At 35.9% G+C, this 69829-nt stretch overlaps 8 protein-coding genes, 1 non-coding gene and 1 pseudogene across 16 annotated transcripts; 6 read left to right on the top strand and 4 right to left on the bottom strand.

The window, feature by feature from the left end:
- Positions 1-4265: 4265 nt before the first annotated feature.
- Positions 4266-10036, bottom strand: LOC104902345 (ABC transporter B family member 11). Its single transcript, XM_010690089.4, has 12 exons — positions 9570-10036; positions 9380-9434; positions 9079-9254; positions 8770-8991; positions 8437-8675; positions 7816-8341; positions 7445-7718; positions 6279-7138; positions 5923-6189; positions 5557-5820; positions 5164-5457; positions 4266-4862 (listed from the first exon to the last, which is right to left on the bottom strand). The coding sequence occupies exons 1-12, from the start codon at positions 9855-9857 to the stop codon at positions 4509-4511; spliced, it is 3819 nt and encodes a 1272-aa protein (XP_010688391.2). The 5' UTR covers positions 9858-10036; the 3' UTR covers positions 4266-4508.
- Positions 10037-21366: 11330 nt separating this feature from the next.
- LOC104902344 (cell division cycle protein 27 homolog B) lies at positions 21367-44510 on the top strand. 6 transcript variants are annotated; one of them, XR_007269314.2, is made up of 19 exons: positions 21367-21522; positions 21766-21873; positions 22819-22891; positions 23089-23234; positions 23517-23563; positions 24426-24523; positions 25535-25830; positions 27322-27487; positions 28431-28603; positions 29749-29982; positions 30130-30195; positions 32035-32154; positions 32398-32474; positions 33830-34169; positions 34258-34539; positions 36140-36948; positions 42570-43455; positions 43638-43793; positions 44059-44510. XR_007269314.2 is itself a non-coding variant. In XM_010690083.4 (16 exons), the coding sequence occupies exons 2-16, from the start codon at positions 21769-21771 to the stop codon at positions 36188-36190; spliced, it is 2301 nt and encodes a 766-aa protein (XP_010688385.2). In that variant the 5' UTR covers positions 21368-21522; positions 21766-21768; the 3' UTR covers positions 36191-37370. The 6 variants fall into 6 exon arrangements, 1 of the variants encoding a protein (XP_010688385.2); XR_007269313.2 differs by having other exon boundaries at positions 21368-21522; positions 27322-27459; positions 28376-28592; positions 29759-29982; XR_007269312.2 differs by having other exon boundaries at positions 21368-21522; positions 27322-27459; positions 28376-28603.
- On the top strand, positions 42601-44331 carry LOC125491610 (F-box/FBD/LRR-repeat protein At1g13570-like). Its single transcript, XM_048634838.1, has 2 exons — positions 42601-43455; positions 44059-44331. The coding sequence occupies exons 1-2, from the start codon at positions 42601-42603 to the stop codon at positions 44329-44331; spliced, it is 1128 nt and encodes a 375-aa protein (XP_048490795.1).
- Positions 44511-45222: 712 nt separating the features above from the next.
- On the top strand, positions 45223-46047 carry LOC125492397 (F-box/FBD/LRR-repeat protein At1g13570-like). The gene has a single exon (XM_048634839.1). It carries the CDS (start codon positions 45223-45225, stop codon positions 46045-46047), a length of 825 nt encoding a protein of 274 aa, XP_048490796.1.
- Positions 46048-46055: 8 nt separating this feature from the next.
- Positions 46056-47128, top strand: LOC125492663 (uncharacterized). The gene is made up of 2 exons (XM_048635360.2): positions 46056-46432; positions 46740-47128. The coding sequence occupies exons 1-2, from the start codon at positions 46370-46372 to the stop codon at positions 47010-47012; spliced, it is 336 nt and encodes a 111-aa protein (XP_048491317.1). The 5' UTR covers positions 46056-46369; the 3' UTR covers positions 47013-47128.
- A 3095-nt stretch (positions 47129-50223) lies between these two features.
- On the top strand, positions 50224-53156 carry LOC104902342 (F-box/FBD/LRR-repeat protein At1g13570). Of its 3 annotated transcripts, none has more exons than XM_048634946.2 (4): positions 50224-50393; positions 51248-52127; positions 52324-52482; positions 52775-53156. In XM_048634946.2, the coding sequence occupies exons 1-4, from the start codon at positions 50239-50241 to the stop codon at positions 53045-53047; spliced, it is 1467 nt and encodes a 488-aa protein (XP_048490903.1). In that variant the 5' UTR covers positions 50224-50238; the 3' UTR covers positions 53048-53156. The 3 variants fall into 3 exon arrangements, with proteins under 3 accessions (XP_048490903.1, XP_048490906.1, XP_048490905.1); XM_048634949.2 differs by having other exon boundaries at positions 50293-50424; XM_048634948.2 differs by lacking the exon at positions 50224-50393 and adding an exon at positions 50557-50737.
- Positions 53156-54965, top strand: LOC130589954 (F-box/FBD/LRR-repeat protein At1g13570-like; annotated as a pseudogene).
- Positions 54966-60521: 5556 nt separating this feature from the next.
- On the bottom strand, positions 60522-63680 carry LOC104902341 (AP-4 complex subunit sigma). The gene is made up of 4 exons (XM_010690077.4): positions 63456-63680; positions 62413-62499; positions 60925-60993; positions 60522-60840 (listed from the first exon to the last, which is right to left on the bottom strand). The coding sequence occupies exons 1-4, from the start codon at positions 63594-63596 to the stop codon at positions 60706-60708; spliced, it is 432 nt and encodes a 143-aa protein (XP_010688379.1). The 5' UTR covers positions 63597-63680; the 3' UTR covers positions 60522-60705.
- On the bottom strand, positions 61488-61626 carry LOC125493039 (small nucleolar RNA snoR135). The gene has a single exon (XR_007269420.1). It is a non-coding gene; the product is annotated as a small nucleolar RNA snoR135 (small nucleolar RNA).
- A 2223-nt stretch (positions 63681-65903) lies between the features above and the next one.
- Positions 65904-69469, bottom strand: LOC104902340 (ATP-dependent 6-phosphofructokinase 6). The gene is made up of 13 exons (XM_010690076.4): positions 69210-69469; positions 68889-68935; positions 68641-68680; positions 68363-68425; positions 68123-68260; positions 67837-67995; positions 67694-67747; positions 67529-67597; positions 67288-67417; positions 66925-67166; positions 66795-66840; positions 66534-66688; positions 65904-66427 (listed from the first exon to the last, which is right to left on the bottom strand). The coding sequence occupies exons 1-13, from the start codon at positions 69291-69293 to the stop codon at positions 66170-66172; spliced, it is 1485 nt and encodes a 494-aa protein (XP_010688378.2). The 5' UTR covers positions 69294-69469; the 3' UTR covers positions 65904-66169.
- Between the last annotated feature and the right edge of the window lie 360 nt (positions 69470-69829).

Raw genomic sequence — 69829 nt, 5'->3', positions numbered from 1 at the left:
GTAATACCAATTGTCGGATTAATTGTAGATTAAATATTTTCAAACTAACAAAAACATGAATTATAGATATTAAAATGTATAATAAGCTATTTTAAGTTTCCTTTATTTAATCTAACTTGTGGACAATAGAACAAGTATATACTTAAGCAAGCAAATTACAAAAATGTCCCTATGAGTCTAGCACTCTAGCCCATCTTCTTCCTTCCCCCATTTTTGTTCTCTGTAAATTTTTTAGTAGTGTTCACACATGAAATCAAACCTTTTAACTCTATACTACAACGCTCATGTCAGAAATCTTCTCCATTAGTCAATAAAGTTGCTACAATATCTCATAAAATCCGGGAAGAAGCCTCCAAACTTTGAATTCTCAACCTTCTTCCATTAATGTATCTTGACACCAAATTCATATTTTTCACATGATAAACTGATCAACAATAGGAGCATAGTTCCCATAAATTTCTATAAATACCGGTTGATAATTCCATTGAACCACAAGCAAAAATCAGAACTTTGTTAACCAAAAATACCACAAAATAAACCCACTGCTTTGTTTCCTCCTCTGTTTTGGGCGAGCTCCACCGCAACATCACCACCTGCTGCGTCTTCGTGTACCACGACAGTCACGCAGCAGCCAGCCTCCTAGCCACCAAACACTTCCGCCGACCACCACCGACCCACCCTCACGCACTCCCCTTCTTCTTTCGCTACACCCACTCGCAGCACCATTCTCTCTCTTCTCGACCCACCTGTGCCGACGCGCCTCCACCGGAACCAACTCCATCTTCACTCCGACGAATCCAACGAACCACCCTCAAGATCACTGCCGCATCCTCCCTCTCCGGCGACACGCAGCTGCTCCTCTTTTCCCCTGTTTTGTTTTTGCCGCAAGGTATATGGAAACATACCTTCTGTTTCCTTTTTATTCTCTTTCTTTTTTTATCTTCTGTTTTGTATAAGTTTTAGTATGTAGGCTCATTTAATAATTGAACTTGATTAGTGATTTTGGGCCTAATGTACCTAACCATATTTTACTAAAAACAATTCACGTAAGTTTATGAAATGTTGATACTAGTACCTATTGACTACCCATTAATATTATTGGAAGTATTACGTAAAATTACAACTAGTTACTAGTTTACTACAATGTTAAATGTAAAATCTAAGTAATATGACTTAGCTTAATTAATTGGCAAGTTGGGTGAAACAAGTTTAGCAAATATAATACTAGGTAGTCTTATCCTTTATTTTATTAAGTTCATATTATTAACCTTAATTTATTAATATTTAAATATGACAAATTTCATTTTATAAAAGCTAATGTAATAATAATAATTATTTAAGTAATAAGAACAGTGCTCATAAAGTTTAGTAAATAAACAAAGATACATAGTCCAACTACTAATTTGGTTAACGAGTCTACTGCTAACACCGACTATTGTTTAGATTAAGGAAAAAAGGGATATTACAAGCCTCCCCCGACTATCAAAGTTACTAAGCCGGATTTGAGGTAACGTCTACTGCTAACACCTGCATTCCTTTTCTGAATATATGTTTTATTACGATCTTTATATAATGTTTATGTTAAATATATGATTTTATGGATTGCGGGATATGAAATCTTTTTGTGAACATGATATTTCATGACGTTACGTAATTTATGATGACTTGCGAAAGATTAAAGAATATGATTTCATGATGATTGTGAAGTATAATGTATAAATAAAAAGAAATGGAACATGATAAACAAAAGTGAAAGATGGTTCTTGGCAGTACGATGTTATGTTGGTCGTGCACGTACCGTTCTATTCCATGGCGGAAACGCCACCTTCTGGTTAGGGGCAATTGTCCCTGGTGGCACCGCACTATGCATGGCTTTATGCCACCTTCTGGTTAGGGACATTGTCCCTGGTGGCTATTGCCCTATGATTATGATGATGATGATGATGGGAGACGTCCCTATATGTTATACTCGCCAAGTTACCAATAAGATAATTATGATGATGATTATGATATGAAGATAATAATGAATTTATGTTTACATAAAATGTTTATGAAATGTTTTTACTCTATTCTCTCTCCTCCCTGTTTGCAACTAAAATGAATTGAAATGAATTTACGATGTTAGAGTAGTATGTTACTGGGCTTCGGCTCATGACGTTTTGCTTTTCTGTTTTAGGTAATGACGGGGATGACGGAATGGCGTAGCAGTGAGGAATAATTACTACTTAAATTATGCAGACTCTTATTAATATGTATTCTAAGCTTAAGAACATAAATTTGTGAACCTTAACTATATTTCACCTAGTTATTTATGCATTTCTAAGTTAGTTATGAAGTTTAATATTTACAAAGTTACGTTCTTTAACGAACTTATGTTGCCTTGTATTTTCCAAAAAGGAAAGTACGGCAGTAACGCACCGACTAAATTAAGTCTTCCGCTGCTAAGTAAGAACTAATTAATGAATAAACGATGCTTAGGAGTCGGGGCGTTACACCTATACGGTCAAAATCACTTATATGCTAGGGAAGGAGGGAAACCTCAATGATTTTCATGAAGCTTGGGTGAACTTGTGGAAGATGACGATTTCACCAAAAGCACACCACTTTCTCTGGCGGATGTGTACAAGAACTCTCCATGTGTGAGCGACTCCCAAGGCTCGTCATACAGTGGAAAACGCTTCATGACCATGGTGCCCAGGTATTGATGAAACTGTTTTTCATGCTCTCTTCTCTTGTACTAGAATTCGACAGCTTTGGTTGGATTATGGATGTGGAGATATGATAGCGGTTTTGGAGAATGAGAACCCCTTAGAATCGATTGCTAGTTGGCGTGAGATGGATGAGAAGATGGTGCAAAAAGGATGTTTGTTGGCGTGAAATTTATGACAAGAGACAAATACATTCATTTTTGAGAACAAAAGCACGCCTCATATAGTGTTGGCCCAGCGTGTTCTAAGGCAGGCGGAGGAGTTTGATGCTTATACCAAGCACATGTATTTTGGTTCGCGGCGTTGTATTCCTTCGAGCTCGAACAAGTGGTGTGCGCCGAGTCAGGATGCGATGAAAATAAATTTTGATGTGTCACTCAGCGAAGAGGGTTGGGTTGGATTGGGTGTGGTAGCACGTGATAGCAACGATAAAGTCTTGTTCTCGACTATCAAAAGAGTCAAGGCTTGGTGGCAACCCGATATTGCCGAGGCCAATGCCATTCTTATGGTTGTGAGCTGTGCGAAGAAATAAGGCCTAAAGAACGTGATTATTGAGTTTGATGCGCTTGTTCTCATTTTCAAATTTTCTATGTCTGCTATCTACTTCTCGGATTTGGATGTCATTCTTGGAGATATTGTTTTTCTTTACTCTTATTTTGAGTTTATTATTTTTCTCATTTTAAAAGGGGTGGAAATTACATAGCCCACCACCTTGCAGCCTTGCAGGTAGTGCCTTTTGGTTATGAGCAATGTTGGGTTAATCATTGTCCTAATATTGTTGCTCCTTTTGTTCTCATGGACACTTTATTTATTTTATTAATGCACCACTCTTTTCACCTAAAAAAAAAGAAAGAAATTTGAAACTAGAATTGCAAAATTTCCAAAACCCTAACACATAAGAGAAGAAGAAAATTGAGTTACCTTTACTCTTTGTCGACAATCATGGAAGAGAGAGCGGAGGACTGAGGAGAGTGAGGAGGAGTGATCAAAGAGCAATAATAAAAAACAATGTGTCCGATGGACAGAATTTGCAATGCTTTATTGCATATTCAAATTGACTTTATTGCATTAAAATAGACTAGTATATTAGAAAAGTCGACTACATCAATATCAAAACCGACTCTATCATACAAAAACTAACTATATTAAAGGTGATTATATCACGCAAAAACTGATTATATTTAACGAAAACTAACTGTATCATATGATTTATGTGTACGTATGTTATTGTGAGCCCAGTTCATTTAAGTTTTTTTTTATTAGCCTAAGCATTATCAAGGTTAATTTTATAATTTCAGAATATTAATGCACACAAATAAGTATTGACTTGTAAATAACAAGTATCTCAAACACAGTGGTTGATTTATAAATAACAAGTGTCTTAAACACATTAGAAAGGTTTTTTTTACGAAATATTAAACACTTAATATTTGACCTCTACGACTTAATATTAATTATATTTTATTTCCGAAAATGTCATATGATCTACAAAGTTTGTACATCTCGGAGATAAATTCGTATGTGCTCCTTATTAAGCTTCAAAAGAAAGCATCAAGATTTTGTCACACAACTCACATTAAATGGATTGATTTACATCCTCGTACAATCTGCTTCACATGCTCATGGATCATGATACAAGTCTTACAAGTTTACAACCAAAATTAATGCTACTTAAAACAAATCAAGAAAAAATACATGTAAATATTACTTAACAAAATTCCCTGCGTTACTAGGGTCCTAAATTTAGTAAGACTGCATGGTGTCAAAATTGTGCTTACACAGGCTATATAAGTGAAGAGGTCAAGTAGATGCACTCATGTGGAGAGCAACCAAGGATGCATATACTCCATCTTTGTTACGAATTAGAGTTTCATGCTTACCTTTCTCTACAATGACCCCATTTTTCACAACTGCAATTACACCCGCATTCTTGATTGTAGATAATCGATGTGCAACCACTACTGTAGTCCGATTTACCATCACTCGATCCAGTGCATCCTGTACAACTTTTTCAGATTCAGCATCTAGTGCACTAGTAGCTTCATCTAATAGTAGGATTCTTGGATTCTTTACTATTGCACGGGCAATGGCAACCCGTTGTTTCTGCCCTCCTGATAATTGAACTCCTCGTTCACCAACAACTGTATCATAGCCCTGGAATGTTGTGCATTTGGTTAGAGATTACTTAAGATAATAGATGAACATAACCCTCCTGCTTACTCTAGTTTACCAATAAGTGTTTTTTGAGGTTGCACATAGATAAGTTTATGTTAATGCATATAGTACCTCGAATTGGCTATAGCTCTAGATTGACAGAAAAGCACAAGTCTTGTGTATTGGAAAGGATGATACGAAGAACGGATATTAATAAAGATAAAAAAAAACAACCCAAGTAACAGAACAAGAAATTAAGGAGGTTAGTTCGAATATTTTCAAAAGAATAAAGTTTATGTACCTGTTGTAAGCTAGAGATGAACTTGTGGGCATTTGCAAGCTCTGCAGCTGATATGATTTCAGCCTCAGTGGCATCGCCTCCTTTTCCATAAGCAATGTTGGCACGTATCGAGTCATTAAAAAGAACAGGTTCTTGGCTTACAAGGCCCATTTGTTGCCTCAACCACTTCAACTGGAATTTTTGTATTTCAATTCCATCAAGGGTAATACAACCAGAAGCTGGATCATAAAATCTTTGCAAGAGTGAGATGACAGTTGATTTTCCACTTCCACTTTCACCTACGAGTGCCACTGTCTGATAGGCATGTATAAAAACAGAGAACACACAATTAATATGGGATATAGTATTGCTTATAAGCAAGAAATTTACGAGCATTTTCGGTTCCAAGATTACCTTCCCAGCATGAATCGTCAAACTTAGATCTTGGAAAATCTGAATATCAGGTCTAGTGGGATATGTAAAGCTCACATGCTGAAGCTCAATTTCACCCTTTACGTCATCCAAGGTCATCCCAGATTCATCACTTGGGTCTATCTTAGACTTGCGATCGAGGATCGAAAATACTGATGCAGCAGCACTCTTGGCCTTGCTGCTATCGGGGGCAAAGGAGCTAGATTGTGATATTCCTATTGATGCCATGGTAAGTGCGAAAAAAACCTGCAATAGTGGAAGTTTAATCCAAATGGAAAAAAAGGAAGTAGAGACGGTTTATATAAGATTTTGCATGACAACATTTATCTCTTGAGTATAGATACTCACACGGAAGACCTCTGTAAAGGTAGTTTTTCCATGGCCAATGAGTTGAGCTCCTGCATAGAAACTGATGGCATAGACAAAAAAAAGCAAAGCAAAGGACACACCAAAACCTGCCCCGCTAATCAATCCTTGCTTCATACCAGCTTCCATAGGCGCTTCACATTTCTTTTCATACAACTGCATTACCTTCTCCTCAGCACAAAAAGAAGCGACTGTTCTTACACTACCAACTGCATCATTAGCAACTTGGCTTGCCTCTTCATACTTCTTCTACAAGAAACCAAAAATGAGAAATATTAGAACCATAACTCTAGATTTATAGAAGTTTAAATTATGTTACATTGAGAGGGAGAGCGAACCGTAGCATCTGCACTAAATCCCTTCATAAATTTCATTTGGATATATCCATTAAGGCCTATTAAGGGTATTAATGCCAGGACAATGAAAGCCAAAATCCAATTTGCAAGGAAAGCTATCAGCAAACCAGCAATTGCAGTTGCAATATTTTGAACAAGCAAGCCCAGAGCATCTCCAACCAAAGCACGTACAGCTGCTGCATCAGTAGACAACCTTGCACCAATTGCACCGCTTGAATTCTCAGATTCATCAAACCAACTAACCTCCATGTGAACTACTCTAGCAAAACACATCGATCTGATTCGTTGTATTAATTTACAACCGGCAACAGAAAAGAAATAGGCTCGAGCAGGGTTTGTCACTAGCGATGCCAAACCAAGGACCAAAAACATTATGGCCCAGAATCTTGAATCTTTTCTCAACAGATGACGTGGCTCGTAAAACATTTTGATCACACTAGATAAAAGTATGCTGAAAATAGGAAAAATGACACCATTGGCGCTTGCAGATACAGCTCCAAGCACAAGTGCTGGAATTTCTGGTTTATTGAGAGACACAAGACGCCAAATGGAAACTTTTGGATGTTCTTCGGAAGGTGGTGAAACAGCTCCCTCAAGCTCTGGGAGAGAACTCTCTGGAAGGTCTACTCCTACTCCAGACACCATTGAAAATGAGTGACGATTGCTGCTTAGCCTCCCAGAGGATCCACGGCTCAATGACCGTAAGGATGATACCCTCCGACTTAACTCTTTTGAGACCTCTCTAACATCTTCAGCTGGTTCAGGCTCTTTTTTTATTTCTTGTAGACGAGTTAGTTGAGAGTATGCCCCTTCAGGATCCTGGAGTAGTTCAGAGTGTGGTCCTGATTCATCGGCAAAATTGAAACCAGATTACAACATATCATGATAAGCCAAGCAAAATTATCCTACAAGAAACTATTAAAGTATCTCCCACGACTGATCTAACAATCATCACTCCCATTGATCCCACCTACTACATAATATAGGGAGGATCGGATATGCCCAGCTTTACTTGAAAAGTGGTAGCTATTCTTTTAATACTCAATATCCGTGGGACTAATCAAGGAAAGCTGGTCAATATTCTGTATGGAAGTCGGGGTGTGGGGGAGAAGACCTGTCAGAGGGAAACATTAATATTGCAAGATTACCTTTCTCAACCACCTTTCCTTGATGAATGACAGCAATCATATCAGAATTCCGAACAGTGCTCAAGCGATGGGCAACGATAATAGTAGTCCGATTAACCATTATCCTATCCAATGCTTCCTGCACAACCCTCTCAGATTCAGCATCCAGTGCACTTGTAGCTTCATCAAGAAGTAAAATTCGCGGATCTTTCAAGATGGCCCTTGCTATGGCCACTCTCTGCTTTTGTCCTCCAGATAGCTGAGTTCCATGCTCACCAACTAATGTATCTAGCCCCTGTACCGATAGAAAAATGATGCTCAAAACTTAAGCTGTTTACAAATTTCAAATTCCAATAGATTTCTCTAAAACACATGGGAGAAAAAGTACAAACCTGTGGCAGTTTATCAATAAACTTCGCGGCATTTGCAAGCTCAGCTGCAGCTCTAATATCTTCATTGGTTGCTCCATCCTTCCCATATGCAATATTATCTCTAATCGAGGAAGCAAACAAAATAGGCTCTTGACTCACCAAGCCAATTTTTTGCCGGATCCATCTTAGTTGAAATTCTTTGAGATTGATTCCATCAATTAGAATCTGCCCAGCATGTGGATCATAAAATCTCTCTATAAGACTAATCACTGTTGATTTCCCACTCCCACTTTGTCCAACCAGTGCTGCAGTTGTGCCACTTGAGATTGAAAGAGAAAATCCACTAAAAATTAGCTCATCAGGTCTAGTTGGATAACTAAAATGAACATCCCTCAACTCAATTTCTCCATGAATATCATCTAATACTTTTCCACTTGAGTCATAAGGATCAATTGCTGGTTTTCTGTTGATGGTTTCAAACATCTTGTAGGCTGCTGCTTGCCCCGCAGCGAATGCACTCAGGGAAGGGGATGCCTGCCCCAATGACCTATGTAAATTAAAGAATATATAATTACATACCCACAAAGAAATAATTGCTCCTACCTAAGATTTAATTGTAACGAGTTAAAAGAATGGACTGACATGGATCCAACCAAGACAGCCACAATGACATTAAGGACAGCACCGCCAGTGTAATTTTTTTCAAGTATCATCTTAGAGCCGAACCATATAGCTAAAGCATAGCTGCTAAAGATAACAAACATTAATGCACCCAGCCCCATCCCAGCAGCCAGTCCTTCATGAACACCAGAATTATAGGCGCTTTCAATAGCTTTTTTGTAGTTTGCAATAGCACTTTTCTCTCCAGTAAATGAAGCCACCTACAGAGAAGATCATTCAAGGTCATTATATATTGTATAGTGTATACTGCAAAGAAGATATTAACGTGTCCAATATTTTCATAGTGAAACTCACAGTTCTGATTGAACTTATAGTCTGTTGTACGACAGTTGCTGCCTTTCCATAAGCAGCTTGCCCCCTTGTTGCCATCTTTGAAACGATAATGGTCATAGCTGCACCAGAAATCGCGAGAAGGGGTATGGAGGAGAGCATGACAAGAGTAAGAAGCCACCCTTTAATAAATGCAATGATAAAGCCTCCAATAAAAGTTGATATCATTTGTAGAAATTTTCCAACCTGACAAGGAAGAGTAACATATAAACAAAATGGAGAAAAGATGATCATGATTCGAGAGTATAACAATCAAGAGTGCTAACGCATTACCTTCTCCCCCATAGCATCTTGTATGAGAACTGTATCCCCTGACATTCTCCCAATGACCTCTCCTGTGCTTGTTTCTTTGTCAAAAAAAGCAATATCTTGTCTGAGTATAGCTTTCAGGTACAACTTCCTTATTCTTGCCGCCTGTCTTTCTCCTGTAACCATCCAGCAAGCCACCTCTGCCAGTATAAAAAGATAATTTGGATCTTCAGCTAAGATTGGTTTCAAACATAAGAGCGAGACTATTTTGAGGTCATCTACTCAATTATATTAGAGCACAAGATATGAGATTTAGAGTGCTTACGAAGAAATGCAGCAATCGCCACACCAATGGCCAAGTAGACAAATTTTAGAGACACCTGCAAGAAGCCAATAGTGCAAAAGTTGAGCATCTTTGAGGACATTTCAAGTATAGCACAGAAGCAAAACGAAGAGAGTGCTAAATAAATTGAATGAGTAATCTTCAAGAATGTAGACATTAGAGCAGCATTCACCTGGGAGACGACATGAATGATGTGTTTGGTGTTCTGATTCTCGCCAAACGAATCAACCAATTCACCGAAAATGATGGCCATCAAGGGCATACATACACCATTTCCGACGGCACCAATGGAGCCAATGATCATCAATGCCTTGTCCGTAGAATCTGCAAATGAGAAGAGCTTATAGAATGGAACTCTGCCTGGAGTAACATTATTTTGTTGGTTCTCCATGTGTTGATTTTGTTCAGTAGCAAGAGAGTTGGAGGTTGTTGCCTCTTCGACCCCATTCTCCTTGCCCATAGTCTCACAAACCCACCTTTAGGGCTGGAGGATAGTACTTACTTTACAAATTAAAGTCACCTCTGCAAGACTATAAAGAAACTAGTTAAGCCTTATTGCATTTGTGTGTGTGTGTTTTGTGAGAGAGAGAGAGAGGGAGGGAGAGTGCGTGTGTACGTGTCTATGTAATTAAATGCAAATAAGCAGAAAACAATACAGCAGACTGCAGGAAAAGCACGAATTAATAGGTTGGTAGCATATCTTAGCTGAGAAGTACAGTAGAAGCTAACAAGAGGATGACAGATAATAAGCAATTGACACTAGTATTATTACAGATGATTGAAGATCAGCTGAACTAAAAGAACCTTTCTGTGTTCGTGGACAATGTGAGTGAACAACAACAAGAATTATAATTGGAGTGATATAAACAGATTCTACCATAACTAACTAAACTAACTTATACAGACATATTCAATATATTAAATGCATTTAGTCCACGCTCCACAGACATAACAGACTGCAACACCCAATTAATTTATTTCTAAGCAATTTAGAATTGGCTTTGGAAGACAAGGAAAATAATCAAGCTAATACGATGAATTTTGTGCCTAGTCGGAATCTAGCAATTTCTGTTATACAATCAATTCTGCTGTACAATAATACTATCTTTTTCTTATATACTCATACGGAGAGTTCCAAATGAGCAAAGTGTGACCTTAAATGGTACAGCCGGTTGTTTCATGGATGCTATGGTCGTAATGTTGAATCTAAGTGGATTGTATTTGACATTAATAGTCAAATATCACTAATATTATATATCAAAATTTATGTTGATAGGTTTTGTTAGCTTTATTCTTTTTGGTAAATGTCGTATGAATATATATTAATGGATTAAGTTTAGCTTAAAAAAAGAAACATTATGCACCTTTGATGAAAATAGCGTTTGGTTTCCAATAAAAAATCACAAATATTGTCTTGACTCAAAAACATAATGTATATTATGTATTTTTAAAATTATGGATCAAATATGTACTTTAGTATTATTTCCCCTATTTTCCATGTTAATTATTTTCCAAGATCAACACAAGAAAACATGATACTCAATTTTCCCACTGTTTTGTTTCCTACCCAAATGGAAAAGGACAAAATACCTACCCACTTAATAGTTAATACAATTCTCACAAAAGTCTTGAGGGACTGACTGGAAGAATTCTTCTTCAATCAAGTAAGCAATTACGAATAATAATCTAAGATTAATAATGGAGGTCACCAACACGGTTATTTTAGCTTAGGTGCTTAGAATGTTTTGCTAGAAACCAATTGTGGTCACACACTTTAGGTGATGGAGGCAGTATCAAAAAATCAAAGGGGCGGAGGAGGAAGAAAAAAACATACTCATTAGTCATTACCCTCTTGGTTGGTGAGTTATAAATTATGTGAAGTAAAAGGGTTAAAGATGTAGAAAATTTTGAAAATTCAATATTCTTTCTTATCTTCTTTTTGTTTGCTTTCTAAAGGTAGAACATAGTTTTATCAAAGCTTAGATGATGCACACACTAGTACATAAAGCATAGTGCGCATATGTACATGGATAACAAGCCAAATAAACAAATATACATCTCTAGTTGGTCATGTTCATTGGTATTGGTCTCTGTGAACATAATCTAGTCCTCCATGTTCACCATGAGTATGATTCCTTTCCTACAGACATGTGCATATAGTATATACTAATTTAGGTAGGTAGTTTTCTCGCCAATTAAATGAAAAGCAAGTAAATGCCGAAAATGTGGCTTCCTTTCACCATTGTTAGAGTTTTGACTTGTCCAAACACTAACGACTTGTTTGGTTAGTGCCTAGTGGTCATAAATAACAGTAATGGTAATGAAATTTAGTGTAAATTTGTAAAAAAAAAGTTCTCACGTCAATAGCTATGGGAATGAACCTTTATCACAAAACATGGGTTTCTTTTATAAATTTCAATTACCACCCAATACCACATTATCAAGTGCTGAAGGATAATAACAAGATTTTAGAAAGAAAATGAATATCTTATGATGGAGTAGCATTATCATAGGTAATAACATTGAATTTCTTATACCAATCTACACTATAATGCATTATCATTCCCGCCATTTATAACCTGTTACCAAACGGGCCGTAAAACTACCTCAACAGCCGAACTCACCCAAAAATCCACCATTAATGGCTATAACAGGCAACAGAATTGTACAAGACTGACAGTAAAGAGGAAAGCCAAAGCCATTTACAGACTGTATAAACTGGAAAAGATGAATAATCCATCCATGAAAATAAGATATAATTTAAAACATGATCATGACATAATCAAAAGAAAATCCACTATTTCATATCAAGAAAATCATTCCATCAAATTCCAGCAAAAACCCAACAAATTAAATATGCAGATCAAGAAAATGATCGATCATATCATAAAATATATAAAGTGACACATAAAATTATAGTATGTGTATTAGAATATAAAAAAGAAAAGAGTAAAAAACTTACCAGAATAAAAAGCTGAAAATTCTTTGTGTAGTTTTAATATCTGCAAAAATGGATGCCGCTTTATTTGATGACTTCAACAATAAATCCTAAACCACCGAATTTAGAATATGATATTTTGTATGTTTTTCAGTGATGATTCCAAAACTTAGTGCTCCAACTAATTAATCAATCACATACCATTTATTTATTTATTTTCATATGAAATGTTAGAGAGATGTTAGAGAGAGAAAGCTCTCTACCCAACCCATTAGAAAACACCAGAAATAATAAAACCATAACCGCCCTTACGGCACAAAGTGAGAGAAGCTCCTACACTCCGACCGGCGAATCCTCAGGCTCCAGCTCCGATGCCATCAATCAGCTCCGGGACCCCCCTCCTAACCCTCCTCCTCCAAACCCTCCACCTCCTTCAAAACCTATACCTTTACCTTCACCTTTAACTTTAACCTTAAACCCCACCAAATCCTTTAAAGATGCCATGGCAGACCCTCAAAAAGGGATGGAGATTTCCCTTGTAAAATCATGCATGCTTCCTCCTATCCAGCTACCTTTCTCAGTTTCGGAACCTATGCAAATGTCCAGCGAAGACGAGATCTTTGTCCCCATATCCCTTGAGGAATATGAGCAACTCAGTAAACCCTGGGAGAGTGCAGTAATATGCAAGATTATAGGAAGATCTTTTTCAAAGGAATTCCTAAAGGCAGAACTAATGAAGCTCTGGAAGTGGCAAGAAGACCCCCAGCTTATCACCATAGGCAAGGGTTTTTATAGCATAAAATGTTCTGACCAAGAAACTCGAAATAACATATTGACAGGTGGGCCCTGGTCAATCATGGGAAGCCATGTATGGGTTCAGTGCTGGGAACCAGGTTTCAAACCGTCGAAAGCGGCCATTAACGCGATACCTAGGTGGGTTATGCTACCGGAGCTTCCAATTGAATTCTTTGACCAAACCTTGTTGGAAAAGGTAGGTAACTGTCTAGGGAAAGTCCTAAAAGTGGATGCTCACTCATTGTTAGGGGAGAGAAGGAGATATGCAGCTATATGCATATTGATGGAGAAGGATAAAAAACTCCCAAAGGGAGCATGGCTTGGGCAAACGTTCCAAGAGATTGTATGGTGTGAGGGTCCATGGTTTTGTGAGGTGTGCAATAAATTTGGGCACCAAAGCAGGAGATGTGAAACGCTTAAAAGTCAATACAATATTCCTAGTACTGATCAAAAACCGAAAAGGAGCAGTAATGACATTGAATGGCAAGAAGCCAAAGGTAGAAGAAAGGGGCATGGCCAAAATTACCAAAGTGCCATTCAACGTGGAAAACTAAACACACGTTGGACTCCAAAAAAAGGAGACGAACCAATGGGTAAAGAGGGAGCCCACACACTACACGAAAAAGTAAGAGGAGAGAGAAAGCAGCAGGAATGCCTACTGGAAAATGGGAAAAGCAATCCAAATCTTGTCAATGTCAACCCTTTTTCAGTTTTGCAGACTAGCCATGATCTGGGAGAAGCTTCTAGCTTTTGTGTGGCCAATGAAAATCCGAAAACTACTGAAGCTAAGCCATGCTCTATTCCCAAAGACCCCCCTACAAAAAGTGACACAGCCTCAAAGAATAATACCACAAAAAAATACAACCCATCATTTTTTAAAAATGGAAGCACAGGAGGAAGTGTTTTGTCCATCTCCCCCGCCGATGCTATCCCCACCATCAACCCCCTCTCCACCACGCATTCACATCGTCAAGTACGATCACCCCCTGCTATTCAACCGCCCAATCCTTCCGTTGATGCCGGAATACAACCCGGGGTACGTAGACTTTCTGACCCGAATCCCAGAGGAAGAAGGATATTTCACAGACCTCTCCCTTGTAGAAGTAAAAGCCTTAATGCTAAACCCATACCCAACCCGAGAGATTTTCCAGAACCTTTTGTTGTATGCAAACTCCGAGCTAGGCCACGCTCACCTTCCACAGTTTCAAGATGCAGCTCACATTCCGAAAATAATGAAGATTTTCCTCAAATGGTTCTTGAAAAACGAGGTAGGAGCAGAGAACGACGAACGAAACCTCCTGCAAAACCTCGGGCCGTGGTTAGATCCCACACCCCTCCTACCGTTGGCACGCACCATGGTGATGGTACAATTTCGACCGATCAGAATGATGGAAATGAGCAATACAAACGCTGTACTCCTAGCAAGAGTCCAACCTCCACTCAAGCAACTAGGCATCACAGTGACTTGGGTCGAGGAAAAAGGGTTAAACTTCCCTCGAGAATCAGAGGTAGCCTTATGGCCTCATCGGGAAAGGATAACATGCATGGAGACGGGAAAGACAATGAACCCATGGGAACCCGGAAACGAAGCATTTCTGAAAAAGTTCCACGAAAAACAAACCCTCCCAAGTAATATGACTATCCTATACTGGAATGTTCGAGGGATAGCGAGGCCCTCTTTTAAACCAAACCTTCGTCTTTTAATAGCCCAACATCACCCGGACTTAATCGTCCTTGTCGAAACGCGGGTCTGCCGTGAAAAAACAATCACCATTATACAAAATATCGGGTTTGATTCATGGCATATTGTGGAGCCGAGAGGATTCGCCGGGGGTATTATCCTCTTATGGAACTCCAACTCATTGAAGTTCCAAGCTGTAGGAGGAAATACTCAGGGAGTACATGGAGTTGTGAGGTATGCAAATCTAACCAAAGCTTTGTTATTTCTTCTATTTATGCAAGTCCAGATTTCGAGTCTCGTAAATTGTTGTGGAAGGATTTATGTGATATGTCTGAGTGTATTAATTGTCCATGGTTGGTAGTAGGTGATTTTAATGAAATTATTAATCAAAGTGAAAAATTTGGGGGAAGGAAAATAAACCGCAAACGTGCGGACTTATATGCATCTACAATGAACACGTGTAACTTGGTTGATTTGGGTTATAATGGGCCAAAATTTACGTGGACTAATATGCGGAAAAATAATCCAATCTTTGAACGTCTTGATCGGAGCTGGGTTAATCCAGAGTGGCTGTTACAGTTTCCAAATTCTAACCTATGGACCCTTCCTAGAATTACATCGGACCATAACCCAATTCTAGTGTGTCTAGATAACCCCCCGGAAAAGTCAGGGACAAAGCCTTTTAGGTTCGAACCAATGTGGGTCCAACATGAGGACTTTGCTAACCATGTAACTAATAACTGGCCCTATGCAGGGGAAAGTATAGGGGGGCAGTTAGAGATGATGCAAGCTAGTTTGAGTCAGTGGAATTCAGATGTTTTTGGGAATGTGTATAAGAAGAAGAAAAGGGTATTAGCTAGGCTAAGTGGCACCCAAGCTTACCTCCAACTCAAACCGCTATCCCATTTTCATCAAGAGTTAGAAAATGACCTTAGGAGGGAATTAGTCGATATTCTGCTGCAAGAAGAAACTCTATGGTTAACAAAAAGCCGTTTAGAAAGAATTAAGGATGGGGAGAGGAATACTAGCTTCTTTCACAGGAGTGTTATGATTAAGAGAAATGCCAGCAAAATCATGTCTATTCGCGACGAGATGGGTAATGATATCAATGACCAAGCTAGCATTAGAGACCATATTGTAGATGCTTTCCAACAGTTATACACCTCAGATCACCATTCATGTGAGTGGTTAGTGAACCCTAGCACTCAAGAATTGGATATCTCTTACCCTCCCTCAAACCTGGAAATTAGAACCGCTCTAAAACAAATGAAACCTCTCAAGGCCCCTGGCCCGGATGGTTTCCATCCATTATTTTTTCAGAGCATGTGGAGTACTGTGGGTGAGGATGTGTGTGACAACCTTAGGAACTGGTTCCGAGAATCCAAAATTCCATGGGAAATGTGCCAAGCCCTTATTTGTCTTATACCGAAGCAGCAACAACCTGAAACGGTTAAGCATTTCCGCCCTATCAGCTTGTGTAACACGATTTACAAACTGTGCACTAAAGTAATTGTCAACCGTCTAAAACCTCTAATACCCATGTGGATTTCTCATAATCAAAACAGTTTTATCAAGGGTAGAGGTCCAGATGTGAATCTTGTAGTTGCTTCTGAAATTCTTCACTCTATGAACAAAAAGAAAGGTAAGCTAGGGTGGTTTGCCCTAAAAATTGACTTGGAAAAGGCTTACGATAGAGTCGAATGGAGCTTTGCCAGAACTTGTCTGCAAAACCTAGACTTAAACGATGCGTCCATTGAGTTAATTATGAGTTGTATTACCCAATCCTCCTCATCTATTCTTATAAATGGGAGAGCAACTGATGCGTTTAAACACTCGAGAGGTCTTAGGCAGGGAGACCCTATGTCTCCCTATTTGTTTAACATATGTCTAGAGTCTCTCACCCACCTCATAAACCAAGCCACACATAGGAAAGAATGGACTCCTTTCTGGGTAGGAAAAAATAGGGTGCCTGTGTCTCACCTCATGTTTGCAGACGACCTCCTTCTTTTTGGGAGAGTAGATGAAAATACGGCTTTTGCGGTTAGACATGTGCTTAACCACTTTTGCAAGATATCGGGCCAGAAAATTAATGAAAGTAAGAGTCGTTTAGTTTTCTCCCCCAACACCATTGATGAGCATAAAAACCTATTTCAACAGACCCTCAACATTGTAGAAAATGAAAACTTAGGGTTATACTTAGGGATGCCGCTATCTCACAAAAGACCATCGAGGAGTCAGGTGCAATTTGTTGTGGATAAAGTGAAAAACAAGCTGGCTAGGTGGAAAACGAATTACCTCTCCAAGGCAGGGAGGCTTTGCCTAATATCTTCGACACTCTCCACTATACCTGCTTACTACATGCAAGCAACATATCTCCCGGAAAGCACGCTAAAAGATTTGGATACCATATGTAATAATTTCTTGTGGGGGGATGAGGATCACCAGAAGAAACTTCACTTAGTAGGGAAAGAAAAAACCTTTCGTCCCAAAAGTCAAGGAGGTCTAGGTATTCGAAAACAAGCTCTCATGAATAAAGCCTATATGGCTAAGCTAGGTTGGAAACTTGCCCAAGGCCCTCCAAATCTTGCACAACAGTGCATAAAGTCAAAGTACCTTAGTAGAAATCATGTCACAGCTTTTGCAAATGGGTCACAAGTTTGGCGGAGTATTGGGAAAGGATGGGATCTTCTAGCACAAAATAGCTCATGGTGTTTAGGAAATGGAGAGGGACTCAGTATGTGGCATGATGACTGGCTTAATGTCGGGAAGCTGCGCAGTTTTGTGCAAGGCCCTCTAAGCCTAGGGGAAGACCAATTGAGGGTAAGTGACTTAGTTGTCGATGGGAATTGGAATCTATCGAGCTTGAGTCTTTACCTCCCGCAAGGTATTGTGGATCATATTCTTAGTCGGCCCCCGCCCTTTAAAGAGAATGAAAATGACACCCTATGTCCTGACTTCCTCTCACATGAGGGTTTCTCACTTTCCATGGCCTACGCAATCCAAACCCCCGACATCCCTCACATAGACACTGATTGGGTGTGGAAAATAAACACAACCCCAAAAATCCAATTCTTCTTCTGGTTGGCATGCCTTGACCGTTTACCTCACAAAAATCTCTTATACCAGCGATCTATCTCAAGTGATTCAGTGTGCCCTCGATGTGCCCACAACGCGGAAAATGTGGACCATATCCTTAGGTGGTGTAGTAAATCAAAGGAGGTTTGGGATCATGTGTCTGTTGATCTTAACCCAGGAAGCTCTGTAGGGGTCTGGACCCAAAATAACCTTCAATGTCAATCTATGTTTCGGATGGTCCCTTGGTCTAGCTTATTCCCATTTTTGTGTTATGAAATATGGCTTAGTAGGAACCATGCTGTGTTTAGACCGGACACCCTTCAGCCCAAAACAATTGAAATTATTAACAAAGCCATGAGTGCAACCCTTTTTCACTTAAAAGCAAATGTGAGTGTAGAGAAACCGAGGGATCCTGGGTGTAGAGTAAGGGTAACACACCATGTTCCAAAAGATTGGATGATGGTAAATGTGGATGCGTCCTTCTTTCAAGACAATTTGCCTAGTGGAATTGGGGGGCTTTTACGAGACCATAAGGGAAGGTGGGTTGTAGGATTCCAAAAATGTATATACGTGAGAAATGCCTTGTTAGCAGAACTAATGGGAATTAGAGAAGGGTTGACTATAGCAAAAGAACGGGGCGTTCAAAGATTGGTTTTGTTTTCGGACTGCAAAATAGCCACTGAATTGGTGACCCATGGGACGACTCATACTAACCATTATACGAGTGTTGTTGAAAACTGCAGGGTGCTGAGCAAAAGCTTCCAGGAGATCAAGATAATGTATTGCAGTAGGGACCTTAACGGAATCGCGGATGCTTTGGCAAAGAAGACGGAAGACCTAGATGGGATTAACAATGTAACTCGTTTTCTCCCCATTCCCCCTAGCTTTTGTATGGTTGATTATCATGCGGATTGTATTGCAAACTTGGACATGACATTGTCTAACTCTACCTCTGTTGTAATAGTTTAATTAATGAAAGGTTACCGTTTTTCACCAAAAAAAAACTAATTAATCAATCACTGTATATATAATAGTAATATTCTTATTCCATGACTATTAAAAATGACTACTTTCATGATATTCTTGTGCCACTTTACGACTTCAATGTACAATGTACTATTAGAATTGAAACAATTGCTGCTATTCATTTCTTTTTTATGTTTGCTTGGAGCAAAAGTATTTTATGGTCATCACTTTGACTACAGAATTCTGCTGCGTAGTTTCGTAATGTAAAGGGAAGTATGTAGATTTTTAGAGTTCTAATTTTATTTGATAACCGCTAACTAAACGTTGATTACTTGGTGTCCACGGGTAACCTGCTCCGTTTTAATTAGTCCGTAGTTTTTAGGTCCGGGCTATGGGTGTGTTCGGCACAAGTTTTTTAAGTAGTTTTTAGTATCTTGACTCGGTTAAAATACTAATTAGAAAAAATAATAGTGTTCGGCAAGGTAGTGGTATAGGTAGCTTTTAGTGGTACAAGTATTGTTTTAGCAGTGTTTGTCAAAAGCTACAATTTGTAGCTTTTGGGGTAGCTTTTAGTGGTAGCTTTTAGTGGAGTATAAATTATATGTTAAAGTTTTATTTGAGTTTTTAACTAATTATTCTCAAACAGCTACTTTGACAGCTTCTTTTACCGAACATCAATATTTAATACCGCTATTCGGACAGCTAACAGCTAACAGCTACACACCAACCACTAACAGCTACCAGCACTGCTAACAGCTACTCTCACAGCTAAAAGCTACCACCACAACTACTGTTGCCAAACACGCCCTATATGTCTCAGAGCCCCGGTAATTATAATATTATTTATTAACATTTTACATTGTAAATACCACGTCAAATATTACTTGATTTGGTGGTTAAGATTTCGGTTTATAACATTGAGGTCATGAGATTTAGGTGAGTGGCTCTGTGCGATGGCATCTTAGAGGAACTTCATCTTACCATGGGTTCTCAAGAGGGGACCAAAAAAACTAAATATTGCAACTTATTACTTTTGTATGGTTTAAAATTAACTTTCATTGTGTATATATTTATGTTCTATATGTCCTTCAATTAATTAGTTTGAATTTTTTTCATGAATCCATAAATAGAAGTTGAGAAAAGAAACGAAAGAAGTACAACATATTCAACTCATGTGACGTGATATCTTCAACTAATTATTTTGTTCTTACCTTTTACTTTATCTACCGATAAAGACTATTCTTTTGTTTCAAACTGTATTGTTCTTCATGTTGCTTCTTACACAATTTTTAAATATTGTACATATATTACTTACCAACATATCAAATCACATAGAAGTAGAAATTATGAAAATTAGTATTTAAAAAATACATAAAGAAACGAAATAAACAAGATCTCGTATAATAAGTGATGATTTAAGATCAAATTGGCTCAATCAATCGTTTAGACATTTTGGTTAAGAAGAACAAATTGAGATTCACGAAATATTTGACATATAATCTTAAATTTTAAAATATTCATGTCCAAACCTAATAAGACAATTAATATATTGAGGACAATAGAGTGATAGCTATACTTTTCATTTGAATGCAATAAGTGGAAATTTTCCTTGTGGAAAAACTTGAAATTCAAGTTTTTGACATTGCTGAAGTCTGAAGATAAGAAAAATGCAAATTTAAGTATTGATAATACACACCAACCTAAATTTGGTTTAATGATAAAGCTTTGATTTTATGACTTCAAGATAATGAGACAGAATTTCGTATACACAAACATATAGATCATGCCATCCTATACACCTAAGGTGTACTTAGAGGTGAGCGAGACCCAATACTCGGCCAAAATTCGGTGGAAACCGGTTTTACCAAACCTATAATAATCCCAATAACACCAAATCAGATTCTAGATCTCATATGTGTGGATTTATTTCAAATCTGTAACTAAGTACGCTATATTTTTGCTCACCCATACTTGAAAATTAGAGAAATGTCAAATCTCGATCCGTTATGTATCAATTGCATGTATTATTGACAATGACGTAGATAAGTTAAAAATACTATACAAATCAATGAATGTTTATAAATGTCGTACTGTAGTCCATAAATGTTATATTTTCAAATAATACTTATGTTGTACCTTGAAGAACAAACCGTTGTATAAGTACTTATGCTACATATTTATTTAGTCATGTTTCATATTTATTTTTGTACGTGACAAATACCATAGGTTAATTTACAAATATTGTATTTTGTCTTATTAATGTTCTACTTAGACATATAGTAATTTACCAATATGTCCTTGACATGCATGAGACTAATACATATCCGTTTGAATTTTCTTTTCAATCGTTAAGGAGAAGTGTCATATTGAATCCAATCATCGCATAGGTAATCTAACCTATCTAGCTCCACAAGCAAATCTTTTAGAAGGAGATTGGACATCACATCACATAGCTCCTCAAAATCGTATATTAAAAGCGTATTCGACAACAACTTTTGAGGTACTTTTCAGCGTTTGGAGTTAAAAAATTAGGAAGAAGTCAAAATAAAAAACCGTCATTTCCCGATTCTCTCTCACTTTCCCCCACTTCTCTGCACACTTCAATCGCCGCCGTAATCGCCGCCGTAATCGCCGCCGCTTTCTCTCTCTTCCGTCGCTCACATTCCACTGGTAATCTCTTTCTCTCTCCTCTATCATTTTTTTTGCGACATCAAAATTCCAGGAATTCGCTTTTTCATTTGCATTTTTGGTATTATGATCAACATTTTCCGACGCAATTTCACAATTTTCATTTGTATTCGATTATTCTCTCGTTGCATTTCTATTTACGTCAACAATGTCGTATAATTTGTTAGGTTTTCATGTTTGAATTCAATAGTTTAATTTGATTTTTTTTATTTTTTCGTGGAGCAGGAAATGGAAGCCATACTTGTTAATTCGGTCCAAAATAGTTTGCAGAATTTCATGTACTCCAATGCTATTTTCATCTGTGAACGTCTTTGTGCCGAGTCTCCTTCTGAGGTTTGTGTTTCTTGCGAACACAATTCATATACTTCCTTCGTGTCTTAATACTTGCATAAGCTGCGTAGTAACCATTATTGTGATCTTATTTGATTCGTATACATAATCAGAGATATTAAGGAACAAAGTAGTGCATTGAATAGTGCGGAGATAGGAGATGATGCAAGTATTAAGAAATAGAGGAAGTATATGATTTGATTTTCGGCATAGAACGTAAAATACTAGAATTATACCTTTGTTTGATGAGGAGATTCTTGTATTTTCTCCGTTCTTTAGTAATCACTATATATTGAGTTTGATTGACCATCAGTGTCGTCATTTATCTATAAGTGAAAATCATGAAATGTTGATATTTTGTGATTTTATACTGAGAACTATCTAACAAGATCGCACACGTGTTTATTCTTACGTATAGATCATGATATATGGTCAAAGAGGAATGTGTGAATAGTGAAAATGTAAATGTAGTGAGTATTGAAGAACGGAGGAAGTATGATTAATGCGTGAGCTCTTGTTATAAGATTTTTTGTGTTTAGAAAGGACAAAGGAATGACTGGACTCTGTGAGACTGTGAGTGGTTACTTGGGGCTGGACGGGTGACTTGAACTTGAGAATTCACATGTTGATATTTAGTAATTATATACCGAGACCTTTCTAACAAGATCTACGTGTGTCTATTCTTACGTCTAGACATGATTGATGGTCAAAGAGGGATGTGTGAACAGTGAAAATCTAAATGTAGTGATTATTGAAGAACGGAGGAAGTATGATGAATGTGTGAGCTCTTATTATAACAATTTTTGTGCTCCCGAAAGGAATAGGAGTCTGTGAGTAGTTACTTGGAGATGGACAGGTGACTTGAACTTCACAATTTACATGAGTTTAAGCAATGTGAAAACATCTGTAAACGTTTCATACAACATACTGTATTCTTTTTGGATGTAGGTGAACTTGCAACTGTTGGCTACTTGTTACTTGCGGAACAATCAAGCTTATGTGGCATATCATATATTGAAAGGTCTGTTGGAACTTTTTTGTTTGAGATTAAACGTTGAGCTGGATGAAATTTTCTTACATGCTTTTAATAATTGAGTATTGGCCATGCAGTTCGACATTGCCTTCTTTTAGCTTGATTCAGTTATTTTGTTACTATCTTTTTATGACAACTCTTTTCGCCTTTTCAGCTTATGGTTTTCTTGTCTCTATTCTGTCAAGGCACACAAATGGCTCAATCCCGCTACCTGTTTGCTTTGTCATGCTTTCTTATGGCCTTGTCCGGGGATTTACGTGAAATGAAGACGGATAAACTTTTAAAAGAAGCAGGAGACGCTTTGTCCCCTGGTAACGAGTCTGGTATAGAGGTAATTCTTTCTTATATTGCTCCAATAAAGTATGGGGAGTATTTTTAGTATATACTACTGTTATTTCTAAGTGGCTCTATTCTGCTACAAAGGGTAATACTGAACTCGTGAATCATAATTCACAGGGTTGTGACTGTTTGACAAAGTTGTTTCTCATACTGTTTTCATTGATTCCCTTGCTTGTCTTGGGCCTCCTGGCATTCTATTCTTGCTTTATTACCTAGACAAAACTGTATTCTCAAGATTTCTTACTATGATTGCTTTTTTTTTTTCTTGTTACAGGTACCAAATGGTGCAGCTGGGGAGTATCTTCTTGGACGTATCTACAGGTTTTTTTTCCCCTTCCGCATTTTGTGTAACTATCTTCAAGGATGTATCTAGTAGAGAAAAATGGGTGCACTAATGATTTTTTAAATTCAGTGCCTCTAATGTAACACAAGTGGCCTGTGTCGTGTGCGTGTAGTGTACAAGCTGTCTTCAACACCACCGAGTGTATTTTCTTTAGGTGTAGCACCGTGCAGTCAGATATGTCATAGAATTTGCTGTGATGTATTTTACGTGTAGAGTCTACTGTGTCGTCAAACTCTTTAATTCCATGCTATATATCTTGTGTAGTTCAAAGTTATGAAAATCATTAATTGATGTCCTCTGTATGACCTTTGAACATGCAAAATGTCAGGAAATATAGGAACAGATATAAGCAAGGCAAAGCTCTTTTATACTTTTAGTCTATAGATGAGTCTTTGTCTTTCTAAATTAAGGATGTCTTGTATTGGATAGACAACATTTTGGCTGGGAGAAAGGTGTTTGTGCTGTGCTCATTAAAGAGCATAATAGAAATGTCTCATCTGGATTTAGTACATTTGTGAGTTGTAAACTTGTGATACTGATCATTTCATTTGTTGGTATTCAGAATCATGGCTTGCTATCTTGACATTATAGGGTTCATTCTGGTGTATCATTTGGCAATGCTTTTAGATCCTAGGACACTGACTTACAACATGTGCAAGCATTTGATTAAGGATTATCTGTTCCTATTTATGCTCAACAGTCAATAGAAAGTAGAAAGTTCAGAGCTAAGTGCTTTTTCATCAGTAGCTACCTGTTTTTCAATAACCTGTTAACATTTACATTTGCATTCTGTCAATATTTTCTGGTTTCTAAGAGCATCCTCGACGTGTTTGTTGTCAGGTATACTGGTCTAAAAGAGAGAGCTGTTTATCACTTTGATCTAGCATTGTCCATTGATCCATTGTTCTGGGCTGCATATGAGGAACTTTGTATCTTGGGTATTTCCATTGTTCTTACTCTTAGTTTTCCATTTTCCACTGTTTAGTTTTTTGCCGTGGTTTACTGAATTTTCATGCCACTCGCTACATGTTGGCTATGTTACCTAAAGCAATGTTGGATTATGGATGCTTGTAAGGCAACAAGTTTCTTATTTTCATGTGGAGATTTCAAGTATTCTGCTATCTAGTTTCAACTTTCAAGTTATAGTTGGATAAAGATTCATTTTTATTAAGTATCAACTACTGTACTTGTTCTTGTTAGTTGTGAATCTTGTAATAATCTAGCTAGTTAGAGAAATGGCCTAGTATCAGTCCTCTTTTACTCTGGCTCTTCAATATGCTTTGTTGTATTTGTGTCTAACATATATATGATACTTCAGATGGCTATCCTTGAATAAACTCCGATCTCATGTCAGACTCATCTAGTCAGCCCCTCTTGTTTGCTATGATCACCCTCTTATTACATGAAGGGCCAAGTATTTTCGAGTTTTGAGTATTAGCTAGCTGTATGGCTGTATTCTTTCAGCTTTAGTGAATATCTGTTTTACTTTGTGTTTGATTGAAATTTTGGTTGGTGATTTAGGATATGGTTGTATTCTACTCCCTCCGTTTCTTTTTAATCTAGACACTTCCCTTTTTTGTCTGTTTCTTTTTAATCTACACACTGTTGCCTTTTCTATTATTGGTGATATGTCCTATCTACTTTCTCATCTTTTTCCACCCATGTCATCCACTTTTTAATATTTTAAGTTTTAACCTACTTTTTAGTTTCTCTATCCACCTTTTCAGTTTCCCCTTCATACATTTGTACTTCGTCCTTGGTTTTCCCCCAAAGTGAAGTGAGTAAATTAAAAGTGGTCAGAGATGGGGCTGCTTACTAGTAGAGATAGGAGGCTTGCTGGGTGGTGGTTGTGTAAAAGTAATAAATGTTAGTATGCGTTTAGGGTACACATTGTTTAATATTACCAGTCGTACTCTTTTCATTTGAAGTGACTGTTTTGTTATTTTCAGGTTCGGCTAAAGAAGCATCCGCAGTGTTCAGTGATTCTGCTGCTCTTACCTTGCAGAAGCAGCAGCATGCCATCACTTCTCTGAACTCTCTAACTTCCACTGTGGACCACAATCAAGTTTCTGCCAAGAGCTTCGGCAATGCAAGCCTGGGCCAACTACAAAACATTCATGGTACTAATGTAAAGGATGCTTCTGAAAGTTGTCAAGGAGCAACAGCATCTTCGTCAGCTGTCAAAGAACCTCTTAATCACTTACGTTTGTCGTTTTACAATACTCCTTCTCCAATGGCCCCACAGGTAGGCGGTAGCGTATAAATGTCCTTTTTTTTGCCAAATAGTTTTCATAATTTTTCCGTGGGAGTGAAAGTGAGTTGGACACTCAAGCAGTCCTTTTCTTATGAAACTCAAAAGACAAATGCTCTTTAAGTTGTGTGTTACTTTGTTGGTTTGGCAAGGCCAATTTTACTTTATAAAATAATTTCTTTGTTTTTTTTGCCAAAAGAAGAATTGCATTTGTGGTTTTCAGAAAAAAAACAGTTCTTAATTACCCCCAAGTGTCCCCTCTTTCACTGCATCAAGATCCTTTCTCTAGGGCACCTTCTCAGATGCACCAGAGAAGGGAACTCATCAATACATCACTTTAATGGGAAAAAAAAACTTAGCAACTACAACTCCTCCCCCCTGCTGTGGAATCTACCTTTTTCAAACAAAATTAACACTTCCTTTTGCTTTTAAGCACATGTAGCATTATTTGTCTCGAGTTGCCTTCCTGATCTGTAGTCTGTTACTATCTATGCATTAAGCGAGCAAACCAGAAAATTATAAAACTCAACTCAGATTTCATTTTGATCTGTCACTTCTATCGAACAGATCATTGACCTCTCTGTATCCATCTGCTCTTTTGTTAGTGCTTGAATCCATGTGTTATATTTGGGAAATAATTTGATTGGTTTTTGATATTCTGAGTAGCAGCCTAGCAGGTGTAAAGTGGTGCTTAGTTGGGTTTTCGTTCCGAATGCATGTTATCTAGGACATTTTATTTCGAAGAACCTGATATCTATGTATTGTTCAGAGCCAATGCTTTCCCTCACCAAATAAAAGAAGTAAAGTGAAAATAAGTTATTAATTTGGTTTTGAGAATTTCCTCATTAGATTTTTATGAAATTATGTGTCCGTGCTAAGATGCTGAAAAGCCTCTTATTTATACGTATAGGATAATGTGTCAACAAACCATTCACTATTTGTAGAATGAATGATTCTGGGGACTGGGGTGCCACATTCTCCCCCATATTTTTGTGAGTAATGTCAACTTCCAAGTTCCAACCCTCAGTAAGTAGAAATAACTCATCTATAGGTCTGAAAGGTTATATAATGATCGCATCACTTCTTGATCCTGATTATGATAGGCTATGCATGTTCAAACGCCGGTGGAGCATAAGTTGTTTTCAGTATTCAGCATTAATTGTTGAGCAGATTTTTCTTTGACATGAAACTAATAGCTGAATTCTTAACCTTTTCTTTTTATTCTTTTGGTTTGTGTAATGTTTTTAAAACTTTCTTTGTGTATCCTTTACCTTCTTTGCATGAGTGAACTGGGTAAGTTATCGAATAATTTGTGCACTGATTTCTTATTTATTAATCAGCAAACGACATACTTTTATTTTTATTTTTCTGCAGAAACAGTTTTTGTTGATGATGAAACGATGCAGAAGTGTAAAAGGATACTAAATATTCTTTGGGTATGTTCTGTGAGTGTTGTGGCCTCTTAACTTTTTCTTTCTACTGCAGCTGTCCGGTATTGCTCCTCCACCTGTTTGTAGAAATGTACAGAAAAATGATGCCTCAGCAAGCAGCTCCCCAATGTCAAATGTAACGACTTTTCAAGCCCCTCAAAGAAAGTCAGTGAAGGATGTGAAGTTGAGAAAGGTTCTGATCCGACCCTCCGAAACTTGTTGTATGTTCAGTAACTTTCCTGATGAGTATATAAACGTGCTATTGACTAATGAGATACGGTTCTAGCTTTTCAATGAGTTTGCTGATGAGATTAGGATTCTTAATAAGTTTGTGGATGAGATTCGTCTTTGAAGTAATTGAAGAACGAATCTAAGTAGATAGACTTATCTGTTTGTAACATCACAGTTGCAAATACAATTCTGCAGTAAACTGCATATCAAAAAAGAGGCTCTATTTCAAATTTGGTCTAATAAATATATATGCAAAGCATCATCTTCTAATTTTTGTTGCGATTACTGATTTACCTCACCATGGCGGTGATTTCTTTGCTATCTTCACTTTGAATCTCGAAGAACGGAAAACTGATTTTGTTGTTTCTGCTGATTAATTCTAAAAGCAAGTAAAACCTAGTATTGGAACATACAGCTTGACTCTCCTGTTAATTTTATAAAATTGTGACTGTTGTGATCCTATTTAATTAATGCTTCGTAATTCTTACCTGTACACTTCTTCCGTTTATTGCAACATTGAGAAATTTTCACAAAATACAACACTGGTACATTTGTTTACTAACCAATTAATAAGAAGATGTCTTCTACATCGTGGGTGGGAGACTGGGAGTGGGCCAGTTGGGTAAATAGGGGTAAATGGGTAATAGGATTAAGACGTTCTTTCTTCTAGTCTTCTCTTTACTTTATAATGTGCCTTTTTATGTGTTCCAAATTTAAGGAAACAGAAAATGTATACATAGCGGTCAGCCTGCTCTTTTTGTTATTTTTGGGAAGTTTTGCGGTTCAAAAATGCTCTGAGGAAGTCCGATCCCGGATAGAGGATCGTATTTGTTGTGGTATTATGTATCAACATCCTTTTCATTTGTGTTCACCTTCAGATATCTGGAAGGTTATTCACTGATTCTGATCCCAGACGAAGTATGCAACTTGCAGGGATAGCTGGAGGAAGCACCAACAGAACGACAACACCTTCAACTGGGAATGAAACCAGTCATTCCTTACAAAATAGTGGAAATTTTTGTTTGAGCAATGCAAGATTACGCTCTGTGACACTTCGCAAAAGAACCTCACAGGAAAGTGGAAGTTTTGAAGAAGGTGATAATCTTGTGAGTTATAGAAGCTGAACTTGACTAATTATCGTTTTTGTCTGAATGAATTTTGTGTGTACCCCTGAATGATTATTGTATATAATTAGATTTTATTGATTTGCTATTGATTTCTACTTGTCATGAAATCTGTAGGTCACTCTATGGTTGTGTTCCTGCATGTTTTGTATTTTTAATTATGCAAAAGGGATTACCATGAGTTCTCATTTACTAATTGGTGCTTTTAGTTGATAAACAAAGTTGTGTTAAGTTAGGTTTCACTCATTATAGAAACAGTTCTGTGGATTTTTAAGAAATTCCTTTGGTAAATACTCGAAATTGGCCATTGTTTTCCCATGTATTCCCTTAGTAGACTGCAAGGAATCAAAATGGGACTACTGCTAGGCCTCTAATTATCTATATCAGGAGGGGTAAAAAGGGGATTGATCAACAATTTGCCACATCATAATTTGCCATCTCACAGTTAGTTAAGGGCAGGGAATATTTTGCTGAGATTTGCTGCCATCTCTGACAGTTATTTGTTAATATCTGAAAAAGGGTTATAAATAAGAGCAGAATGGAGAGAAGAAAGATTTCTTGATTTTGTAATGGAGAGAAATTTATCCCTTGGAGAGATATTACCCCTCGAAGAGTAAGGACTAAGGAGTCATAATTGGTGTTTCTACCCTGGTTTTATCAATAAAGCTGCTATCCCTTGGTTCTATCTTGTTTTCTCTGTTAATTTCTATATGCGAATTGCTGGTTTCTAGCATAGACTCTCCCTTATGACGATCATTGAACATAAAAATTCTATTTGCTGGTACTTCTTGTTAAAGTGCATTCGCTCTACAATATCTTCGTAAATTTCAGCTTACAGAAATCTGGTCAATTTTGATGTGCTACTATATCACCTTTTTTTTCTTTTCTGTGGAACGCAGTTCTAACCTAAAAGCTGTATTACCAATTAGTGGTGCTAGTAGCAATAGTAATTTAGCTCGATTGCTGAATTTGTGCACAAAATTGCCTTTTTCAAGTAATTCATTTTTGGTGATTCTTTTTGTTTGTTTGTTTGAATCTAAATCTTGCATTTATGTCTACATAGACTTTGCTTTTATAGGATTATCTTTTGTTTAAATTATGGATTTCCTTACAAGTTACAACTATAGTCTTCTCCAGGAATTGGCCATGAGGTCTTTGATGACTCTCTAGTAAATACACAAGCAAGTATTAGCACAACGTCTTCTTCTGATATGGGATCTATGGAGCAAGATACAGGATCTATTGGTTTATGTAGGAATACTCATCATGATCTTGAAGTCCAAAAGGGTGCGCTAGAAATTTTAGGCCTTTGGAGACTCTTGGGGGACGGCTATAGGCTTTCTTGCATGTACGAGTGCCAGGTAGTTTTTTTTATCTCTGCTTAAGCAGCTGAAGTGTGCTGCTCTAGATGTTTCCTTGAGGACATTTTATCTAATATCTAGTGAACTGTGCTGCCCGATATTCTTGTTATGGGCCGTTAATCTTCTCTTCTGATTCTGGTTTTGCAGGATGCATTGAAGATCTATATGGATCTCCCTTCCAGACATTATAATACAGGCTGGGTGCTTTCCCAGGTAATTGCTTCCGCAACATTTTGTTGCGAATATGTATGCACTGTTTTTCTCCACATCTTCCTTACAGAACCACTTATTTTTGTTTTTGGCTAAGCACAAGGGAAGTACTCTTTCTGTATCCTCCTGATAATAAGCACTAAATGTTGTGTCTGTTTCTAGTCTTGTGGAGGCTCTCTTTATTGATGTCGTATGCAAACCTAGGTCTTAGCAGAGTCTGTCTGGAAATTAGTGTTGAATCCCATTGATCACCACATGTGAGTGTCCCACATTGGAGAAAGAGGAGAGATTAAACCACTTTATAAGATTAGGAGTTACTCCTCCTATCACCAATTGGTTTTAGGACGGAACATCCTTGGGCTTGTAAGTGGGCTAAACTCTCTTCCTCCTTATTGGATTACCCAGGCCCATCTCATATAATCTGAAAATTAACAATTAGCTATTATTGCAGCATTAATAATGAAATCCTTAGAATTTGTGGCCCGACTCATTGATAAGCATAAGCTTCTCGTCAGCTTCTAGCTTCTTTGAAGTAAAATACTGCAAAATCCTATCAACCGAAACCATACATTTAAGTTGCAAAAAGATCCATTGATGTTGTATTACAACATTTAGAGATTTGCAGTAGCATGGTTTAAAACGTCTGTGGTATTGATCAACAATTGCACACAAATTAGTTGAAAACAAATAAGACTGAGAAGTAAGTGCGAATAGCAGCAACAGATAAACTTTCAGTATCAAATTTACTATTGTATTGGCCTGTTTGGCTGCCACATGTTACTTATCGGGGATTACCAGATAGACAAGCTAAGAATCTGTGTATGCGCCTGTTAAGATATAAAGCTTATCATGGAACAATTAGCCGAAGAAGGAATTGGTTGATAATTGGTTCCCCCTTAAAAAACAAATAATGGTAATTGGTTTATCAAGTCAACAATCTTTGGCACTGCATTCTAACATTTAGGTGCTTGACACAACTTCTGCTTGCATGGTGAATTTGTCATGCACATTAAAAAATGCCAGGAAAATTAGAAATAACAATTTGTCGTCATATGAACCAAATATTCTTAGACCTCTTTTTTGTCTCAGTATATCTCAAGCCGTTTGTGGTGTGCAATCAGGCCAGATCTGTGGTGGTAGAGGGCTTGCTGATTAATCCTTTGTAGAGTTGTAGCATACAAGTTCTATTTTCCTTTTTGTAATGAACTGGGTATTTGGACTTTTGGAGAGTAAAATAAAAGAAGATGAAGATGGTTTTGATTGCTTCAAATGGAAATTGCAGAAAATAAGGATAGTTTATAAAGTTTTCGAGTGACTTGACACACTCCCAAGCTAACCACTAAATAAACTCTAAATAATTTTCTTCATTTCTTTTCCTCTCACTAATCCCCTATATCTATAGAGCTAACTCGCTTGCTTTCTCGCCAAGCTAGACTACTTATTTGTATTTATACTATTACCCCTCCCCTATACACAATGCATAACACTTCACTTATCTAAATGCAATGACTGTATAAAGCTACAAATTGTTCTGTTACTAATTCTTAAGCTGCTATTAGCTATCTGTCTTCTGTATCCTTATCTCTGTTACTTCAAAGTGAATTCTGTTAAGCTATTATGAGTTTCCTGCGTTCTCTTTTTTTTTTTTTTGTTGCTGGGTATGTGGCACAGCATATCTTGCAGTTATAGTATTTTTAGACTACTCAATGACAGACTTTTAGTTCTTTTGAATTTGGTCTTTTCATGCTTATAGAGCACTTTAAACAGACCCTTTTTGTGAGTTGTGACAGCATTTAACAGCATTAATGGCTAATACTGGTTGCTTTTTTCGTGTTTACTTAGGTTGGGAGAGCATATTTTGAATTAGTTGATTATGTAAAAGCTGATTTTTTCTTCAGTTCTGCTCGACGCCAGTGCCCTTGCAGCTTAGAAGGAATGGATGTCTACTCCACTGTTCTCTATGTAAGTTTCTTTAATATGTTCTTGTGTCTTTCATAGAAATTCAAAACCAAAAATTTTGTGCTGTAATTTGTACCTACTCTGCTTTCTATCTCAACTTCACCCAACAATATTGCAAATTATCAGCTTATGATTGCTTATTACTTATGGTGTCACTCTATCTGTTCTTACCCCTAGAAATATGAGGAGGGGTCGGAGTGGTTTTATTTGTGGGTGTGACATGGAACTGTAAAACGTTTGTTGCAGCATCTAAAGGACGAGAAGAGACTAAGTCACCTGGCTCTGGACCTGCTATCAATTGACCGTTTGGCTCCTCAAACATGGTACTTTCTGGTAGATCCTATAACTGAAATTTTGCTGCTTTTTGTGTTTCTTTATGTAAGTTTTTGCGAAATTGTTTTGTTTCTCATATTTTTGTTAAGAAGAATTCAGGCGAAAGCTGGTTTAAGTTTTAAAGTGTTAACGGTGAAATGAAGCTTAAGTTTGTCATCTTTTCCACCTTGTCTGTTATCTATCTATCTATCTATCTATCTATATATATATATTATATTGTATATATACATACATATATATATATATATATATATATATATATATATATATATTATATATATATATATATATAATATATATTATATATATATATATTATATATATATATATATATATATATATGTATATGTATATGATTTTTTGTGGTTAAGTAGATAACTACTTCCTCATGGTTTAGTCTGTGGGTCCATGTGCCTTGTGCTTGGAAGGTGCTGTTTAAAAGACTGAAACATGTCATCTTTGAAATAGAAAAATATCAGATGAAATGCATCAATAATGTCGAAAAGCTGATAAAACATTTTAATCTCTCAAAACGCCTGAATAAAAATTGGAATAAGAGACCCAAAAACGGTGTGTGGAACACCAAGTTCTGACATTTCCTTAGAAGAAAGCAATGATAGGAAAGAAGCATAGGTGAAGTTCCGTCCTGATGGTCGTTTGGGGATTGAAGAATTTTGACTTGCTACCTTCTTGCCCCTTGAATCTCTCCAATCACCACCACTATAACGGCTTCACTCGATGAATATTATTATTTGCAGCTGATAGCTTGCGATGTGAGATTTTGAGGATCTTCTCACTTGACACTCAACAGCCTCAGATCTTTCCGTTTGCGACAGCCATAGTTTCCAAAAATGTGTTCTAAGTCTCTAACAAAGAAGAGGGGGGGGGGGGGGGGGGGAGTGAAAATGAGATGTTTAGTTTATTTAATGAATAAGTAATTGCATATGGCATACTTCATTTATTATTCCATCTATCCAAAGTACCCTTGTGGATGAAGCGAGAGAGAACTACATTTTTGTGTGAGAGAAAGATTGTTCAAATGGGAAATTCCAGAAAAGATGTGTGGAATTTATACTGGAACTGATGGAGAAATATGAGAAAACAAAAAAAAAAAAGACTGTTTAATGTTCATTCTTTCAGATCTACCGTTCTGGACCCCTCTTTTTCCCCCTGTTTCCCTATTTGGTTAACAAATTTGACACTTGTTTTATCATTGTATCTTATCTCCAGTATCACCATATCTTATGAGTTTGAAGTATGGACTGCAATCCTTTTGTTTGAGCATGCTTCTTTTTGCATATCTTTGGATCCCTGACACTACTTTTTCTATTACTTGGTTCTGCAGGTGTGCAATGGGAAATTGCTACAGCTTGCAAAAAGATCATGAAACAGCTTTGAAAATTTTTCAGCGAGCTGTGCAGCTCAACTCATGGTTTGCATATGCTCATACTCTCTGTGGTCATGAGCATGTTGCTTTGGAGGACTTTGAGAATGGAACCAAAAGCTATCAAACTGCTTTTCATGTTGATTCACGACATTACAATGCGTCTTATGGTCTTGGAATGGTCTACCTTCGCAAAGAGAATTTTGTGTTTGCTGAACATCATTTTCGAGTTGCATTTAACATTAACCCACATTCTTCTGTGATCATGACATATCTTGGAACAGCTCTGCATGCTCTAAAGGTATGATGCTTATGCTGCGGGCAGCAGTTTCCTGTGTGACATTTTTTTTTTCATCGTCTTTAGCCTATTGTTTTATTTTGCTGAATAGAGAAATGAGGATGCATTGACTATGATGGAGTATGCTATTTTAGCTGATAAAAGGAATCCTCTTCCCGTTTATCAGAAGGCTAATATATTGTCAAGTATGGATAACTATGATGAAGCTCTAAGGGTCCTGAAAGAGCTCAAGGAATATGCGCCTTGTGAATGCAGTATCTATGCATTGATGGGTAAGATCTATGAGCGGAAGAACATGTATGATAAGGCAATGTTGCATTTTGGACTTGCCTTAGACTTGAAGCCATCAGCAACAGATGTTGCCACCATAAAGGTAACTCCTTGCATCTATTTACTGTGTGTTCGATTCGCTTATCTCACCCATTGATGATGTCCAGTCAGAACATTGGGATTTGCTTAGATACTTTACTGATGGTATTCACTCCTAATTTTTTTTTTGCAATCCATACAAGAACTCGTGATTAGTCTTGGGTACAAGGTTGCAAGCTGCCCATCATTTCAAAGGACAGTTGTCAAGGAAATAGTCTATTTACTGGTTGAACTGTTCTCCAACTATGATAAGCAAACATTATAAAACATTTAAATCTAATGCTGGGGAGCTAATTGGAAGGGTTTTGAATATGACAAACACCTTTTGTGGAACCTGGTCGAAACTAATTGTGAATAAATGGGAAAGTGAGCCATTTTTCAAATCATAGGAGTTTTTTCTGAAACTTTGCTGGTTCCCTTGGATTAGCCTTTAATATGTTTATGCTTCTTGAAAGTAGGACAACGTATTACATCCCACAATGTTTGGCCACTTTGTTAAGAACGTTGTATTGTGAAGGGAGGGGTTTGTGTTTCTTGTGTGTAGAGTGTACTATTTTGGACTATACATAATTGGAGTACACAATACATTCTCTGCATATTTTTCTTGTTCTGATTAGGGAAGTCGATTGCCTTTAAGGGTAAAGTAAAGAGGAACAGGGGAGGCCTATGTCGAGGCATTTGGTTAACATTGATGGTGAGGCGCTGGGGTAGAATTGATGGTAATTATGAACTTATGATTTAAACTAGTGGATATTAGAATTTTGGAGATAGATAGACTCAGAGTCTCAGACAGAATACCTCTGTTATTCAATGCATTATGAACTCTAGGGTCCTCTCAGTTATGTTTGTTTGATGTATGGTAGCATTTACATGAAGTACTCTGAAATTGTATAATTTTTTTTCTTACATTTGTAATTCCATTATGGCATTTGTTTAGCGAGATTGAGATTATTGTTGATTAAAGGGTGGGATGTGAATGACGAACTAGTAGATGAGTATTAGTTTGGTTTATCGGCTTTTAATCCCTGTGCCAATCCCTAATGTAAGATGGGAAATTGCTCTTTTTAGGATTAATAATCTCTATCTCCATCTCCATCTTTTATCCCTCTAAACAATTCCCCAAAGTGGCTTACAGGTCAATGTCTAGAATCTTAATACAAACTGCAAATAAAAAATAAAAAAGAGGAAGTTGTAGAAACAACAGCATTGATGGTCTGGCAAGAGTCTGTCATTGCTTGCTGAGTCCACCTCTGCTTACTAAAACTGATGCTTGCCGGTTTGGTGAGACTGTGAGAGTAGAAAAGAATGAAAAGGCCAAATGAAAAAACAAATTTGAACCCTGTAATTTTCCCTGATTTGTGTGTTAAAGCTCGAACCTTGATCCTCCTGTTATCTTAACAACTGGAGAGGATCCCAACACTTATAATTGGTATATGGTCATATTAGGACTTTTTTGTCCTTAGTTTGATATACTTCGGTGTCATTTATAAGATGTACAGAATAAAATGATTAATGTTTTGAGATGGTTTTTTCTTGCAAGAAAGTTATGCTGGTCCATCATTTAGTGAGCTGTAGTTACTTGATACCTTTGGATGTGGTTCCAGGCTGCCATTGAAAAGTTGCATGTACCAGACGACTTGGATGATATCTTATAGGTGGAGGGACCAGAGAAAGTTTCGGAAATTGTTTCAAATACGTTACAAGTCAGTAAACATCTGGCCCCCGTAGTGCTCCTGATTAATCCTGCATCAGATGTACAAGACAATATAAAGGCTCACAAGGGTTGGCCAGATTGCTCCAATGCTATACATTGTCACAGTTTTGTAGTATAAGACAAGTCAAGTGAAAGTGTCGTAAATCACGGATACGGAGATCAGCCATGAATTTCACATCTTCAATCATGTTGATGAAAGGTGTATATCAGCTGTAGTGATTTAGTTTGTTTCACTTAGAAAAAAGTTTCTATATTGTACTTTTATCACCCTTCAAGTGGCAAGGTATCAGAAGAGGGTTTGCATTCTAGCCCGACCAAGTTTCGGATGTAATCTCTTTCGGGTTTACAAGTGGTCTAAATTCAAGTGCTAGATAAGTCGGTCTTTGCTTGCAGCCCAAAGTATGAGTTTTATGAAGATGGAGTTTATGTACAGGACCAACTGTGATGCAATAGTATGTAGCTGATGTTCTGCGGAGTTTTCTGCTTATCAAAGGTCCCATATTTACGTTCTTTTCCAGGAAGCTATATCTAGATAAGGTACTTGCGAGATAACTAATTACACCTCCGTATTCTTGATAGCGAGCCGGTCTTCGAGTTTTCCAGGAGATATGGAAGAAGCCATTGCCAACTACTGGAGATCGAGCCTGAAAATTGGCTAAAAGTTTTTGAGAGGACAACTGCTAAACAAGAAAGAACAAGGTAACATTTGGAGCGCATATATTCCACATATACTTCTCAAGTGATCAGCATGTTTGGTTTCAAAGCGTGAAAACTGTACGTTCTTTCCATGGTTTCCCGTTCTCCACAATCAAGCACAGTTAGATATTAGAGGTTTAATTTCGTTAGAAAAATTAATAGCGACTGAATGAGGGGGTGTGGTAGAGTATAAAAGTAATTCATGAGGCCTCAACCATCAGCTTAAGTTTTTAGTTGAGTTGATACTTTAACAAGGTCTAAATTTCTCTCATTTATGGTCAATTTTTTGCAAGTTATGCCTAGCAATAGCACCGTTGAGCACACCTTGAATTTGAGTACGATTTTAAGTATAAATTGGTAAATCTTGTTAAAGTGGTAATTGAAGATATTACAGGATCATGTATGGAATTCAAATTGATTGAATATGTGCTGTATCTCAGTTGTGCTTGAAGACTTGTTGCTCTAGTTTGATAAAATTGACAAAAGTTCACAGCTTAAGTTGTCACAACAGTTGCATCGCTTACGAAGAGCTTCCACAAATAAGGCACAGCTTATGTGTTTGGAACAATAGAGGACCTATAAATGTCCTTAATTAGCTTCTTTGTGTTGTTTTACTTTATTTTGGTTTAGAGAGCGATTAAGTGCAATGATATACACATGATTTGATTTTAGGTCGTGGGTACAACTTCACATAGCTTTACCAACTAAGTTAAATGGTATCTGATTTGTGTTGGTTACTAAGTATATGAACCATTCTTGTTTTCTTCACAATTTCTTGACATGTGCAAAAACATATTATTTAGTTATTTTTTATGAATATTATATCTCAAGGGCTAAGGCTGTCTTAAAAAGGTTCAAGTCCCACTATAAATTGTTGACATTAGTTCCAAAAATTGAAATACTATTATATAAAATTTTCTATTTCCGTAAAAAATCTGCAAATATTTCTATTTAAAAAAAAAGTACCTAAAGCATGAATATTAGGATAATTTGACAAAATTCTAAACCAAAAAACTAAAAATTTCAAATGTTGTTTTCTCTACATTAAAGATCTACTTGTAATTTTGCACACCCTCATGAATGACCCTATATATACTCTTGATTCTTGAAGATATTATTAATTTTACTAAATAAGGGACATTATTAATATCGTTGGTGTTGGTCTTGGTGTTGTTACAAATACTACTATTATTTTGTAATGTCGAGTTGTTTTAAATCTAGTTCATCTCTTTTAAGTTCGGCTCATTTAAGTTAAGTTTCATTAAGCTTATTGAAGTCGAATGCTATTGAGTTCAATTAATTTCTATTCAGTTAAAAAAGACAGGGCTTAAGAGACAAAAGAAAGAAATTTAACAAAACTACTCCCTCCATCTCATAATAATCTTAGGGGTCGTTTGGTTCAAAATAAGGAATGGAAAGGGAATGGAATGGGATGAAAGGATGGAATGGAAATGGAATGTGTTACTTTAGACACTTGTTTGTTTTGATGTAGGAATGGAATCATTGGCCTAATGACTCCCTTACTTTTTGTTTCCTATGGTGTGAGGAGGGTTTCAAGATGGGGGAATCAAAATTGGGCTAGTAAGGGAGTGAAAAAAATGGATAACCCAACCAAACATAAAATAAGGGAGTGTGTTACCTCAATCCGTTTCCAAACCTAAAATATTTCCAACCAAACGGACCCTTAGCACTTTCCTCTTATGTTTGTTCCAAATTAATTTAAACACCTTCATTCTTTGCATGATCCCACTAATACTAATTAGTCTAAACACTCTTTCGTCCCACATAAAAAATTATCCAAACTTATTCCAAATACTTCCTCCGTTCCATTTTAAATGAAACGTTTGCTTTTTCACGCAACCCAATGCGCTTCTTTAGTCATTAATATTTTTAGTTGTGTATACGTAAAAAAATATAAAAAGTTATAATTTGATAGTATGCATCGAGACGAATCTAACAAGATCCCACTTGACTATGTTTTTTCTTTATATAATAGCGATAAATTGGAATCAAAATTGATCAATGAATAGTATCATTTCACCCAGTATTTCATTTAAAACAGAACGGAGGAAGTATAACTTATCACCGTAAACTATATCTCCTAACATATTTAGTGTTTAGATCTTTATGCGACGGGGAGAATAGAACTTACCCGTCCACTCAAGAGCAAGTAAAAACAAAGCAAGCCCTCATTCTCAACTCTAAGGTTACAACGCAGTCAAAATCTTTCTGTATTACCTCACATCTCTCTATGGTAAAAGTCCATCTATCTCGATTAGATTGTGTAAAAAAACCGACGCTTTAATTTGGATTGTGAAGATAAAAGGGTCCTAACTCCTATTGAACTGTTATACTTGATTTGCTCCTGTGGGTTAGTTTTTTTAACCTTTTAACTCATTCACATATAGTTTAATTGTTAATTGTTATATAGTACTACAATTCTTTAGTTTATTCTAAAGGGTTGGTTTTGTTTTTTCTGTTTTTTTACTGCTATGTGTTATGGTATTGTGTTTTGGACTAATTTCTTTTTAATATGGAAATGCGTATAATTTTTGTATTTGATACTGCTCAATTTGATACTGCCTGCTATTTATGTAAATTATTTATGTAGAAATTGAGAAGTGATTGCTAAAATTGTGATTCTTTAAGGGGGAAACTTTGTTGCTGATATATGGCCTATGGGTAAGTACTTTAAGAGGGTTTATGTTTTGCTTTCTGCAAATGTGTTAAAAAGTCTTGAACTTTGAAGTAATTTAATGAATTTGATGAAACCCATAAGGAATGCAATGCATTTTCAAGTTAATAAAGGAGTTCGAGTTTGAGCTTGAATCAAGTTCGAGCTCGCAAGTTTTTGAGTTCGAGTTGAGTTTAGCCAAACCTGAGGTGAACTCGCATCATTGCCACCCCTAACTACATATAAAAAGTTGTATTGAATCAAACATTAGGAGTTACCTTGAAAAAGCTTATTAATTTGGTTTTCTTTTGTTTCCTTTGGTGTTGTAATCTTAAGATGGGAACTTGAAGACTTTAGAAAAAGTAGTGGAGAGAACCCCATTCGTGAAAAGAGTGTCGTTATTTACATGCTCAGATTTTGGTCTATCTAATGAAGAAATCTAATAAATTTTCTGTTAAAGTACAGTAACATGTACACTTAAATTTTACACGGTTTATCATTGATTTCGGAAGGAAGATTATAAAAAGATAAATTGACCAAATTGTAGTAAACTGTGAAAATTGAAGGAGACAAATGAAAACTTTAATGAGTCCTCTATATGAAAGTTCATTGTTATTGACGAGTTCATTCATCATAATTCATACACCTGGTGCATGGTACACCCAAGATTAATTTTTGTTCATTTTTCTATTTTTCTTTTGAGAAGTAAGAAAGAATATATTGCTCACAAGAAACATTATACAACCTAGAGCTAACACCAGAAATGGGTAAACCTTTTAACCAGTAGCTCAACAACTAACAGGCTAACATGCTAGCCAAAACACTGAACAAAACTTATAAAGCTAGTAACCTATCAAGGTCACTAACCTTGATTTTCTTTCCATGAACCTGTACAATTCTATTTTTAACCGTGTATTGAATGTCCAGCCACCTTATTACTTCTCTTATGCAGTGAGTACTGAAGCTGCACTCAATAAATAAATGTGTGTGCGTTTCTTCCTCTGAGTCACATAAGCAGCACAAATTAGAGTTAGCTACATCCATTGAACCAATCTTCTTCTAGTAAGCAGCCTTTGCTTCATTATCAGCCATAAGATAAATCTGTGTTTAGGAATAGAAAATCTATTCCACACACGTTTACTCCATATCCACTGCAGGACATAAGTTACTATACACCTTGATGCTATAGATCTGATCACTAGCATTCTGCACATAAGGCATAACTTTCTCCTTTGCTTTGCAAATACACTTCCAAACCCAACTTGCCCCCTGAGAGCACTTGTACTGCACCCAATTCTGTTCCTTAATGTATACTGTATGGAGTATTGGAGTTATGGACCCATTTTACCCCGAGATTATCCTTCTTGTGAGAAATAGCCCGGACTTGCCTTCCCACAGCAGCCTGATTCCAGAGAATTATGTTCCTGATCCCTAAACCTCATGCAGACTTTGTAAAACATGTCTCTTCCCAAGACACATACCCAGGCTTATGGCTGTTCCAAGTTCCATGCCACAAGTAGTGTCTACAAATAGCATTGATTTGCTTCAAAATAGCTTTTGGGAGGATGAAAATTTGACACCAATACACGCTAATAGACATAAGCACAACATTTATTAATTGCAATCTTCCACTGTAAGATAAGTGTCTGCTGCTCCATGTCTTTATTCTTTGACACATCTTCTCCACTAGCATCTCACATTCCACCTTTTTCAGCTTCTTGGAAGTGATTGGCACTCCCAGGTCTTTCAAAGGAAGAGTCCCAAGCCTAAATCCAGATAACTCAGCAATTTTATTTGGTCTTCTGCTCTGAATTCATTCCTGCCAAGAACACTTCTGATGTCTCTTGGCTTATCTGAAGACCTGTTGTTTCAGAAAACAATTTCAGGAGAGCATTATCAAAGGCATAACTAGTTTTTTTTTGGAGCAATGGAGGATCTAGGAAAGTCCTTTTAGTAACAATTGATGTCCAAGGACATGCAAATTTTTTTTGTTAGCTGTTATAGTGCTTCAGCTAGGATCAGTTATAAGAATGTGTTTGATGTCAAAGAATAATCATTTCTGTAATCTGTGTTAAGAGTTATGAGATAAGTTCGACTTTTTAATTTGCTAAACAACTTCTTTTAAAATAGCTTTAAGAAAATCGAAAATAAAATGAATATATTGATTGTTATAATTTTTGGGTTTTAGCTGTGATATGTGATTAGTAGTTCCTATTCTTGGGACCATATAAGATGGCCTTAAGGAAAACAAGTTGTGCTATGTTTAGCAGGGTAAAAAACCATGTTTCAGGAGAACATAAGTTACTCTAAGCCAACCTCACACTGTCGCACACACTCCCTCCGTTCCATAAAATTGTTCCTATTTGTTTTTTAGGTGTCCGAAAAATTGTTCCTACTTCAAATCTTTCTACTTTACTATTCCTTTTTTTTTTTAATCCTATTGGTTATTTTTGTTCATTTAAGTTATTCTTATATTATGAAGCGGAGGGAGTATGATATGTCATCATAAAAATTAAGCGAGATTGGAGATGGATGAAAATGATTCATATCAAGAGCAGAGATGACTTATTATGTTCAGTCAATCAGTCAAGGATAAGCTTGATTAATATCAAACCAGTTCAGTCAAGGAACAATTTAATGTTTTCTTGACTCTTCGTTCAAACCTCAGCATAACTATGTCAAAATTAGGGATGGTAAAAAAATGAGTACAACATTTGATGACGATAACTACGAAAAAAGATTTTGAATTATAGTATAGTTTAGTTCTCCAACAAGGCAAGAGTAGAGTAATGGTCAGCTTTTCACCTAGCAGAGTAATTATGCGCACTGGTCACTAGGGAAGTGAAACAACTTACTGATGGAATTCATGTGGATGTAGACTGCATATACTATATAAACGGCCTACATAAACCTTCCTTTGTTATCTTTGATTGTTTTAGCCAAATTTCAGGTTCAAGTTCAATAATCTTTCAACATTTGCAATGGCTTCGTGTTCCAAGTTTCCTAAACAACCCAAGATCCCTGAAACTACCGAAGATATGATCAGCAGTATGCCAACTGAAGTGACTGACAAAATCATGAAGCGCTTGCCACTAAAAATGGCAGCTAAGATGAGTGTGCTTTCAAGAAGATGGAGACGTAATTGGCTGTCTCATAGGTACCTTGTCTTCGATAAAGCTTTTTGTGAAGAACATCATAAAAATGGAAAAGTTGATTTGCATAAGATCAACAACATCATCAGCAATATACTCTTTCTGCACAATGGTCCTATGCAAGTATTCCATCTTTATATTCCACAAGAATCAGATAATAATATAAGCCATAATCTCAGTCCATGGCTTTTTTTTCTTTCGATAGTCGGGGTCAAGAAGATCTGTATTCCTAACTGGAGTAATCTTCTAACTATCCCTTCTCATATATATGCATGCAAAGAGTTGGTAAAATTGAGGATGGAGTATTATGTAGTAGGAATCCCACCGTGTGAGTTTAAGGGATTTGCTCATCTTCGCAATCTTGAGCTAGTCGACGTCGAATTTAAGCATGGAACATTGAAGAGTTTGATTGCAAGTTGTCCCCAACTTAAAGTGTTAGTTCTTGAGAATAGTTCGACTGGCATGAATAATGTCGTTATAGATGCGCCGAGGCTTGAAGCGTTAACTATCCGATGTGCATTCAAGTCTCTTGCTTTGGAAAATGTCCCTTGTGTTAAGAGTGTTATAGTATGTTTACACCAAACAGGAGAGGACTCTTCAAACATAGAAACAGTTGATGCCATCAAGGTTCTTGCGAGTTCAACTGAGCTTCAATGCCTTCAATTTGAAGGCCAGATGTGTAAGGTAAAAGTGTAAAACTCACAACTAGCTAAAAAATCAACCAAATTATCTTAATACTGAAGAAGGAAAAATATATATGTGTGTAAACGCTCGTTATGTGTGTGTATATAGAATCATCTCCGTATCATATGATTGTATGTTTTTTTGTCCCTTTTGTCTAATCTGTTTTCTCCTTGTTATGCAAGCGCTTGGCTGCAGCTTACATCGCACAACCCTTTACTCTGGCATTCAACCACCTGCATAGGCTTTGTCTGACAGAACTTGACTTGTGGGACTTTGGTATTAGTTTCACTTTTAGCATGCTTCAAAGTTGTCCCTTCATCAAGGATCTTCATATATCAGTGAGTAATTAAGTGTATATATGTAAATGTGTGCATGCATGTTTAGCCATATTTTTACAGCATGAAGCATTGCAAATAATCACACCAATGCGACCCCTGTTCAACCTTTTTTCTCACATGTGAAATCTAAGTATTTTAAGATGAAGTAAAATCAAAATTAATCTAAGAAACTTGCAAAACATAAAAGGAATTACTGCATTTCCAAAAGATTTTTGTTGAATTATTATCACTGTGTTTATGCAATCATGTGTGTGTTTCTGCGCAGCTCGATTCAATCAAAAGCGGCGTTAAGCACAAATTTGACTACAATGAGGATTATAAACTAGGGCATCTCCTTAAGGTTAGAATTACAGGTATTACAGGGTCAAGTGCAGAGTTCAAACTGATTGAATATGTGCTCGCTACCTCAGTTGTCCTTGAGAAATTGTTCTTCAATTGTGCTTGTCTTGACCCTAGTTCAGAACTAAAGGTGTCGCGGGAGCTGTTGCAGTTGCCAAGAGCATCGCCAAAGGCCAAACTTGTATGTTTGGAGCAATAGAGGATTCTAGGAATGGCCTTTTCAGTGGTGTTTTTTTTGGAGATTAGCATTGTTGTTTTCTTACAATATCTTCAAATGGTTTATGTTTTCTATAATTGAATCCTTAAGCTTTTGGTAGCTGATCTAGAGCTAATTGACTTCTGACTTCAGAGTACTTCAATTAAGATGAACTTTGATTATGTGTTGTGATATTGTTTTTTATTTTCTCAGCTTCTAAAGGACTTTTCTGTCAGAAATTGCCTTACAAAACATTGTCTTGTTTTTTGTTATTTGAGATAGCACTTTTCATTTTCATTAGTTTGCCAAAAAATTATTTCTCCTTCACATCTTTTTATTTGAATTATTTCTTTTTCGTAATCCTATTGGTTATTCTTGTTCATTTAAGTTATTTTATATTATGAAGCGGAGGGAGTATGATATGTCATCATAAAAATTAAGCGAGATTAGAGAAGGAAAAAAATGATTCATATAAAGAATAGAGATGACTTATTATGTTCAGTCAAGGATAAGGAGGATATTTCAAACAAGTTCAGTTAAGGAACAATTTAAATACTACTCTTGAATCAAAGTAATTATGCAAAAAGATTATGAATTATAGTTTATTTTCCAACAAGGCAAGATTAATTGTATCCTGAGATAAGTTGAATAACCTTACACTTTTGCTCATCATGAGTAGAGTAACGTTTAACTTAACACCTTCCAGAGTAATTATGAGCACTGATCACTTGGGAAGTGAAACAACTTACTGATGGAATTCATGTGGACTCACTGCATAGCTTATATATATGATATATAAACTGAGTTGCTAAACGCTGACATAAACCTTTCTTTCTTATCTTAGTCCTCTTGAAAATTTTCAGGTTCAAGTTCAATAATCTTTCAACATTAACAATGGCTTCGTCTTCCAAATCTCCTAAACAACCCAAGATCCCTGAAACTACCCAAGATATGATCAGCAGTATGCCGACTGAAGTGACTGACAGAATCATGAAGCGCTTGCCACTAAAAATGGCAGCTAAGATGAGCATGCTTTCGAGAATATGGAGACGTAATTGGCTGTCTCATAGGTACCTTGTCTTCGATAAAGCTTTCTGGGAAGAACACAGTAAAAATGGAAAATTTGATTGGCTTAATATCAGCAAGATCATCAGCAATATACTCTTATTTCACAATGGTGCAGTGCAATTATTTCATCTTTATATTCCTGAAGAAGGTGGATATAAAGATATGAGCCTTAATATCAGTCAATGGATTTCTTTTCTTTCGAGAGTTGGGGTTAAGAAGATCTGTATTTCTAACAGGAGTGGTCGTCGTCTAACTATTCCTTCTCATATATATGCATGCAAAGAGTTGGTAAAATTGAGGATTGAGTTCTATGTACTTGTAGGCCCGCCGTGTGAGTTTAAGGGCTTTGCTCATCTTCGCAATCTTGAGCTAGTCAACGTCGATCTTGAGCGAGTTAACGTCGAACTTGATGAGCTTCTTGGTACAACAATCAAAATTTTGATTGCAAGCTGTCCTCGTCTTACGGGGTTAGTTATAAATGTGTCACGGATTCAGACGTTTGACCTGCCAATACTCCGTACACTTCGTTCACGTCCATTTCTTGCTGACATACTAAGTTGGACCCTTGTCAGTGACATCAAGATCCTTATGGGTTCATCTGAACTTCAATGCCTTCAATTAGGAGGCAAGATGTGTCAGGTAAAAGTGTAAAACTCACAACTAGCTAAAAACCAAATTATCTTGGTACTGAAAAAGGTATATGTATACATCTATGTATATGAGTTCATATGAGAAACTGAGAAGTGAGAAATTGAGAAACGAGTTCTCAGAACATGACTATATATATGTGTGTGTTCCATCTTTTTTCATATAATTGAATACTTTTTAGTCTCTTTATCTGATCTGTTTTCTCCTTGTTATGCAAGTACTTGGCTAGTTGGCTGCAGGAATCGCATTCACACAATCCTTTACTCTGGCATTCAAGCACCTGCATAGGGTTTGTCTGACAGAACTTGACTTCAGTAACTTTAGTATGTTTGGATTCACTATTAGCATACTTCAAAGTTGTCCCTTCATCAAGGATCTTCACATATCAGTGAGTAAATTAAGTTATATGTACTGGACCGATTGTGTACATGCATGTTTAGCCATATTTTTACAGCATGAAGCATTGCAAATAATCGAGTACTTATTAAGTTATTATCAACACTAACAAGCGACTGCAAGTCTGCAACCCTGTTCAACATTTTTTTTCACATTTGAAATCTATAAAGTATGTTAAGATGGAGTAAACTCAGAATTAATTTAAGAAACTTGCAAACCATTAAAAAGTTCATCCATTTCCAAAGATCTTAGTTGAATGATCACTGAGTTTATGCAATTATGTGTGTGATTCTGTGCAGCTCGATCCAAACAAAAGCGCTGTTAAGCACAAATTTGACTACAATGTGGATTATAAGTTAGGACATCTCCTTAAGGTTGAAATCACAGGTATTACAGGGTCAAGTGCAGAGTTCCAACTGATTGAATATGTGCTTGCTACCTCAGTTGTTCTTGAAAAATTGCTATTCCAGTGTGCTGATCTTGACCCTAGTTCAGAGCTAAAGGTGTCGCGGGAGTTGTTGCAGTTACCAAGAGCATCGACAAAGGCGAAACTTGTCTGTTTGAAGCAATAGATGATCTAGGATTGGCCTCTTTAGTGATGTATTTTCTTCCAATATCTTCAAATAGTTTATGTTTTCTATAATTGAATTCTTAAATTTTGTTAGCTGTTCTAGAGCTAATTGACTTCAGACTTCAGACTTCAGAATACTTCAATCAAGATCAGCTTTGATTATGTGATGATTTTTTTCTTCTCATTTTCTGAAGGAAGAGCTTCTCTATGTTTGGTTATTTGTTTGGAACAATAGAAGATTTATGAATGTCCTTAATTAGCTTCTCTGTGTTTGGTTATATTTTTCTTTGGTTTTAATGTAGTCGGGATTCGATTCTATCTCTTGGATACCAATTTTACATGACTATTTACCAAATAAGTGAGATGACATCCATTTTGTGTAGGTTACTAACCCTATATCATTCTTGTTTTCTTCGCAATATCTTGACATGATAAAATCCATGTTCTATTTCATGATTACACTCAACTCAAGCTCATTTTAAAAAGGTTTGGCCCACTATAAGTTGTTGACATTAGTTCCAAAATTGAAATATTATAATGTAAATATTTCTATTTATTAAATATCATAAACTATTATTTTTCACCAAAAAAGTACCTTAAACCATGAATATTAGGATAATGTAAAACCCTCTACAATAAATGTTCTATGTTATAGGTACCTTTGCACGCCCTCATCGACGACCTTATATATACTTAGGACATTATTATTAATGTAGGTGTTGTTGTTTTGTTGTTAGTATTGTTGTTGGTTGTGTTACAAATATTACTACTTATTATTTTCACTTCTTTTAGTTCAGTTCAATTTAGTTTAGTTTAATCGACTTAAGTTCGATTCAAAGTTCAATTCAAATTAGTCAACTCACTTAAGTTCGAGCCTAAGAAGCAAAAGAAAAGAAATATAATTGAATTATCTCTATTATACTTCATCCGTTTCAAAATAGTTGCACCGTTTGCTTTTTCACGTTTGCCAAGACTCTTTTTTGAACGTTAATATCTCTAATTGTGTAAAAGCAAAAATTATAAAAAGTATATATTTGAAATCCTCGTATTAAGACGAATTTAACAAGATCCCACTTGACTATGTTTTTTCTTATCTAATGGTAAGAAAAAGCTTGTCAAAGTTGGTTGATGAATAGTGACCAAATGTCAAATGGTGGAATTATTTTGAAACGGACGAAGTATAAGTCAACATATTGGTAGGGATGGCAAATGGGCGGGGCGGATGCGAATACCCCTAAATCCACACCCACCTCCACCTAAATTTTCCATATCCACCACCTGCCCGCCAACCATGGCGGGTACAAGTTTCCATATCCACCTCCGCCCATATGGGTATAAGGTTATACCCACATCGCTCCACCACCCAAGTGGATATCCATTACCCACTTATACCCATCAGATGAGTATTCCTTCGTAGGCTAAAATGTTTAATCTGACTTATTGGGCTATTGGACTTAGTATTCATATTTCTTAATTTTATTTTTTACAATTTTTAAAATTTATGAACATAATTCTTTATTTTATAAAGGGTAAATTAGCAAATATTATACAGGGAGGATGGATATGGGGCGGAGCGGGCGGATATGGGACGGGGCTGGTGGATTTGGGGCGGATGTGACCTCATATCCACCACCTACCCACTACCCATGGCGGATTTGACTTTTTGTATCCATACCCACCCACTACCCACCAAAGTCATATCCATACCCGCCCCAACTGGGGCGGATGCGGTGCGACACCCGCCAAATTATACCCACCTGCCATCCCTACATATAGGGGACATCAGAAAATAGAAAAAGGAAAATAAAATAAAGGATAACTAACTGTTTCATTTGAATGAAAAAAGGGGAAAAGTGGACAATTAAACAGAACATCAGTTCTTTAAAAATAAAATAAAATGTAAAGACAGTTTTTCTATCCAATTAATTTTATTTTTTACTTCATTTGTTATCATACGTTATCGCACGCATTGCGTGCATATAAGACTAATTTATAATAGATGTAACATGTAAGTTGTAACGCCTAGATAGGGTACACGCTTGTACGCTTGTAAGAGATTTGCTACAGAACAAATACGTTTAGGGCCTGTTCTCCCCAGTTTATTTTCAGTTCAGTTCAGTTCAATTCAGTTCAATTCAGTTCAGATCAGTTCAATTCATACCAGTTCAGTTCAGTTCAGTTAAGCTCTTGACAATACTTTTACTCTCACATATCACTATTCATTTCAGTTCAGTTCAGTTCAATTCAGTTCAGTTCAGATCAGTTCATTTCAGTTCATTTCAGTTCAGTTCATTTCAGTTCAATCTAGTTCAGTTCAATTCAGTTCAGTTCAATTCAGTTCAGTTCAGTTCAATCCAGTTCAATTCAGCTGTTTTATGCCGAAGAGAACAGGCCCTTTACTTTTCAAATGATTTATATCATCAAGTGTACCCATTCCAAATTTCATTCCAATCAAATGATCCACAACTGCCAATATATCTCGCGGTAACAGAAACGTATTGTTTTAGGGTATATTGAGGTTCAGCCCCCGGTTCATATTTCGTCGACTAAGGCTATGTTCAGTTCACCTTATTTTTGCTTATTTCATATTTAATCAGATCAGATCAGAAAAAATAAGTCCAGATCATGCTTATATTTAAAAATATTATCATTATTAAATATCTCGCATTACATATTAGTAAAAATTATTATAATTGAATATTAATAAAGTACTCATTGAGACGAATCAAACAAGACCCCACATGACTATATTTTTTCTTATATATTGAAAAAAATCTAAAAGATAAGATCTTGTAATCCGATCAGATCAGTTCAGATCAGAAAAAATAAGTTCAGGTCAGTTCAGATAAGTTCAGATCAGAAAATTTCAGGTGAACTAAACATAGCCTAAGGAGCGTTTGGTTCACATGATTCTGGTATCAGGTATGGGTTTAGAATGAGCAAAACCCATATTTGTTTTATTATTTGATAGATTTAAAACCCATACCTCAAACCTATAAGGTATGGGGTTTAGAAACGGAGGTGGGTTTGGCTCATACCTATACCTCTCGGTATTAAATAGAAGAATCCTGTAAAAAAAAAAATATTAAATAGAAGAAAAAATTTCATTCCCTAATAAAAACCAAACACATGATATTAGGTATAAGTTCCAAACTTATACCACTTTAACTTCATTACTCCTTCCAAACTCATACCATTATGTGAATCAAACGCTCCCTAAATGGGATATGAAGAAACCCAATCAATGGATCGTACCCGTCCGTTTAAGAGCAATAAAAAACTTGAAAAGAAAAGCAATTCCTCAACTTCCGAAGAACGCTGTCAAAATCTGTATATTTTCTTTTCTACAGTTAGATTCTGAAGATTATCTTCACAATCCAAGGTGAACTGTAATACTTGATTTGCTCTTCTGGGTTAGTTTTTTTTTTACCTTCTAACTCATCAGCTATAGTTTGATTATTATATGCTTCAGTTAGTATATTCTAAAGGGTGAATTTTGTCTTTTATGTTTTTGTTACTGCTATGTTACTGTAAAATCAAAAATGTACTGTTATCTCATATGGTTTTGTATTTTGCACGAATTTATTTATTTTGTAAATATGGAAATGTGTATGATTTTTGTATTGCTACTGCTCATTTTGCTACTGCCTAATTATGTAGAAATTGAGAAGTGATTACAAAAAATTGTGATTCTTTTAGGGGGAAAACTTTGTTGATGATGTATGGGTAAGTACTTTTAGGGGGTTTATGTTTTACTTTCTGTAATTATGCTTAAAAGTCTTGAACTTTGAAGTAATTTATGGAATTCATATGGATTTGGACTGCATATAATCTATAAACGTCCTACATAAACCTTTCTTTGTACTCCCCAGTCCCAAAATATAGTTCCCATTTCCATTTTGGGTGTCCCAAAATATAGTTCCCATTTCCATATTTAGTTCCACATTTTTCCGTAATTTGTCTAGAAAAACCGTGTCCATTATTTATTTGCTTCTTGAATTTTGTTTTTTTCTTTGTTTATTGAACCAAAATGTTACAATTAATGCTATTTCACCAATTATTCTCTTTCTCTCTCCTAAAATCATCTTTTCCAATACAACATTTATTTAAATAAACAAAAAATCATTATTATCCCTCTTAGATTCTACTTGCATAAATTACCGTGAAAAAAGAGAAATGAGAACTATATTTTGGGACGGAGGGAGTAATAGTTGAAATTTTTTGGCCAAATTTCAGGTTCAAATTCAATAATCTTTCAACATTTCCAATGGCTTCGTCTTCCAAATCTCCTAAACAACCCAAGTTCGGTGAAACTACCCAAGATATGATCAGCAGTATGCCAACTGAAGTGACTGACAAAATCATGAAGCGCTTGCCACTGAAAACGGCAGCGAAGATGAGCGTGCTTTCGAGAAAATGGAGACGTAATTGGCTGTCTCATAGGTATCTTGTCTTCGATAGAGATTTCTGGGAAGAACAACGTAAAAATGGAAAAATTGAATGGCATAAGATCAGCAACATCATCAGCAATATACTCTTTCTGCACAATGGTCCCGTGCAAGTATTCCATCTTTATATTCCAGGACGAAGTGATAATATAAGCCTTAATCTCAGTCCATGGCTTTTTTTTCTTTCGAGAATCGGGGTCAAGAAGATCCGTATTACTAACGGGAGTAATTGTCTAACTATCCCTTCTCATATTTATGCATGCAAAGAGTTGGTAAAACTGAGTATTCAGCATTATGTAGTAGAAACCCCGCCGTGTGAGTTTAAGGGCTTTGCTCATCTTCGCAATATTGAGCTAGTCGACGTCGAATTTAAGCATGAAACAATGAAGAGTTTGATTGCAAGTTGTCCCCAGCTTACAGTGTTAGTTCTTCAGGATTGGTATGGCATGGATAATGTAGTAATAGATGCGCCGAGGCTTGAAGTGTTAACTATCCGAGGTGAATTCATGTCTCTTGCTTTCGAAAATGTCTCTTGTGTTAAGAGCGTTACAATATGTTTAAACGAAGAAGAGGACCCTTCAAACTACATAGAAACAATTGATGCCATCAAGATTCTTGCGAGTTCAACTGAGCTTCAATGCCTTCAATTTGGCGGCCGTATGTCTAAGGTAAAAGTGTATAATTCACAACTAGCAAAATCTTCATAAAATGAGCAAAAAAGAGCGGTTCTCATCATAGGGGTGGTTCTCAACTCTCACATGAACTCAATACTAGACATGTATATGTGTGTACAATCATCTGTTTATCATATAATTATAAGTTTTCTGGTCCCTTTATCTGATATATCTTCTTCTTTTATGCAAGCTCTTGGCTGCAGGTTACGCTGCACAACCCTTTACTCTGGCATTCAACCACCTGCATAGGCTTTCTCTGACAGATTTTGACTTGAGTGATTTTGGTGTATTTTGTTTCACTTTTAGCATGCTTCAAAGTTGTCCCTCCATCAAGGATCTTCACATATCAGTAAGCAAATTATGTTATATGTACTGGACCGAATGTGTACATGCATGTTTAGCAATATTTTTACAGCATGAAGCATTGCAAATAATCGAGTACTTGTTATCAACGCCGACGAGTGACTGCAACCCCTGTTCAACCTTTTCTTTCACATTTGAAATCTAGAAAGTATGTTAAGATGGAGTAAACTCAGAAATAATTTAAGAAACTTGCAAAACATTAAAAAGGTCATGCATTTCCAAAGATTTTTGTTGAATTATCACTGTATTTATGCAACTATGTGTGTGATTCTGTGCAGCTCGATCCAAACAAAAGATCTGTTAAGCACAAATTTGACTACAATAAGGATTATAAGTTAAGACATCTCCTCAAGGTTGAAATTACAGGTATTACAGGGTCAAGTGTAGAGTTCAAACTGATTGAATATGTGCTCGCTACCTCAGTTGTTCTTGAAAAATTGCTCTTCAAGTGTGCTTATCTTGACCCTAGTTCAGAGCTAAAGGTGTCACGGGTGCTGTTGCAGTTGCCAAGAGCATCGCCAAAGGCCAAACTTGTGTGTATGGAGCAATAGAGGATCTAGGATTGACCTTTTCAGTGGTGTTTATTTGGAGATTAGCATTGTTGTTTTCTTACAATATCTTCAAATGGTTTATGTTTCCTATAATTGAATCCTTAAGCTTTTATCAGCAACATACTCTTTCTTCACAATGGTCCTGCGCAAACATTCCATTTTTATTATCCTGGAATACTTGAAAAAGATGTAAGCCTTAAACTCAGTCAATGGCTTTCTTTTGTTTCAAGAAGTGGGGTCAAGAAGATCATTATTTCTAACTTGAATGATCATCTACCTATCCCTTCTCATATTTATGCGTGCAAAGAGTACGTAAAATTGGTGATATGTTCCTGTCCACTGATGTCCTCGCCATGTGAGTTTAAGGGCTTTGTTCATCTTCAGAGTCTTGAACTAGCTGATATCAAATTCAAGCATGATATATTCAGCTGTTTGATAGCAAGTTGTTCCCGACTGACTTGGTTAAGGCTGGAGAAGTGGAATGGTATGATTAATGCGGTTATAAATGTTACAAGTCTTGAAAATTTAAGTATTCGAGGCGAGTCTATGTCTCTTGCTTTCAAAAATATCCCCCGTCTTACAAGCATTTCACTTTGTTTAGGCAACTCGAACATAGGGATTGTTGACACTCTCAAGACTCTTGCAAGTTCATGTGAGCTTCAAGTTTGGAGGCCAGTTTTATAATAAGGTAAAATTCATAGCTACAGAAAAATTAGATGCCACTCTATTTCGATTTCTTAAAATTATTACTCTCCCTTCTGGAATAGTTTGAGCGCTGTCATCTGTCCTACAATCTAACAATAATTTGAGAACTTTTTTTTTGCGAAATTATTTGTGCTCTAATACGTCGATTAGTGTTCAGATTACTTTGAAGACGGGGGAGATTAGGGATTATATTTTGGCTATTCTATCTGATATGTTTTTTCTTTGTTGTACAAGCTCTTCGCTGTAGGTTGTATCACAAAATTGGATACTCTGGCATTTAACCACCTGCAAAAGCTTTCTCTGACAGAACTTGATTTGGGTGATCTTGGTGTAGCTTGTTTCACTTTTCGCTTGGTTCAAAGTTGTTCTTTCATCAAGGATCTTCAAATATCAGTGAGTAACTCTAATACATATGCAGCCTTTTGGAAATAATTCGAAGTCATTGTTATAGATCACTTAGAAGCTTATAAAGTTCTATGCATGTTTTGAACCAACTCTTTGGCTGATAATGGCTGTCATCACAAAATCTGGTAACGAGTTATATACTCAACAAACATTGAACATATAAAGCAAGAATTTATCTCAAGATGGAGTAGACTAGGATAAAATCTGTAAATCCTTTATTAAGAGTTATGTTTAATGTATAATTACTGTGTTTATGCAATTAGCTTGTGTATGATTATTCACAGGTTACTCCGAAAAAAAGCATTGTTGAGCATAAATTTGAGTACGATGAGAAATATACCTTAAAACATCTCCTTAAGGTGGAAATCAAAGGCATTACAGGATCAAGCGCGGAGCTCAAATTGATTGAATATATTCTCGCAGTGTCGGTCATGCTTGGTGAATTACAATTCAAGTGTTACTATATCTTGACGCCAGTTCAGAGCTGAAGGTGTCACGAAACTTGTTGAGGTTACGAAGAGCATCATCAAAGGCACAACTAGTTTGTTTGGAGCAGTACAGTAGGGAAGTCCTTGGAGTAACAATTGATGTCCAAGGACATGCAAATTTTTTGTTAGCTGTTATAGTGCTTCAGCTAGGATCAGTTATAAGAATGTATAATAATCATGTTTCAGGAGGACATAAGTTACTCTAAACCAACCTCATACATACACTCCCTCCATCCTATAGTATTGTTCCTAATCTTTAGGTGTTTGAAAAATTGTTCCTACTTCAAATCTTTCTACTTTAATTATTACTTTTTCTGTAATCCTACTGGTTATTTTTGTTCATTTAAGTTATCTTATATTTTGAAGCGGAGGGAACATGATATAAGATCATAAAAATTAAGCGAGATTAGTGAAAATGGATACATATCAAGAGCAGAGATAAGTTGTTATGTTTCAGTCAAGGATAAACAGGATATTTCAAACAACAGTTAAGGAACAATCAGCAAACAGATTATGAATTATAGTATAGTTTCTTTTTCGAACAGGTAAGATTAATTGTATCTTAAGATAAATTGAATATAGTAATAGTCAGGCTATGTTCAGTTCACCTTATTTTTGCTTAAAGTTCAGATTAGATCAGATCATGCTTATATTCAAAAACTCATTATTATTATTATTATTAAATATCTTTCATTAACTATTAGTAAAAATTATAATAATTGAATATTAATAAAGTACTCAATGAGACGAACCAAACAAGATCTCGCATGACTATATTTTTCTCATAGATTGAGAAAAATCTAAAAGATAAGATCTTGTAATCAGATCAGTTCAGATCAGATAAAAAAAAATAAGTTCAGATCAGATAAGATCAGATAAGTTCAGATCAGAAAAGATAAGTTCAGATCAGAAAATTTCAGGTGAACTAACATAGCCCAAGTCTTTTCCCTAATATATGGGTAAGTACTTTAAGGGGGTTTATGTTTTGCTTTCTGCAGGTGTATTGAAAAGTCTTGAACTTTCAAGTAATTTAATGAATTTGATGAAACCCATAAAGAATGCAATGCGTTTTCTGGCGTTAATTTTAATTTGACTCTTCGTTCAAACATCAGCAAACAGATTATGAATTATATGGTATAGTTTAATTTTCCAACATGCAAGATTGATTGTATCTTCAGATAAATTATGCACACTGATCACTAGGGAAGTGAAACAACTTACTGATGAAATTCATGTAGATATGGACTGCATATACTATATCAACGGCCTACATAAACCTTTCTTTGTTATCTTTTGAAAAACTTAGCCAAATTTCAGGTTCAAATTCAATAATCTTTCAACATTTGCAATGGCTTCGCCTTCCAAATCTCCTAAACAACCCAAGATCTCTGAAACTACCCATGATATGATCAGCAGTATGCCAACTAAAGTGACTGACAAAATCATGAAGCGCTTGCCAATAAAAATGGCAGCTAAGATGAGCTTGCTTTCGAGAAAATGGAGGCGTAATTGGCTGTCTCATAGGTATCTTGTCTTCGATAGAGATTTCTTGGATGGACAACATAGAAATGGAGCATATGATTGGCATAAGATCAACAACATCATCAACAATATACTCTTTTATCACCATGGTCCTTTGCAAGTATTCCATTTTGATTTTCCATCAGAAATTATTGAAGCTCGTGAAATCTTTAATCATAGTCCATGGCTTTCTTTTCTTTCAAGGGTTGGAGTCAAGAAAATCTATATTTGTAACTGGAGTGGTCTAACTGTCCGTTCTCATATATACGCATGCAAAGACTTGGTAAAGTTGAAGATGGAGTACAATGTACTTGTTCCACCACCGTGTGAGTTCAAAGGCTTTGCTCATCTTTGCAATCTTAAGCTAGCTGGAATAATGGAATTTAAGCATGATACATTGAAGAAATTGATTGCAAATTGTCCCCAGCTTAGAGTGTTTGATCTTGAGAACTGGTTTGGCATGAATAATGTGGTGATAAATGCGCCAAGTCTTGAAGATTTAACTATCCTAGGTGCATTTGAGTCTATTGCTTTCGAATATGTCCCTTGTGTTAAGAGCGTCAGAGTAACTTTAGACCGATTAAACAGCGAACCTTTAGGCGTAGTAACAATTAATGGCATCAAGACGCTTGGGTGTTCATCACTTCAATGCCTTCATTTCGGAGGCCAGACGTGTAAGGTAAAAGTGTAAAACTCACAACTAGCTATAACTTAACCAAATTATCTTGATACTGAAGAAGGAAAATACTGTATGTATGAGTGAAATCATCTGTTTATCATATAATGTTATATGTATTTTGGTCTTTTTATCTGATCTGTTTTCTCCATGTCGTGCAAGCTCTTGGGTGCAGGTTACATTGCACAACCCCTTAATCAGACATTCAACCACCTGTATAGGCTTTGTCTGACAGAACTCGACTTGAGTGATTTTGATGCATTTTGTTTCACTTTTAGCATGCTTCAAAGTTGTCCCTTCAGCGAGTATCTTGGTATAGCACTAAGTAAATTACATATATATGTGATGTAGTGAATGTGTAAATGCATGTTTAGCCATATTTTTACAGCATAAAGCATTGAAAATAATCGAGTTGAATTATCACTGTGTTTATGCAATTATGTGTGTGATTGTGTGCAGCTCTCTCCAAACAAAAGTATTGTTGAGCACAAATATGACTACACCGAGAATTATAAGTTAGAGCATCTCCTTACGGTTATAATTAAGGTATTGCAGGATCAAGTGCAGAGTTCCAACTGATTGAATTTGTGCTCACTACCTCAGTTGTCCTTGAGAAATTGCTCTTCAAGTGTGCTAATCTTGTTCCTAGTTCAGAGCTAAAGGTGTCGCGGAAGCTGTTGCAGTTACCAAGAGCATCGGCAAAGGCCAAACTTGTCTGTTTGGAGCAATAGAGGATCTAGGATTGGCCTTTTTTGTGGTGTTTTTTGGAGATCAGTATTGTTGTTTTCTGACAATATCTTCAAATGGAAAAATGAATTATAGTTTCTTGAATCAAAATAATATTTAAATTTATCTATGCAAAAAGATTATGAATTATACTCCATCTGTCCCATAATATAGTGACTTTAATTTTTGGTGTATCAAACTTTAAAATCTTTGACCGAATATTCTCATTTGTATATATAAAAAAACATATTTATGTGGGATCTTGTTAGATTCGTCTCAATGTTTAGCTTTATAATATCAAATAGTAACGTGTTGGATACCGTATAAAAAAGAAACAAGCACTATGTTATGGGACGGAGGCAGTAGTTTATTTTTCCAACAAGGCGGCAAGATTAATTGTATCCTGAGATAGATTGAATAATGTTACACTTTTGCTCATCATGAGTAGAGTAATGGTCAGCTTTACACCTTCCAGAGTAATTATGAGCACTGATCACTTGGGAAGTGAAACAACTTACTGATGGAATTCATATGGACTCACTGCATAGCTTATATATATATATATATATATATGATATATAAACTGAGTTGCTAAACGCTGCCATAAACCTTTCTTTGTTATCTTAGTCCTCTTGAAAATTTTCAGGTTCAAATTCAATAATCTTTCAAAATTAACTATGGCTTCATCTTCCAAATCTCCTAACCAACCCAAGATATCTGAAACTACCCAAGATATGATGAGCAGTATGCCGACTGAAGTGACTGACAGAATCATGAAGCGCTTGCCACTTAAAATGGCAGCTAAGATGAGCATGCTTTCTAGAATATGGAGACGTAATTGGCTGTCTCATAAGTACCTTGTCTTTGATAGAAATTTCTGGGAAGAATACTGTAAAAATGGAAAATTTGATTGGCATAAGGTCAGCAAGATCATCAGCAATATACTCTTCTTTCACAATGGTGCAGTGCAAGTATTTCATCTTTATATTCCTAAAAAAGTTGGTGGATATAAACATATGAGCCTTAATATCAGTCAATGGCTTTCTTTTCTTTCGAGAGTTGGGTGTAAGAAGATCTGCATTTCTAACAGGAGAAGTCGTCGTTTAACTGTTCCTTCTTATATCTACGCATGCAAAGAGTTGGTAAAATTGAGGATTGAGTTCTATGTACTTGTACACCAGCCGTGTGAGTTTAAGGGCTTTGTTCATCTTCGCAATCTTGAGCTAGTGGGGATCGACTTTGGCGGTGATACATTCAAGAGTCTGATTGCAAGTTGTCCTCGGCTTACAGGGTTAATTCTTGAGAAGTGTACTGTCATGAATAATGTAGGTACATGGCTTGACCCGTCATCTCACCAACTAACACAGCTTGCTCGCAAGATCAATTGGATCCTTCAAAAACAAGCAGTTGATGGCATCAAGATTCTTGCTTGTTCATCTGAACTTCAATGCCTTCAAGTTGGAGGCAAGATGTTTAAGGTAAAAGTGTATAACTCAAAACTAAGATTACCTTGATTCTGAAGAATGCATATGTGTGTGTGTGTGCAGACTGTGCGCGTGTGCGTGTGTGCAATCATTTGTTTATAATATAATTTTATGTTTTTTGGTCCGTCTAATTGATCTATGTTCTCCTTGTTCAAGCTCTTTGCTGCAGGTTACATCACAAAAACCTCTACTCTGGCATTCAACCACCTGCATAGGCTTTGTCTGACAGAACTTGACTGGAGTAATCTTGGTGTATATTGTGTCACTTTTAGCATACTTCGAAGTTGTCCCTTCATCAAGGATCTTCATATATCAGTGAGTAAATTAAGTTATATGTACTGGTCCAATTCTGTACATGCATGTTTAGCCATATTTTTACAGCATGAAGCATAGCAAATAATCGAGTACTTATTATCAACACCAACGAGCGACTGCAACCCCTGTTCAATCTTTTCTATTTGTTGCCAGAAAAAAGAAAAAGTTGCTGCATTACCAAAGATTTTTGTTGATTTATCGCTGTGTTTATGAATCATGTGTGTGATTGTGTGCAGCTCTCTCCAGTAAAAAGCACTGTTCAGCGCAAATTTAACTACAATAAGAATTATAAGTTAGGACATCTCCTTAAGGTTGAAATTACAGGTATTACAGGGTCAAGTGCAGAGTTCCAACTGATTGAATATGTGCTCGCTACCTCAGTTGTCCTTGAGAAATTGCTCTTCAAGTGTGCTGATCTTGATCCTAGTTCAGAGCTAAAGGTGTCGCGGAAGCTGTTGCAGTTACCAAGAGCATCGGCAAAGGCCAAACTTGTCTGTTTGGAGCAATAGAGGATCAAGGAGTGGCCTTTTCAGTGGTTTTTTTGTAGCATTGTTGTTTTCTTACAATATCTTTAAATGGTTTATGTTTTCTGTAATTGAATCCTTACTTTTGTTAGCTGATCTAGAGCTAATTGACTTCAGGGTACTTCAATCAAGATGAACTTTGATTATATGTTATGAATATTGTTTTTTTATTTTCTCATTTTCTAAAAGACTCTTCTATCAAAAATTGTCTTAAACAACATTTACTTGTTTTTTTGTTACTAACTCCGTTTCATATTATTTGCAACGATTTGACTTAAAATGTGAGCAGAAAATGTCTAATCGTTACAAATAATATGAAATGGAGGTAGTATTTGAGATAGCACTTGTTATTATTATTTGTTTGTCAGAACTACATAATAATTTTTTTAAAAGGCACCTCCTGTCATTTTTCGGCCAAATAGTCGATATTCCGACAATTAACTTCTCACTTTCCCTTTGTATTTGAGTCAAATTCTCTTCCTTTTCTTTTTATCTCTTACAAGGTATTCTTAAACAATTGGAGAAAAAGAAAAAAGAGATGTACAATTTTCCCAGGACTATTTCTGCCATTGAGCCTCAGAAATAAACTGCAAGCTTGAGAAGTTCACATTATATCTCATATTCCGCATAAAGAAACATTTTCCTCGCACATTCTTGAATCAAACAGGCTTTCAGTAACAAAATAAGTGACATTAACAACAATTCTTGATTCGAATCCAAACATACAATAGAATTTTTATAAAAGAAAAAAGGGGCAGTGCCCTTGATTAACAAGAATATTAACATATACAGTATGCCTAAATAGGTACATTAATCAAGATGCTTTATCCATCAATTGTATAGGGGCCAAAATGTTCGACTTGTTGGTCTCGATGATACATCCATTCATCACCATCTCTTCTAACATGAAATGTGCTTTCTCTAGATGGAACATGATATCGAGCTCACACTGCGTTATCATGATTAACATTAGGAACAGAGACCATATGATGAATAGGAGAAAGAAAGATGTGCAAGGGTTGATAATACTCACCACATTGCCAAAGTGGCGATCCATGGTTTCAACCAATAAATGAATGAACTCCAAAATTGCTAGCTCATTCTGCGAAACATGAGAGGCAGTTAAGTTGAAATTGTGCAGCATGAAAAAGAATGCAAGAGTCCAGCTTTTAATGGAACTAATATAAAAGACAAGTACGACTTAGCACCGGCTATTGATAGATGCCAAACAAGATTAAAACTTCTGTCATGTGAATTGTCAGAGCTTAACCACCTCTTATCCTAAAGAAACACACAACTTTCTTAGATGAAACCATGTAGTCAGCCTGTCACAGCCTCAGAAGCAAGGTTGCGCTCCTAAACTAAACATACTCAAACAACTGAATTTGCAGGTAATAATCAGAAATTCTTCATAAGTTTTCTCAAGCACATCATAATTTAAAGTATTCTATTTTCACTCAAGTATTCTACTCACTTGACACTTCAAAAAACCAAATGTACTCCTTTGAGACCAAGGAAAGAAACATAACTTTAACAGGCAAGCAAAGCTCATATTTTTCGAAAAGGAAAAAAAAGATAGGGACATAGGATTGAAAAAAATGTAGGAAAGATGATTGTTGAGATACCAATAGATGGCATCTCAACTGCCCATCTTCTCCAATTAATATTGCAGGGAATTCTTTCAGCATAGAGCATATGATCACTGCTTAATACTGATACACACAGTCCCTGCTATCTTCAACCCCTCCAAAAGAGGAATCGTCAAAACATACCAGCAGAAAACGACCCCAAAATATCAATATGATGGGTTTCTGTTTGGGGAGTGCTGATTTATGATATCATTAAATGTTATGAAGCAGACGTTCTACACTTCGGAAACCCATTACTCGTCTACTATTTAAAAATAAAGGTAACGGAAAGGGAAGTAAAATGATAAAAAATTATCAAAATGACGGTTGTGCAAAAACCAAAAAAAGGGATGAAACACCAACCGCCCATCTTCATAACTGATGCAGGAATTCTTTCAGCATAGAGCACATTTATTACTTACAGCACAACATAAATCACAGTACCAATCAGAGAATACCTGCTATTCTCAACCTTTTTAGGGGAGAAAACATCATAGTTACAATTTTAAGTGGTAGCGCTTGCTCCTAACATAATATACTAGTACAGCATCATAATATAGTGAGAGCCACGATCTTGTAGAAAATGGATTCTTGTTATAAAGTGCATAATATATCCCCATTTAGGTCCATAAGCTGCGGGACATATGAACCGACATTGTTCTTTTCAGAAACTTTTTCTTTGCAAGTCACAGGTGTTCAACCTCCCCACATAACATAGATGCCATACTCTTTAGAGGTGTTGAGCTTATACGCATACCAACACCCAAAAGGATGGTCATAAGAAGTGAACATGTGCATTCATGCTTGTTTACTTACATAGAAAACTGCTTTAAGCAATTTTAAACCACACACAGTAATAAAACAGTTCAGAACACAACTTTAAAGTTACTCACCTCATCGTTGTCAACTCCAACCAAGAAAAAAAGTGATGCATAGCGCCTATACACAATCTTGTAGTTGCGATGCTCCACAAACGAACACTGTGATGTCAAAGAGAGGACTTCTTTTCAGTAATTTGTCAGTCCAAAAGTACATCAATACAAAGTACAAACAACTTATAAAGCAAGACTAAAATTAATAGCTGAGTGGATGCAGTTTTCATATTCCGAGACTCAAATCAGAATGCAGCAGAATCTAATGATCTAGTAATAATTGCAATAAATCAGGCCAAACACCTTCAAACCTACACAACAATTTGACATCAGGGACATCAAACATCAAAGAAATTTAAAATAACATAAATTAACAAATTTTTCCACAAAATTACAAAGATAGCTTCTTGTTGGTATTTAAGAATAAGCTAAGATCATATACTCAAACTTCACCTCACACTACGCACGAGCTTTGCCCAATTCAGAACCATTCTACACATTTTCTGTTCAGATCATCAAAAGAAGTAGTATATCTAGCAAAAAAAGTAGTACATTCAATCAATAAAGTACTACATTGGAATCAGAAATATCACTTTGATAATATACCTATGATCAGGTCATATGTTGGGATTTCTATGTACTACTTTCTTTGTATAAATATACTACCTTTTGTCATAACTATATAATTGTTTTTGCTTAATACACCACCAAAAATTGTTCTGAACAAGTTCTGATTCAGGCATTACTCCACTATACACCTTCCCAAAAAGTCAAATCAAAAACTAAACAAATACAATTCTCTGGAAGAAAAAATCAAAAACCCTAAGCACCCAAAACACCAACACCTCAAATTCACAACAACCAACAATCAAATTCAACTTACATTATTCAAATAAACAACCAATTTCAATACCCATAACAGAAAAATTCCAGATTTGATCTAATTTCCCCCAAAAAACATACAAAAGATCCCAAATTGGATTGTACCCAGATCAATATTGATCGCTAAAAACAAAACCCAGAATTAAAAAGTTGTAAAATCAAAGATCAAAGAAAAGAATCACCTGCTGCTCATTACGAGCAAGACATTTGCGCACAATTTCACCCTCAAGTGCACGGCGTTGTTCGATAGTTAGGTATTCGTAGTACTGGGCTAGACGAGTTTGGCCTTGTTTGTTCACCATTAACACGAATCTAATCGTCATCTTTTGATGATTGATTTTTTTTGGAGTGAGAAAATAAGGTGAAGAAGACACAGAATTATGTTATGTTTTTAGCTAGGAACTAATAAGGGAATAGAGTTTTGAGAGAAATTGAACTTTGGTGAAACACAGAAACAGGCAATATTATCAGTAGGCGAGTAGGCGTGCTAAGTTATTCGGACAAAAACCGAAATTCAATCCAATTGAAAATCCAAATTGAATTAGTATTTTGAATAGAACCCAAACTATATTCAGGTTAGATTCGGATCCAATTGAAAATCCAAATTGAATTAGTATTTTGAATAGAACCCAAACTATATTCAGGTTAGATTCGGATTGAATTTTCTGAAAAATCGGATTAATAGGCCATATATATTGTATATATGTGATTGGACTTAACTGATATTAATAGAAAACCAAATGGTCATGTAGCCCAACCCTTTTCCTAAAAATTAAAATCGTAACTTGTTGTTGTAAAGTTGAATATGTTGTGTAGTTGAACATGCTTTTATGTTATTGTTAAACTTTTTATTGTAATGACTTTCTCATATATTATTAGTTGTTATTTATTTTTTTTGATAAGGAAATTATTAGTTTTCATTAGTTTATTAATGAATTCTATTAGATTGTATGAATTACTTATATTATCGAACACTTTATTTTGATGCTTGTGCAATATTAATCTCATAAAAGAAAACAGGATTTTAAGAAATTGGATAAGTTGGATCGGATTTAATTTAATGTCTGAAAATTCGGATTAGATTGGTTTGCAAAAATTATTTTTGATAATCTGATATGATTTGGTAGAATATCTAATTCGAAATTAATTTCGAGTTATTTGGAAACAGTCGGGTATTGAATGGCAAGTCATCATTTTTGTTTTATATAGAAGTATTTAGATATTGAAAAGCTGCCCCAATTGATATCAATTAACTTTGAAGAGAAGTGAATAAGTTTTCCACTTAAATAAAAGAGAAGTGAATAAGTTTTCCAAAAAAAAAAAAAGAGAAGTGAATAAGTTGCTAAATTTTTTTTTTTAGGGGAATAAGTTGCTAATTGATATAAATAAACAAGTACTATTATGAGAAATAGTCAAACACTAGGCACTTTAGCACATTTATTGGAACAAGATTTAAGATTTGTTGAAATTCAATTTAGATATTAATTAAATAAATAAATATTTACCCTAATTGAATGCAAATTTGAGATTTTCTTCCACAATATCAATTTTTTGGTGAAAAAGGGAAGCAATTACATTAATAATACTATTTAATAAGTTATTACAATTCGAATTATAATTGTCTAGACAATAACTAGGGGGAGATTCCTATTTATATTCATGTAATTATCTAGTCTTCTACACTCCTTAGCAAGTTTGTCCCCAAGCTTGTTGAAATTCGTATATATCTACCCGCTAAGCTCCCAAATAAGAATAAGCCTATGAGCTATATCAAGCTTATCAAATTGACTCTATAAGTATGATTTATGCAGAATGTTTCAATCCCGATGTGAAATTTTCAGCATTTCGGAGCATGATTTAAGGTCGAAAAAGTGTACCAACCCTACATAACTCAAATCTTAGTAGGTTTGGACATAAATAATAGGCTACACCCATCTCCTAAGCCTAAAATTTTCACCTCTAGCCTCTAATTTAACGCTATTTACTTGACTTATTCATTCTTTAACAAAACAAAACTTCCTTTGAAGATGAGGAATAACTAATAAGTTGCTTAATGGGTATGAGTGAACAAATATTCATGGAAAATAATCAAACAATCGACACTCCACATATTATGCTTATTAGCACAATTATTGGAACAAGATTTAAGATTTGTTGAAATTTAATTTAGATATTAATTAAACAAATGAATAATTACCTCAATTGAATCCAAACTCGAGATTTTCTTCCACGATATCAATTCATTTTTTAGTAAAAAAGGAGAGCAATTACATTAAAAATAAGTTATTACAATCCGACTTATAATTGTCTAGATAATAATTGGGGGGAGATTCTGAGTTATATTTATGCAATTATCTAGTCTTCTACAATACTCTGTATGTGCAATTTACGCAAAAAATTTCAATCCTGATATGAAATTTTCGGTATTCCAACGGATGATTTAAAACCCAAAAAGAACCCAACCCTACACAACTCAAATCTAGCAAGTAAGGGAAAATAGTTTCTCTCTATTTGGAGAGTAGACAGAACTGATAAACAAAAGGTTAAACAACAACATGAAGGATTTTGTCAATTGTCATTGGCCATATTGGCAACAAAAAGGTTAAGTAGATGATGAACAATTTTCATCATTTACAACTACAAAACAAATTATTTTGGCATAGAAAATCTTTCAAACATGATTACATAGATCAATTCACTCTTCAATTTTTACAAAAAGGCACAAATACTAGTTGTTCCTCAAGAGTTTACTTAATAACAATTTAGTGGTATCTCCTACCATTAGACAACCACTAACATAGGACAAATTCAAAGTAGCTGATCATTATTCTTCTCCTCCGTTCCCTCGAAACAGCAGAAGTTTCCAGAATCATGAAAAAATTGAAATCGTTTTATTCTAGGCAGATCCATTGCTCGTTAAATGCTGATCATCGACATGATTATTAAGGATCGGTGATGATGTTAATGACGGTGTATACTTCTCATTCTCATTCGTCTCTTCAGCAGAGGACTTGGATACCATTATCTCGTCCTGATTTCCTCCCACGACAGTACTGTTGAGCGGCGTCATAAAGCTAGGCTGATTTGTTGAAGACAGGAGCCTAGCCCACATTCTATCTGTTATCACAACCTTGTTTGGTTTCTCGATGATGCGCTGCAAGCATTAGAAGTTTAGAACAATCAAAAACATGTCGACTATTATAGATATGGAAGAGACGAGGATAATTCAGAGAAATAACTTTCAAATGAGAGCAACTTACATAGAAAGGTATGTAGCATTGTCTACCATTGACTGGCCCGACAGTATAACCAGTGTAGCCAGCCATAGCCCCATGAATTGCACTTTGAGCAAGAATGGTACAATAAACGTTGTCTGATGCGTTAGCAGGAACAGCTCGGATCATATATGTAGGATCTGGCAACAAATATTATTAACCATAAAATTTCACTTATAACCTAGCCCTTGGCGAATAAAACATAAAACTACGGAAAGAAAACAAAAAAAAAAAAAAAAAGCATACCTATGTATTTAAGAGTTATGTTCAACTTTGTTTTAGCAAAATGCTCCTGTTACAATACAGCAGAATCTGGTTAACATGTGTAGATGTTTTCATTATTGACTTGACAGGGTATATAAGTTGAAAATTATACCTTGATCATGTGAGACAACCAGAGACCAACGTCCTTAAAAACCTTATTTCCTGAAGGATCTCGTTCTTCTAGCTTCTCGCCTGCTCCTTCAGCTATGACAATAACCATGTGGCCGTTGTCTCTGAGCTTCTTCCCAATGAACTCATAGAGTCCACCGGGCCCTTCGAGAAAAAAGGGTGACTCCGGAATCAAGCAACAGTCAACATCTCGGCTAGCAAGGGTTGCAAACATCGCAATGAATCCTGCATCATAAATCTTACGCAATCGATCAATTTTTTCTATGCTACTCTAAATCAGGGTTAACAAGGTCAAACTCTTTAATAGTTTGATCATTAATGTATGGCTAAAAACTTGTGAGCTTACCACTGTCACGACCCATTAATTTGACAAGACCAATCCCATTTTCAACACTTTCAGCTTCTGTGTGTGCTGCATGGATAGCACGTTGTGCCTCCTCCACTGCAGTGTCAAATCCAAAAGATTTGTCGATGATCTAGCGGAAGTATAAGAAACAATCAGAACAACCAGCAATGTAATAAGAACAGTAAGTTTGTGTTTAGAAATGATAACAAAAATGAAAAATCCGAGAGTGGAGAATTAATACCGGAATGTCATTATCAATCGTTTTGGGAATTCCCACAACAGAGACCTTAAGACCTCGTTTTCTTACTTCCTGATATGCGACAATGGGAAAATTATTAGTAAGTGATGTTTTCCCGGTTACCATACATGAGTTGAAAGCCTGAAATCAGATTCCTAAACTAAGTACCTGATAAATAACTGATGCACCCTTTTGTGTTCCATCTCCTCCAATTATGTATACCTAATCACATGAAAGCAAGAATGTTATATGCATAGATGACATTGTGACCAAACATCAAGAACACCATATACTTACTAATCTGATGATACCTGATTAATTCCTCTGTCCTGAATGCTGTCAACAATTTTGGAAGTGACATAGCCACCTCTTGATGTGCCGAGAATAGTTCCACCCCGTTTGTGGATGCTGTCAACAGTCTTAGGTGTCAACGGAATTGTATTTCGAGCATAGAATCCTTTGTAGCCACACTACATATACAAAATTTACCCCGAATTCCATCAATTCTTTAATCCATCATAGACAAATAAGCTTATAAGCAAAGAAACACAAATTTCCTGTCAGAAAATATCAGATTGTGATAACATGATAACTCACTTCAATTCCCAGGATATTTTTGACGCCATACATGTAATCCAAGCCACAAACCAATTCCCTGATCACAGTATTAAGCCCAGGACATAGACCTCCACAAGTAACAATACATGCTGTAACTTCATCTGACTTATAATACACCTACACCATGATTTATGAAATGCAGTTAGCAACCACAATCATAGACTAAATATAACTTCCATTTGATCTTAACAAACTACACATATAGTATGAGATTAGTACCTTTTGTCGAGGACCTTGTCGTCGAAAATGTATACCCCTAGGACCATTTTTATGTTGAACAGCCTATAAATTCAGAAGAACATACCCAAATCAATCTCAGTTTCCTATGATCACAAACTACTAATAACCAATATATAAGTACTAATTTGAGCAAGTAACAAATGTTCAATATATGCATATACAATACTTCTATAAAAACTGAAACTTTTGAAGACTCCAAGTAGCATGGATAACAACCTATTACAGAAAGTCATACATTAAAAGTAAAAATGACTAACCTTTTGAACAACAGTGTCATCAAAGTCCACAAAATATTGCCTGATTAAAAGATAGAAAATTGAAATAAATCAATTATAGTAAAGAAAAAGTAATGAGTCAATAATATATGCACATGTTAGTTGATAACATTTCTATTATTGTAACAAAACCAAAAAGAATTTCTCCAAGTCAAAAAATATATATATTAATAATTAAAAGAGAAAAATTGAAAACTTTGATGAATGATCAGATGATTATTGTTGCTTACTTGACTACTGAATATGAAGGATTGTCTTGTAATGGATTCGGATATGTCTGCAAAATCAAAATCATAAATTAGCGAAATTTAATGATTGGTCAACAAAGTTTTGCTCCAAATTTCTGGAATCAATAGAAATCTTCTGGTACATAAGAAAAATACCCATCAACAAATGAAAAAAACCCAGAATCACAATCAACTTGAAACAAAAAAGATCAAGCTCAAAGCTCCATATAAATACTAAAAGTTAACAACTTTAAGATCAACAAAAAAAACCCACCTCAAAAAAATCAAATTAAAACAAAAAAATCAAGAGAAAGAAGTAATTACAGGAAGATTAGTGAGATAATCAGACAAGTGTGGAACATCATCAAGAACATAACCACCTTCTCCAGTAACAATTTTGGGCTCCATTGATCAACTAGAGTTACCCTTCTTCTTAATAATTAAAAGGGTTTTAGGAAATAATACTATATAGAAATATAAATCACAAATGAATTTTTTTTATGTATGTGAATATTAACTGATATCACTGAAATAATGGAAGAGTTTATGGATCTTAGGAGATGAAGAAGTATATATATATATGTGGTGGGTTTTAGACGGTAATATTTGATGGTATTAGAAAGCCCAAAGTTTTTGATTTTTTTTTTCCTAGCCTCTAGATTCTAACATCTGAGTTTTGAAGGGTCTTTGGAGTTTGGAATATAAGAGAGAATGAGAGGAGAGAGAAAATGTTGTGGGATTAATTATGAGATTTTATTGGGTTTTTTTATATTATTGTTATTTTATTTTTTGTATTGTTTTGATCTTTCCTAATTAATAGTTAGATAGGTTGTTAAGAGGAATGGTTGGATTTTACTAGTTGCAATTTGCAAACTTGTATCCACTTTTTTGGGGGTGAGTCAAACAAATTTGGAATTCAATCTATGCTTAGTGGACACCTAATA

This window comes from Beta vulgaris, chromosome 8 (assembly GCF_026745355.1).
Source record: "Beta vulgaris subsp. vulgaris cultivar EL10 chromosome 8, EL10.2, whole genome shotgun sequence".
In the NCBI taxonomy this organism is placed as follows: domain Eukaryota; kingdom Viridiplantae; phylum Streptophyta; class Magnoliopsida; order Caryophyllales; family Amaranthaceae; genus Beta; species Beta vulgaris.
Note: the sequence above shows the minus strand (reverse complement) of the source record. Positions and strands in the feature narration are given on the sequence as shown.

Excerpts from the sequence above, each read along its gene's own strand:
- LOC104902345 (XM_010690089.4), bottom strand. The coding sequence starts at position 9,857 with ATGGGCAAGGAGAATGGGGTCGAAGAGGCAACAACCTCCAACTCTCTT. Across the intron at positions 8,992-9,078 it reads AAGATGCTATGGGGGAGAAG|GTTGGAAAATTTCTACAAAT; the intron begins GTAATGCGTTAG and ends CTTCCTTGTCAG. Across the intron at positions 8,676-8,769 it reads CTATAAGTTCAATCAGAACT|GTGGCTTCATTTACTGGAGA; the intron begins GTGAGTTTCACT and ends TCTTCTCTGTAG.
- LOC104902344 (XM_010690083.4), top strand. The coding sequence starts at position 21,769 with ATGGAAGCCATACTTGTTAATTCGGTCCAAAATAGTTTGCAGAATTTC. Across the intron at positions 22,892-23,088 it reads GGCATATCATATATTGAAAG|GCACACAAATGGCTCAATCC; the intron begins GTCTGTTGGAAC and ends TATTCTGTCAAG. Across the intron at positions 23,235-23,516 it reads GTAACGAGTCTGGTATAGAG|GTACCAAATGGTGCAGCTGG; the intron begins GTAATTCTTTCT and ends TTCTTGTTACAG.
- LOC125491610 (XM_048634838.1), top strand. The coding sequence starts at position 42,601 with ATGGCTTCGTGTTCCAAGTTTCCTAAACAACCCAAGATCCCTGAAACT. Across the intron at positions 43,456-44,058 it reads TTGAAGGCCAGATGTGTAAG|CTCGATTCAATCAAAAGCGG; the intron begins GTAAAAGTGTAA and ends GTTTCTGCGCAG.
- LOC125492397 (XM_048634839.1), top strand. The coding sequence starts at position 45,223 with ATGGCTTCGTCTTCCAAATCTCCTAAACAACCCAAGATCCCTGAAACT.
- LOC125492663 (XM_048635360.2), top strand. The coding sequence starts at position 46,370 with ATGTTTGGATTCACTATTAGCATACTTCAAAGTTGTCCCTTCATCAAG. Across the intron at positions 46,433-46,739 it reads TCAAGGATCTTCACATATCA|CTCGATCCAAACAAAAGCGC; the intron begins GTGAGTAAATTA and ends GATTCTGTGCAG.
- LOC104902342 (XM_048634946.2), top strand. The coding sequence starts at position 50,239 with ATGAAGAAACCCAATCAATGGATCGTACCCGTCCGTTTAAGAGCAATA. Across the intron at positions 50,394-51,247 it reads GATTATCTTCACAATCCAAG|GTTCAAATTCAATAATCTTT; the intron begins GTGAACTGTAAT and ends GCCAAATTTCAG. Across the intron at positions 52,483-52,774 it reads TCAAGGATCTTCACATATCA|CTCGATCCAAACAAAAGATC; the intron begins GTAAGCAAATTA and ends GATTCTGTGCAG.
- LOC104902341 (XM_010690077.4), bottom strand. The coding sequence starts at position 63,596 with ATGACGATTAGATTCGTGTTAATGGTGAACAAACAAGGCCAAACTCGT. Across the intron at positions 62,500-63,455 it reads TTGCTCGTAATGAGCAGCAG|TGTTCGTTTGTGGAGCATCG; the intron begins GTGATTCTTTTC and ends TTGACATCACAG. Across the intron at positions 60,841-60,924 it reads ATCGCCACTTTGGCAATGTG|TGTGAGCTCGATATCATGTT; the intron begins GTGAGTATTATC and ends ATGATAACGCAG.
- LOC104902340 (XM_010690076.4), bottom strand. The coding sequence starts at position 69,293 with ATGGAGCCCAAAATTGTTACTGGAGAAGGTGGTTATGTTCTTGATGAT. Across the intron at positions 68,426-68,640 it reads ATGACACTGTTGTTCAAAAG|GCTGTTCAACATAAAAATGG; the intron begins GTTAGTCATTTT and ends CTGAATTTATAG. Across the intron at positions 67,598-67,693 it reads GTGCATCAGTTATTTATCAG|GAAGTAAGAAAACGAGGTCT; the intron begins GTACTTAGTTTA and ends GTCGCATATCAG.